This window comes from Aegilops tauschii, chromosome 1, assembly GCF_002575655.3.
Source record: "Aegilops tauschii subsp. strangulata cultivar AL8/78 chromosome 1, Aet v6.0, whole genome shotgun sequence".
NCBI classification, from domain to species: domain Eukaryota; kingdom Viridiplantae; phylum Streptophyta; class Magnoliopsida; order Poales; family Poaceae; genus Aegilops; species Aegilops tauschii.
The window spans coordinates 327,483,709-327,555,028 of record NC_053035.3 but is presented as its reverse complement, the minus strand read 5'-3'; the positions used below and the strand labels follow the sequence as shown (position 1 = coordinate 327,555,028).

The 71,320-nt window shown below is 42.8% G+C and overlaps 5 protein-coding genes, 2 long non-coding RNA genes and 3 other non-coding genes across 11 annotated transcripts; 1 reads left to right on the top strand and 9 right to left on the bottom strand.

Moving 5' to 3' along the window:
• Positions 1-6,817: 6,817 nt before the first annotated feature.
• LOC109758768 (uncharacterized) lies at positions 6,818-8,299 on the bottom strand. Its single transcript, XM_073496896.1, has 3 exons — positions 8,176-8,299; positions 7,911-8,054; positions 6,818-7,498 (listed from the first exon to the last, which is right to left on the bottom strand). Exons 1-3 carry the CDS (start codon positions 8,242-8,244, stop codon positions 7,127-7,129), a joined length of 585 nt encoding a protein of 194 aa, XP_073352997.1. The 5' UTR covers positions 8,245-8,299; the 3' UTR covers positions 6,818-7,126.
• Positions 8,300-10,878: 2,579 nt separating this feature from the next.
• LOC109758799 (large ribosomal subunit protein eL29z) lies at positions 10,879-12,250 on the top strand. Of its 2 annotated transcripts, none has more exons than XM_020317668.3 (3): positions 10,879-11,016; positions 11,122-11,253; positions 11,977-12,250. In XM_020317668.3, exons 2-3 carry the CDS (start codon positions 11,152-11,154, stop codon positions 12,055-12,057), a joined length of 183 nt encoding a protein of 60 aa, XP_020173257.1. In that variant the 5' UTR covers positions 10,879-11,016; positions 11,122-11,151; the 3' UTR covers positions 12,058-12,250. The 2 variants fall into 2 exon arrangements, with proteins under 2 accessions (XP_020173257.1, XP_020173256.1); XM_020317667.4 differs by having other exon boundaries at positions 10,884-11,016; positions 11,125-11,253.
• Positions 12,251-14,624: 2,374 nt separating this feature from the next.
• Positions 14,625-15,256, bottom strand: LOC109758796 (metallothionein-like protein 1). The gene is made up of 2 exons (XM_020317664.3): positions 15,121-15,256; positions 14,625-15,029 (listed from the first exon to the last, which is right to left on the bottom strand). The coding sequence occupies exons 1-2, from the start codon at positions 15,171-15,173 to the stop codon at positions 14,858-14,860; spliced, it is 225 nt and encodes a 74-aa protein (XP_020173253.1). The 5' UTR covers positions 15,174-15,256; the 3' UTR covers positions 14,625-14,857.
• Positions 15,257-17,680: 2,424 nt separating this feature from the next.
• Positions 17,681-18,349, bottom strand: LOC109758795 (metallothionein-like protein 1). Its single transcript, XM_020317662.4, has 2 exons — positions 18,211-18,349; positions 17,681-18,121 (listed from the first exon to the last, which is right to left on the bottom strand). Exons 1-2 carry the CDS (start codon positions 18,261-18,263, stop codon positions 17,950-17,952), a joined length of 225 nt encoding a protein of 74 aa, XP_020173251.1. The 5' UTR covers positions 18,264-18,349; the 3' UTR covers positions 17,681-17,949.
• Positions 18,350-32,118: 13,769 nt separating this feature from the next.
• LOC141021207 (uncharacterized) lies at positions 32,119-32,914 on the bottom strand. Its single transcript, XR_012181483.1, has 2 exons — positions 32,615-32,914; positions 32,119-32,502 (listed from the first exon to the last, which is right to left on the bottom strand). It is a non-coding gene; the product is annotated as an uncharacterized lncRNA (long non-coding RNA).
• A 3,003-nt stretch (positions 32,915-35,917) lies between these two features.
• Positions 35,918-36,532, bottom strand: LOC120961944 (metallothionein-like protein 1). The gene is made up of 2 exons (XM_040385787.3): positions 36,390-36,532; positions 35,918-36,304 (listed from the first exon to the last, which is right to left on the bottom strand). The coding sequence occupies exons 1-2, from the start codon at positions 36,440-36,442 to the stop codon at positions 36,136-36,138; spliced, it is 222 nt and encodes a 73-aa protein (XP_040241721.1). The 5' UTR covers positions 36,443-36,532; the 3' UTR covers positions 35,918-36,135.
• Positions 36,533-43,378: 6,846 nt separating this feature from the next.
• Positions 43,379-43,451, bottom strand: TRNAK-CUU (transfer RNA lysine (anticodon CUU)). The gene has a single exon. It is a non-coding gene; the product is annotated as a tRNA-Lys (tRNA).
• Positions 43,452-43,619: 168 nt separating this feature from the next.
• Positions 43,620-43,692, bottom strand: TRNAK-CUU (transfer RNA lysine (anticodon CUU)). The gene has a single exon. It is a non-coding gene; the product is annotated as a tRNA-Lys (tRNA).
• A 571-nt stretch (positions 43,693-44,263) lies between these two features.
• On the bottom strand, positions 44,264-46,030 carry LOC109758760 (uncharacterized). Its single transcript, XR_002231880.4, has 3 exons — positions 45,719-46,030; positions 45,474-45,628; positions 44,264-44,673 (listed from the first exon to the last, which is right to left on the bottom strand). It is a non-coding gene; the product is annotated as an uncharacterized lncRNA (long non-coding RNA).
• Positions 45,316-45,388, bottom strand: TRNAK-CUU (transfer RNA lysine (anticodon CUU)). Its single transcript has one exon. It is a non-coding gene; the product is annotated as a tRNA-Lys (tRNA).
• Positions 46,031-71,320: the final 25,290 nt, after the last annotated feature.

Sequence of the window (71,320 nt, the reverse complement as noted above, 5' to 3'; positions counted from 1 at the left end):
CCGTTCACGGCCACCCCGTCGATCTGCCTATAAATAGAGGCCCCGAGCTTCAACTCGAGCACCCACCAGCCCTGCACTCCCCCTAGAGCAAGCCTAGCCACTGGTAGAGCCCCGAGGAGGTCTCCTTCCTCGACTCCGGCCGCCACGACCCGCCACGGGATCTAGCCCGATTCGCCCCCGTGTGTGCTCCTCCGCCTCCATTCTCTTGCCAGTAGCTTCACCTTGCATCACTCGTTCTGACCCGCGCCTAAATTCGTAGTTTGCAGCCCTCCACCGGAGTTCCCCATCCTCACCCGAGCCGCCGTCCGCCGGAGATAGTGTCGCCGTCGACGTGGTGCTCCCCGTTGGACGAGTCCACCACCCACCGACGCGGAAGAAGACGCTGAAGCTTTTGGTACCCTCCGTTTCTCCTAACTCGCCGTGGTTCGACGCCGGCGTCCACCGCAGTCTTCGGGCGCCGGCGAGCTTTTCAAACCTGACATGTGGACCCCGCGTGTCAGCCTCTGTTCTTTTATTCGCGAACCGTTTTCTGTTGGCGCCTTCGGGCAAAATACGTCTTCTCCTTTGCGCTTGCGCATTCCCAACCGAAGCGTTTTCTGTTTTCTCAGTTAAAACCCTGGAACTTTTCTGTTTCATTACAGATAAGTCCCTAGACAGAAACCTTTATAACTTTTTAATAAAAAGGAATTTTTGAGTGATTCTTTTTCTGACAATCTTCAAATTTTGTCTAGTTTTTTATGGGATTTATTTGAAAAATATTTGGAAAAGTTTCTGTGTATGTGTTGGTTTTCACGTTAGTACCCGTTTCGTGATTGCCGTAGGTTCCGGAAGAGGTGACGGAGCCGCGAACTTCGCCGAGCTAGACTCCGACTTCTCCGAACCAGGCAAGCATGTTTTGAACATTTGATATGACAGATGTTTTACATGTTCACGTGAGAGTTTGTGCATGGCATATGAGTGTCGGTAAATACCCCGTTGCTTGTAAGGCAACGACCCGGTTGCTCCAAAGTCGCGATGATCTCTGATGAGAGATGGCCTAATCATGTGGTGACATGAAGGGCAGCAAGGTGGTACTGTTGTAGCATACCAGCCTTGCGGCATCCGACTTTCCCCGACGTTAACATGGTTGGAGCCACGTTATCGTTCTTTTCCCGCACGTTCCAAAGTTGCGATGATCTCTGATGAGAGATGGCCTAATCATGTGGTGACATGAAGGGCAGCAAGGTGGTACTGTTGTAGCATGCCAGCCTTGCGTCATCCGACTTTCTCCGATGTTAACGTGGTTGGAGCCACGTTACCGTTCTTTCCCCTTTCCGTGCTGCCACATGTCTCATTGCCAGGATGCGGTTTAGTAAGTTGGTAACCTCTTTCCGTGTACACACCAAGCAGAGAGGCCGGCATGATGGTACCTTGGCCCAGGATTAAAGCCAGTCATCCGGTCAGGGGGCATGGGTGTTTCCGGTTGGGACCGAGAGAGGGGGCACCCCCTTAGAGCGCGCGTATAGAAATTTGATCCCATGCTACGCGAGGTTGTAGCCTCCCCGTCTCAAGGTTTTTCTTGAACGTCGCCGAGGGTGATCCCTGGCTTCGGATGGTTGAATTGGGTGTGTACTGGTTAGACGTGTTTCTTCCAAAACACCGTAGACGGAACTAGTCCCCGTGACTACTGAAATCCGTTGGTTGTGGTTAAGTACAAACTCTGCAGAGTCAATTCTTTCCAAATCATCGTATCCATGATCAAGTAGTGTAAACATTATATCCATATCTATCCGTGTGAAAAACTTGTCCCCGGTGGACAAGCTCAAGTGGTAAATTCAGATTTATTATTATTCCTGTGGATGGACTAACTTTATATTTGTCTCATGCTTGTGATAATTTATGTTCCCGAACTATTGTATTATTGAGTTGTGATATAAGCCCTTTATGTGACGTCGCGCAGACGTCCGACTGTGGCGTGTACTCGTTTCTCACTTTAAATATAAGCCCTTTATGTGACGTCGCGCAGACGTCCGACTGTGGCATGCACTGTCTTTATTTTCTGTTATAAGCCCTTTATGTGGTGTCGCCCCGACGCCCGACTGTGGCATTATCATTCCGCATTTTCCGCTCGAGGAGTCTTTCAGACACTCGTTTGGCACCAGTATTATCATTCCGCATTTTCCGCTCGAGGAGTCTTTCAGACACTCGTTTGGCACCAGTATTATCATTCCGCATTTTCCGCTCGAGGAGTCTTTCAGACACTCGTTTGGCACCAGTATTACTATTCTGCAGTTTCCGCTCGAGGCGTCATTCAGACCCTCGCTTGGCACCCAGTATTTATTATCTCTATGTCTGATCGCACTGGTTAACTTGTTCATACACTTCATGTTTACATTTGTTATACCTTATGTCCGAACTGTCTTGCGAGTACTTTCATAGTACTCACCTGGCTTGTTGATTTGGCCAGATGTTGACGAAGGCGATCTCTTGGATGAAGAGTTTGATAGCGCGTCCGATGCCTAGAGGAGTCCCAGTCAGTCCTGCGCGATCCCGGATATTGGTCACTTGTATTGTGTTCGCTTCCGCCACCCGCAATAAGTCTCCTCGAGCCTCACTCCGACGCTCGAAGAGCTGTAGTCTTCTGGAATCATATCACTCGCTTCGCGGTGATATCTCCACCACCGTTATTATCGTGAGTTAGTAGTTGCCACCCTATCCGCCGTTTTGTTTTAGCGGCGTGCATGTAATAAATTGTTGGGCAGTCTCTGCTCAACCTTGTATTATATTTAGTACTCCTGGTATCTTTTTTCTGTGACCAAGATATTGTCTACCAGTGAGAAGGAATTCTTCCTCGCTGGTCCGTAAAAGGGATTGGTCTCTCAATAATTATTTTATTGAAAACCGGTCGTGACAGGCGCCCCCTCTTTCCTCCCTCTCTTCCTCTCCTTCCTTCCCCCTTCCTCCTTCCTAGTTGGACTAGGAAAGGGGAGTCCTACTCCCACTAGGAGGAGGACTCCCCCCTCTCCTTGGCGCGCCCCAAGGCCAGGCCGGCCTCCCCCTTGCTCCTTTATGTACGGGGGCAGGGGGCACCCTAGAACACACAAGTTGATCATTGATCTTTTAGCCGTGTGCGGTGCCCCCCTCCAGCATAATCCACCTTGGTCATATCATAGCAGTGCTTAGGCGAAGCCCTGCGTTGGTAGCATCATCATCACCGTCATCACGCCGTCGTGCTGACGGAACTCTCCCTCGAAGCTCTGCTGGATCATGAGTTCGTGGGACGTCACCGAGCTGAACGTGTGCTGAACTCGGAGGTGCCATGCGTTCGGTACTTGGATCGGTCGGATCGTGAAGACGTATGACTAGATCAACCGCGTTGTCATAACGCTTCCGCTTACGGTCTATGAGGGTACGTGGACGACACTCTCCCCTCTCGTTGCTATGCATCACCATGATTTTGGTGTGCGTAGGAATTTTTTTTGAAATTACTACGTTACCCTACGAGGTCATCCACTTAAGGGAAATTTGCTACTGTCCTACAAACCTCTGCACTTGGAGGCCCAACAACGTCTACAAGAAGAAGGTTGTGTAGTAGACATCATACATCAAGCGCATTGTCAAACACTTCTGCTTTCGGTCTACGAGGGTACGTGGACACACTCCCCCCGGTTGCTATGCATCTCCTAGATAGATCTTGCGTGGGCGTAGGAATTTTTTTGAAATTGCATGCTATGTTTCCCAACAACAGGATTATAGTAGTCTGCACATTTGAGGATTGTCCATTTTTCATTGCAGCTTCTTAGATAGCAAATGAGAGGACATTATGTATAAAGAAACTAAACTTGCACCACAGCTACCTAGTAGTAGGAGAGAGCACAAAAGTGACTGCTAAGTGGTTGGCACATGAATGTGAGCAACAGTTGAGGACAGACCCCAACACACCTGTCCAGACTATAATTTCAAACTTGAAGCAAAAGCATGGAATAGAGGTATCTATACATATGGCCTATAGGGCAAGAAAGCTAGCTAAAAATGAAGTCCTAGGAGATCAGAAGGCACAATATCACAGGATAAGGGATTACCTAGAAGTTGTGCTAGAAACCAATCCAGGAAGTAGATGCATTGTCACAACAAAGCATCTGAAACTACATCCCAGCAAGAACCCAAGATTCCCCGGCCTGTTCATGTGCCTCAATGCTTGCAAAGAGGGTTTCCTGAATGGTTGCAGACCATTCATAGGTATTACCCACTAAATTGTTTCTAATTAACTAGTGACTCTACATTTGTATGTGCACACCCACTAATTTGTTTTTAATTAACTTGTGATCTGGTGTGATAGGTGTTGATGGTTGCTTTATAAAGTTGACAACAGCGCAGCAAATCTTGGCTGCCACTGGAAGAGATGGAAATAATAACATATTTCCCATTGCTTTTGCAATAGTGGACAAGGCAAACACAGCAAGCTGGTCTTGGTTTCTTACTCAATTAAAATATGCCATTGGTTGTGAGTTTGGCAAGTTTGGCTACTACACAATTATATCTGACATGCAAAAGGTACTCTCTACTCCAATCATGTACTGCATAGTTTGCAATTGCTTATTAATTTCATACATGGCATTGTTGTAGTATTCTCAAACTGTAGTTCATTCAAACAAGGCCTTCTTACAGTCATAAATAATGTATTCCCCAATTGCCCACAAAGATTCTGCCTTAGACATATTTATCAGAACTTTCAAACAACTGGTTTAAGAGGGGAAGAGTTGAAGAAATACATGTATCAGGCAAGTTATTCCTATATTGAGCATGGTTATGTAACACCAAGGGAAGGCATGGAAAAGGAGTGTGAGCCAACTTGGAAATGACTTTCTAGGATACCAAAACATACATGGGCTAGGCATGCCATGGACAACAACTGCAAAACTGACTTGATAGTTAACAATATAAGTGAAGTTTTTAACAAGATGATACTTGATGTCAGAGCCAAATCCATTAGAACTATGGTAGATGGGATCAGAACAAAGCTGTTAGTAAAATTCAATGCAAATAGGACAAAGACTGAGACTGCTAAGTGGCAGATATGCCTAACATATGCCGATAAGTTAGAGGAATCAAAACATCATTCTAGGTTTTGTCGGTCTATCAAAGCTGGACCTGATCTCTTCCAGGTGACAAGTGGAGAAAGCACATATGCAGTTAACTTGTTGTTGCATACATGTGGCTATAGGAAGTGGGACATATGTGGAGTTCCTTGCAATCATGCTGCTTCTACAATCAACAAGGCAAAACTACACCCAGAAGATTTTGTTCATGATTTCTTCAAGAACTTACAGTCCAATAGTTTTCCCTATGCATGGGCCTGATTTGTGGCCAAAGACTAGAACCCTTGACATTGAACCACCAGTTTTCAAAGAGAAGCCAGGAAACAAAGAGACAAAAAGGAGAAAGAGCAAGTTTGAAAAGCCAGCTCCAAAGGATACATCTATGATGGGCACTATCACTTGTATCAATTGGAACATGACTGGGCATACATACACTAGTTGCATGCAAGCTCTTAAACCAGCACTAACAATGAGAATGAACCAGCACCAGGTAATTGTTCTTCCAGCTTTTTCTATATTAATCTCAGATAGCAGTTTCTAACATTTGTATGTTGTAATTGCAGGAAAACTAAACTGTTTCTGCTCCTGCTGCTCCCATGACATCAAGGATAAAAGCTCCTTCTTCTTCTGCTGCTCCTGGTGCTTCTCCAACTACAGCTCCAGCTCCTCCTGATCCAAGGGCAGTCCCAGGGCAGCGGGAAGAGCTTCTTCCGCTCTTGCTGCTGCTCCTAGGGCAGCAAGAAGAGCTCCTTTTGCTCCTGTTACTGCTCCCAGGGTAACAAAGAAAGCCAAAACAACACTGGCATCAACAAAGGACTGCTACTTCTACTGCTGGTGTTGGTCCAAGTTCCTCTACTACTGCTGGGCCAAGGGGAAGCAACAAGTTCACCCCCCAAGAGCTGCAGGTAGTGGAAGAGTGAGGAAGCCATCCTATAAGACGTCTGAGTGGTTCAACTGTTCTAAGGGGAGCAAGTGAAGTTGTGTTAATTTGTGTTGGGCTGTGATCAAAACCGTATGTTGCTTGTGGTTAGCTCTTGATGTTGAAAACTGCTTGATTTTGGTTGTGATGAGACCTTTGATGTAAGGTACCTAGTGGACTTGATGGTAACTTTGATGCTTCTGGCTTGCTAATAAGCGTGGCTCCTAATTTCTTATGTCTCCTACTAATTTCCTGTTATGCTCCATAATTGTTTTATGATTGATGAATCAAAATGATGAATGATGCTACTAACATCCTTTTATGCTCCATATTGGGTCATCTAGGGTGCCTCGATGTCGACGATATCCAAGATAACCTAATTTGACCATCTCAGGTGCCTCGACATCGACGGTATCTAAGATAACCTAATTTGGTCATCTAGGGTGCCTTGACGTCGACGGTATCCAAGATAACCTAATTTGATCATCTAGGGTGCCTTGACGTCGACGGTATCCAAGATAACCTAATTTGATCATCTAGGGTGCCTCGACGTCGATGATATCCAAGATAACCTAATTTGATCATCTAGGGTGCCTCGACGTGAATGGTATCCAAGATAACCTAATTTGATCACCTAGGGTGCCTCGACGTCGACGGTATCCAAGATAACCTAATTTGATCATCTAGGGTGCCTCGATGTCGACGGTATCCAAGATAACCTAATTTGATCATCTAGGGTGCCAAATGTGATACCAAATGTGATAACATACCAAATAAGTGAGATAGTTAACATCATAGATCACACCATAGTTCAAAGCTTACAAGCCATAGTTCTAGGCTACACCATACTTCAAATACTACAAATTGCCACTGGTTCGCACATTACAAGCCATAGCTCAAAGCTTGAAACTTAAGATAATGACCCACATGGTCAGATTACAAATCACTCTTCATCACAGATATCCTTGATGTCCTTCAGCTTTCCCTTGTTCTTCTCACTAGCTTTGACAAGATCAACAATGTGAAACTCCAAATTCCTCCTCTCAGTGTTCAGCTTTTCCTTCTCCTTCAAATGAGCAAACTTCAAATTCCTAATCACATTACCTTGGGCAACATGAATGCTCATCAACTAGTCAACCTTTTTCTTCAGTTCTTTGTTCTCAGCTTCCATTGCACCTAGCTGTTTTTTCAAAGCTGACATGTTGTTGTCCAAAGGAGGAGTGATCTCCTCATGTTCACCTTGTTGGACTTCATTTTCCTTGGGAATATTGTCCTGGGTATCAAGTAGGTTGTTCACATCCTCAACAAGCTTCTCATAAGTCTCATGTAGCTTGTTCTTCCGTGATGTGAGATTGTGGACAAGTGATGAATGCTCCAGACATGCCATCCTATTAGCACACTGTCTATCCTCATACATAAGCCATAGTTTGTGAAGAGCATTCTGCAACTGCTCTGGCCACTCCTCATCTACCCACTGAACAACACCACAATTGCTTGCTGTCTGCAAAACAAGAAGTACATATTCATTTACTTCCTTTTTCACTTCACTTCAATTCAGTTCAATTCAGAACAACTAGAGTATAAACCAATTTTCTATCTGAATTTTTAACACCAGAGTACACTGAACAACAGAGTACACTTAATCTTATTACTAAAATTTAAACAAAACATCAGAGTAAACTAAACAATAAACATGGTCATCTTAGCAAAAACCAAAACTACAAACATGCGCATCACAGTACATAGTACACTGAACATGCACATCACACTATACTATACTATACTATGGTACATGATAGTATATTTAACTGAACTACTACATGAACAATGAACATGAATAATGAACAGTACATATGAACAATTTACATATTCTTCGCAAAAAAAGCTAACTACACATATTTGCTACCACTTACATCAAGTCCACAAGCAATGAACCTCCTCCCAGTGCTAATCCCTTCGAATGCAACAAACCTCTTCGCCGGCTGGCCATGCTCACACATCACCATCACATCATCGTCAACACCACAGTAGTTCGGGTCCTCAATTATAGCTGGGATCTGGATCAACAAAAAAATGAACAAAATTCATCCCACGAGTTCAAATCGAGCAGGAAATAAAAAATCCCCAAATTGAAACCCTAGCTCAAAGAACTAAATCGAAACACTAGACATCACTGACCTTGATAGGGGGGCCGCCTGAAGAGTACTCGTAGCCCGATTCCTTGTTGGTGTCGCTCCACGAAACCATGGCGGACGACGGCGAGCAGGGCCAGAGAGAGAGGAGGGGGAGACAGAGGAGAGGGGCGAGAGAGAGAGAGAGAGGCGCGGGAGATCTGTCTGGCGAGCACTAACACTCCGACAGGCGTGGCGTCTTGACCGTTTTGGTACTAACGGTGTCGTCTGCCTGGCCGTCATGCCACGTACACGTTTTCGGGGCCTACCTGTCGGAAAAGAGTTCAAACGCGGCTAAAAGCCTGATCATTGCTTTTTGCAACGACTTAAGCGACTTTCCAGTGTTTTTTGCAACAGATTAACGAGTTGGTGGTTTTCTGCAAAACATGCTACAAATGTGGTAGTTTCTTGCAATTGATTCTTTAACATCTTACAACAACCAACCTCGGTGACTAGGAACATGCGCACGCCCCCAAGTGGACCAAGGAGAAGGACTCGACCTAGGGCGCCACCGACAGGATATGCTAAGATCCACATAGATGCCGGAGTCTCAAATTCGAGAGGAACTGTTACTGCTGTATGTCATGACCGTCACGGAAATTACTTGGGAAACTCTTCTCTCATTATTTTTGGATTACATGAAGCCGCTATACTTGAAGCAACTGCATGCCGTGAAGCATTGTCTTTGGCGGAAGACATGGGTCTCCAAAGTTTCATAATCGCTTCATAAGCTAAACAGGTGGTGAGTGATCTGCCAGTGATCTGGCAATGGCATGTGGCAGTTAAGGTCGGCACGACATGATATCAACGGAATCAACTCCAGAGCAACAAGTTTTACCAGTAACTTTACTTTCGAAGGTCGTTTCGTTAATGATGAAGCTTATAGTTTAGTTAGATTTTCCCTTACATTATATCAAGGACACTATGTGTGGCTTATTCAACACCATGACCCAAATTGTATCCCACAAAATGTGGTCTTCCATGAATAAAGCGTTTCTTAAAAAAACATAGAAGGAGCTCCCGGGGATACGGGCATTCCGCGTCAGCACAGTTATTAATTAAAAACTCGTCACTATATTGTTGTGTGGTTACATGTGAACTCAGTGGACGTTTACATATGGTGCATTGGTCCATGTAAATCCTTTATGGATAAAAAGAAATCAATTGTATAAAAAAACTAAAACTAAAGGATTCAAAGAAGGAAAAGGGATTAGTTTTCATATAGGCTGTATAGTTAGAATATACTATATCATGATAATCCAGTCGGATTGAAGAAAGAATTTCCAATAAGCAGTAGTTATTCGTGATGATTATTGAAGTTCATGAGCATTAAAATCTGTGAACATTTTAGAAATCCATGGACAATTTATAAATCATGGAAATTTTGAAAATTTTGTGAACACTTTAAAAAAATTCATAAATAGTTTTAAGAGTTTTATGAACTTTTCTTACATTTTATATAGTTTGAAGTCATAGTTAGATAGTCTGTTTTCCAGAACCAGGAGCAGTCTATATTTCTCCGGTTGGTTTCGTTCAGAGCGGATGTTAGTTTTTCTTTTTCTTTTTGAGGAATAGAGCGAATGTTAGTTTTTCCTGGAGCGGGACCGCACGCACGTGGTTGTTATGGGCCAGCCCAACGGAGCCTTATACTAAGCTCCCGGCCTATGCACACGCAAGTAAAGCATTCGTTAATCAAATCCAATGAACGCCTGCAAAAGGTTGCACCCAGGGGAGGCCCACACGCCAGTGACCGTGAATCTGCTGATAGCCTGAGCACTGGCCTAGATGACCACAGATAAACTAGGAGAGGATGCCGATGGATGTTCTTGCCTCCGTGGACAGCTTTTGGCAGTTGGCTACTACTGTGCACAACCATTATTGTGTGGTTGTGCTCGTGTCTGTGTCATGAGTGTGTGCACCGTCTCCGATGGGTCAACAAGCGGTGGATGCAACACGAGTGGATTTCGACTCTGTGTGCTTTGTCTAGCACTCGGTCTTGAGTTTCGAGGTGAGAACTGTAGGCCTGATTTGATTAGTCGTACTTTTGCCATGATGGTGTTTTTCACGCTAGTCCTTGTGAAATGCAATTCTTGGAGTTTTGCTTGGGCTTCATCTTCAGGGGTGAAAACCCATCATCTGTTTTATGCTAGCAAAGGGCTCGTGCGTTGCTACGTAACGATAAAATACGAGGATCATGTCACTGATTAAGAGCATCATTTTGAGTTGAAGTCACATTTTTGCAATTTGTTATTTGTGCATTCTACAAGTGTTGGTCTCACATGAAGTAGTGGTGTGCTTGTTTATTTGTTTTAGGTCCACATGTAAGTAAAATTGCAATTCTTTTATTTTTGTATCTTGGAAGGTTACTAGTCTCACATGTGGGTAAGGGTGTATTTTTTATTGGTGAAGATTGTTGGTTCAACATGTGAACTCACCATCAACTCCGGACGTGGTGATTTGGCTCTAGGGACCATGTACTCCCTGGTGAATAGTAAATTAAAAATAAATAAAAGATAAAATGGACAGATTGACTGGATAGCCCATGCAGTCTTCTCCGTCTGGAATGGACGGGGCAAATTGGCTCTAGGGACGTGATGATTTAGCAGTGGTTTGTTACGGCTGGATAGCCCATGCAAAGAAGTTGGGCCACATTGACTGGTAGCATGGGCCTATACTGGAATCTTCAATCCGTAAGCGGCCCGTGGGTCTGGAATGGACGGGGTTCCAGCCCATCCATAAGCGGGCTAGGGCAAACCAGCCGCTCGTCTATATAAAACCAGGCATCGAGGTCACGCCATCTTCCGAAACCCTAGCCCTTCTTCCGCCGCCGCCGAACCCCAGCGCACCGGTGAGAAACTCTCATCCCCTCGCTCCTTCTCCGTCTCGTTGCTTCAAATCTCATCCCGTCGACTCATCTGAATCGCTCGCCGTTTATCGTTTCTCTTGTGGTTAGCAGGAGGAGCCGCAGCAGAAGGGATCGGAGATGGCCAAGTCGAAGAACCACACGGCGCACAACCAGTCGTACAAGGCGCACAGGAACGGCATTAAGAAGCCCAAGCGCCAGCGCCAGGCCTCCACCAAGGGGGTACGTTCATCCTGCTACGCACGCAGTCCCCTAGATCCAGAACCAATCTCTGTTCTGTTGTTCCTTTACTTTCTGGTTCAGATTTGCTGTTTTTTTTTCCATGGATAACTGTTTGCAGTGCAGACTTCAATCTGGTTTAGTTAGTTTCCTTCCGGCAAATATCTGTAATTATGCTAGAAATGTGAATCTGTTATTGACAAATTGGAGTACGAACCTGAAATCTGAGGTAGCATTGTTCGATTCTAGTGCATGTGATCGATAGGTTGTTCAAATCTGTTGTTACCTTGGATAATTGTTGTGGTCAGTAGTTAGCTATGTCAAATGGGGCATTTATTACTGGATGATATGTATTATGTGTAAGAATCGAGGCCCTGTTCTAGTTTTCGTCACTATAGTTATTATTCCGTAGATTTGATGATTGATGTGAACTAGCACAGTGCCCCATCACGCTGGCATTGAGGTTGGACTCAGGCTTTGGTCTTTGAATTGGTATGTTACAAGTGAGGTCATTGGTGAAAAAAAATACTTGGCTTGTGCTAGAGCAAATCTTGACTTCTTGTGTATGTCTGTTGCCCAAGTTTTGTTTCTGTTGGCCCTTCTATCCCTAATCCTGTGGTAGGAATCTAAATCTAATGCTGTATTGGGAGTTTAGCCTTGTAAAATGTTTGTGATTTCTGTTTGTCTACGCCTACTGATCTGTGCCTCTTTATTGTTTCCTTGTAGATGGACCCGAAGTTCCTGAGGAACCTGAGGTACTCGAGGAAGCACAACGTCAAGGCTGGTGAGGGAGAGGTTGAGAAGTAAGATGGATGAGTGTCTGGTGGTCGATATGTCTCATGTATCGCTAGGATCTACTGTTTTGAACTTAATCCAGTGTTCTGTATGACCAAAGAATATCTATGTCGTTACCTAAGTTTTGTCATGCTGCTGGATTGGAAATGATATTTGCAGCTTTATGAGAACCTTCTTTATCTATAAAATGTGTCTTCGAATGCAATGTTTGTGAATTGAGCATTCTATTTGGTGTTGTCTGTTCATCGGTGATCTTACTTGATTGGAATACGAATGATCGAGCATGTATTGGTGGTACAATAGCTGTTACTTTGAGCTCCTGTTATGCTGACCGATGAGGTTCAAAACATGATAACAACAGTGACCCAGATGATAAAATCCATGGCAAGCAATTGGTTGATTAACATTTGACTAGATAGTAGTAGATCACACCTTTATGACATGGCTCCTCGTCAAGTTTCCTGTTAGTGCTGATTTGCTCTTGCTGTTCGTACCAACCCTACTCTCTGTATTTTCACATAAGATGCACCATTACAAGAAACGCATACGCGTGCAAAAAGCAAACCAGACCACAATCATGCATGCTCGAGCACCGGTCGATCGTTTGCGCCGGTCTCAGTATTTACCACAAGCGCACCGATCGCTATCTTAGCAGTTGCAGGGGTTGCACTTGCAGCTGGCACCACAGCTGCAGCCATTTCGGGCCTCCCCGAACCACACCTTTTCAGGCCCGGCGACGGATGACGGTGGTGCCGCTCTTCTCCGCCAAGTCAGGGTATATCTTGCTGCAACAACAAAATATCAGCACGAGAAACTCTTCTCCACTATACTTAGGCCTGAAACAGCTACTAGTAATTTGCAAGACAGAACAGAGGTATCCACGCATATTTGCACGAGGAGCTCCAATGTAGATTTCGGACGATTAAATAAAGCTTTGCGATATCAAAATTTTATCCTTGCAAGTATTCTAGTTCCCAAATGAACTTCCATTTTCAAAGAACCAAATATGCTTAATAAATCGCCAATAATGGTTAGTGTTCTTGACGTGGGTCCTTGTGACTTCTGTATAAATTTCTGTACGTTTGAGGCTTTTACGACGTCATTGGTGCTTTCTTCTAAAGCAACGATACATGGTATGCATCATCTTAACGCTCCCCTTTATAAGAAATAATGATTAATTAGATGCGTGTTCAACTCACAAAAAAAAGGACACTTGTTGAAAGAAAACAACATTTAAATTTTATACCGGTTGACTTCAATAACAGCTAGCCTGCCGGCCAGAAATGTGCCTTCTTTGTTTTTTTACCCTTACCATCGCTTTCTTTCCCTTGAGGCCATTACCATCACTGCTTATTCTCAATGGAACTACCCGATCTTCCTAAATGTACAACGTTTTGGCAGTTCTTTCTCAATTTTGAAATTACATTTAGAAGCAAAGATAGTAGTTTTTAGAAAAGGAAGCATTTTATTGCGTACCCCTTTACACAAACCGGGGAATAATAACTTATTCGGTCTCAAAGTAGCTTTTCAGATGCAACGGCATTTTACACAGTATCCCGCCTTACTCTTGCTTCTTGTCATGTTTCAGTAACTCTCTCTCAGTTGAACAGACCGAACTTCAACCCGCAAAAATAAAAATAAAAAATAAAAAATAAAAAAATACAGACCGAACTGCATGTGTCTATCCTATCTACAATTCCTACCTCTCTACATGTTTCCTTCTTAACCAAGAATTGCTTTCCCATCTACTAGTGTTAAGAAATTGTATTGACCAGGATCATGCATTAGAGATACCTAGCTCCATGTTCAGCATCGTTTTCCAACAGAACCATCCATGAGAAATACACCGCTCCATGTTTAGAAATTGCATTGACCAGTACTTGTCTACCTGGTATCTGATTATGTCCTTTTGGATCGTTGGTTTGTTAGGACTTGGACTATGTGCTGCGAGAGTCTTAATGATTCAAAGATTTTTTATGGAAACTTTTGAGGATTGGAATTCTTAGTAACATTTCCAAGTATGTTGTTTGGTTTGTAGAAATATGCTCCTTTGCACTGTATTTTTATAGAAATAAAGTTGTACCCCCTCCTCCACTCCCATGGTATGATATATCATATTTAGAAATAAAGTACGATAATAATTAGTTCAAATTGCGTGGTAATAACATAATCCTTAAGCCTACTTAATACACAACTTGTTGTATCTTTCTCTCTTCCATGATCAGAATTCTCACTACTTTCAAACCCTTCGTAGTAACTTATTTTTAAATAATTGACTTATTCATGGCACAATTACCATGAATCACATACTAGGTCATTTAAATACATATTGCGATACAAAAGGGTAGCACCAGATATTTGAAAATGGCATTAACCAGCAAGCATAGCATAAGCATTGCATTAACTGAAATAGTCACAAGCGCCATCAAAGTTCAAGTTTGAGCAAACATAAAATCATCACAAACATTTGACCGAGGGATGCTTTAAGCACCGTGCAGCCCTGGCCCGAGCGATGAATGCTATAGACAAATGGACTACGAGAGTTACTATAGTCTAGCTAACAATTCACACTTTGCTCGAACCTGTTTTGTATATTCACTTCAATTCAGATGGACCATTACAAAGACACACACATATAGGCTTGCGCGCACAAACACAAAGCAGTAGAAATAGTTTCACAAGTTACATGAGCACAGGGACACCAAGAGCAAACCACACCACAACATTAACCAGACGACCGGCGCCAGTTTCATTATTCACACACCCGATGACACACGACACGATCACCACATAAACATCGACCGCTTGCATCTTAGCAGTTGCAAGGGTTGCACTTGCAGCTGGCACCGCAGCTGCAGCCGTGGCCGGCCTCACCGGACTCGGCGGCCTCCTCGAACTGCACCTTCGTGGGCCCGACGTGGAGGACGACCACGGTGGCCTGCACGGTGGCGCTGCTCTTCCCCTCCAAGTCAGGGTACATCTTGCTGCAACATTCAAATCAAAATAATCAGCGCAAGAAATTACCGAGTTAGCAACCCATTCTAGTTTGCAAAAGAGAGAGAGAAGTATGCATACCCGCAGTTGCAGTTTGAGCCGCAGCCGCAGCTTGATCCACAGCTGCAAGACATCCTTAGTTTTGCTGTAAGTTTTGTTGAAGATGGAAGAAGAATAAGTGATTTGAGATGGTGAGCAATGAGCAATGCATAGGCTCTCCCTGTGCACCAGTATTTATAGGCCAACTAGTGTGATTGAAAGGACGTTTGTTGCGTGTCACGGTGCTTTACAAAGGCTTCCTAGAATGAGACTTTAGGAGCTTTGGTCCATCTAATATAAATTTCTAACGACTGAATAAAACTTTGCGATTTGATAATTTTATCCTTGCAAGTATTCAAGTTACCGAATGAACTTCTATTTTCAATGAACAAAGCATGCTGAATAAATCGCCAATAATTGTGAGTGTTCTTGACGTGAGTCCTGACGATTCCCGAATAATTTTCTGTGCGTTTGGCGCGTTTATGGTGTTATAGTTGCTTCTTCTAAAGCGACGATGTGTGGTATGCGTCATCCTAACGCTCTCCTTTATAAGAAATAACAAGTATTTAGATGCGTGTTCAAAGAAGCTATGTACGTTAGCTGCTAAATTAATGCAAGCAATACCTAATAAGAAAATACTAACATTTTAATTCATTTTATATTGATTGACTTCAACAACAGCTAGGCTGCCGGCCAGAAATGTGCCTTCTTTGCTTTCTACCCTTACCACCGCTTTTTCATAACCCTTACGGCCTTGTTACCATCACTGCTTATTCTCAGTGGAACTAGTTAGTAGATAAAGAAACATTTTTTGCGTATCACTTTGTGCAAACGGGAAATAGCAACTTATTTGTCTGAAAGTAGCTTTCAGATAAAGAAGCATTTTACTCGATATCCTGCCTTATTCTTTCTTCTCGTCATTCTTATCCTATTTACATTTCCTACCTCTCTACATGTTTCCCTCTTAACCAAGAAGTGTTTTTCCGGAAATTCAACTCGGTGCCCAGGCTCATCTGCTCCCGCTCAGAACAAATATCAAAATAAATACTAGAAAAATAAAAAAAAATCCAATTTTTTTGGGGTGGTAGATAATTTGATGCGTGAGGTCCGCTCTAAATTTCAACTCATTCGGACATCTGAGCAATTCTCGGCAAAAAAGACAAATCGGGCCAAAACCGTGCGTGAACAGTAAACATTTTTACAGGCCTCGATTTTGTCTTTTTTGCCGAGAGCTTCTCAGATGTTCAAATGCGTTGAAATTTGGAGCGGACCTCACGCATCAAATTATCTACCACCCAAATATTTTTTAGAATTTTTTGAATTTTTCTAGTATTTGTTTTGATTTTTTTCTGAAAGAGGGTGCAGATGAGCCCGGGAGCAGAAACTCCGCGTCCGTGTTTTTCCATCTATTGGTGTTTTTACAAAAAAAACATTAATAGATGGAAGAAGTGTTTTTTTACATCTATTAGTATTAAGAAATTGTATTGACCAGGAGCATGCATTGGAGATACCTAGCTCCATGTTTGGTCATATGTTCGTTTTCTCACAGAACCATCCATGAGAAATACATTGCACAACCATGTTTAGAAATTGTATTAGTGCCGACTTCAAAATAAAAAAAAATTGGCCAGTACTTGTCTACTTGGTATTTGATTTGGTTCGTTAGGACTTGACTGTGCTGCCACGAGGGTCTTAATGATGCAAATAATTTTCGCAGAAATTTTAGAGGATTGGGATTCTTAGTACATGATTCCTATCTCTACCAGTTGGGATAGTCATCAACATTCCATTTACTGAATAATGAACTAAATGCTCAAGATTCATGGCTAAAGTTGAATCATAGTTAGCCAACATTCTCAAATCATACTCCAACGCGGCATAGCCTCCAAAGTGGACAAGCAGTTTTTCATCGTGACACTGCTAAATAAGCATGCTCGTCATGGAAGGAGGCCAAAACTGATCACAAGCATGCATATCAAACACTTCTAAGAAAACATATTGCCGCTAGTAATTTCATTAGTATTCATAATGTAAGAACCCATCCAGGCGAGACGTTCCTAGTGGGCTTGACTGAGGGAAGCTTTAAGCACTGTCCGAGGGATGATAGGCAACCAAACATCGGGAGTTTGCATCTAGTAGGGCTGGTTATGGTCGATCCATGCAACCAAATACGCTATAAGTAAATGAACTATGAGAGTTGCTTGTCTAGCTAATAAGCTACTCCCTCTTTATTTCAATCCCTCTGCAGATGGAAGTTTCCATTTTTTTAGTGTTTTCCTTTATGTTCATTGTAGAGAAATATAGTGACACCTGCATTAGGAAAGAATATGTTTATCTCTATCTTTACTATCTTACAAATAAGAGTCGGTATATGGTTTTAAATTTCAGTTTTAGAAAAATTTCAACACATACCAAAATTACTGAGTTTCAGTAATTTCAGTTTGCATTTCAGCCAAAGGACCGAAATGTTTACTTGAAATTCAAAAAATTATGTGAATAAATTCGAAAAAAATTGAATTCCTGTGTACAACTGAAATGTCTGAAATATTTTGATCGAAAGGTAAATATTTTGGTGTCAACGAAAATTATTGAAATTTAGTGGAATTGACCAAAATCTCAATGAAAGTGATAATCGTCGGTAAGACGTGGCTAATTCACACTTTGCGCGAACCTGTTTTGTACATTCACTCCAGTTCAGATGGACCATTACAAAGACACACGCACATAGGCTCGCGCACACAAACACAGAGCGGTAGCAATAGTTTCACAATTCACACCACAACACTAACGAGACGGCCGGCGCCAGTTTCATTATTCACACACCCGATGACACCCGGCACAATCACCACAGACACATCGACCGCTTGCATCTTAGCAGTTGCAAGGGTTGCACTTGCAGTTGGCTCCGCAGCTGCAGCCGTGGCCGGCCTCACCGGACTCGGCGGCCTCCTCGAACTGCACCTTCGCGGGCCCGACGCCGAGGACGACGGCGGTGGCCTGCACGGTGGCGCCGCTCTTCTCCTCCAAGTCAGGGTACATCTTGCTGCAGCAGGCGAATCAAAATAATCAGCTCAATAAATTATCAGTAGCAACTCACTCTAGTTTGCAAGAGAGAGAAGTATGCATGTATACCCGCAGTTGCAGTTTGAGCCGCACCCGCAGCTTGATCCACAGCTGCAAGACATCCTTAGTTTTGATGTAAGTTTTGTTGAAGATGGAAGAGGAATAAGTGATTTGAGATGGTGAGCAATGAGCAATGCATAGGCTCTCCCTGTGCACCAGTATTTATAGGCAAACTAGTGTGATTGAAAGGATGCTTGTTGCGTGTCACAGTTCTATACAAAGGCTTCCTAGAATGAGTCTTTAGGAGCTTTGGTCCATCTAATATAAATGTCTAATGATTGAATAAAACTTTGCGATTGCGATTTGATAATTTTATCCTTGCAAGTATTCAAGTTACCGAATGAACTTCTATTTTCAAAGAACAAAACATGCTAAATAAATCGCCAATAATTGTGAGTGTTCTTGACATATGTCCTGAGGATTCCCGAATAATTTTGGTACGTTTGGGCGCGTTTATGGAGTTATAATTGCTTTCTTCTAAAGCAACGATGCGTGGTATGCATCATCCTAATGCTCTCCTTCTTTATAAGAAATAACATGTATTTAGATGCGTGTTCAAAGAAGCTATGCACGTTAGCTGCTAAATTAATGCAAACAATACCTAATAAGAAAATACTAACATTTTATTTATATTCATTGACTTCAACAACAGCTAGGCTGCCAGCCAGAAATGTGCCTTCTTTGTTTTTTACCCTTACAATCACTTTTTTTATAACCCTTATGGCCTTATTACCATCACTACTTATTCTTAGTGGAACTAGTTTGTAGAAAAGGAAACATTTTATTGCGTATCCCTTTGAAAGTAGCTTTTAGATAAAGAAGCATTTTACTCGGTATCCTTTTTTTAGAAAAGGAGATTGACCTCCGGCCTCTGCATCAATCGATGCGTGCAACCATATTATTAAAAAAACGTAACAAGGTCTTAAGTTCCAAGGATGCTCATAAACTGAGCAAAATTTTAAAAAATAAAGTCTGTAAAGCGCCACATCCAGCGATAAACCGCCTCATCCGGCGATAAAGAACAAGTTACGATTGCCTACACACCTAGTCTATTAGTAGCTCGCCATCCAAATCGGCTGAAGATAGCCCGTGCTACCGTCTCCCAGCGGTTGCACCCAATAGCGAAGAGCTCCCTGAAGTCCGCATGAATGAGTAACGACCACATACGGATCCAAGCTGTAGCTCTGTTGATAACCTGCAAAAAGTTAGTGAATTTTGTCCCATTTTTAAATCATATCATTTCTAGTGTTCCATATAGCCAAGAATAATGCACATATCCCTATCTGAATATGCTTACCTATGTGTATCTCCACTCCATTAAGCCACGCCCCAAATAATGTGTTTATGCTCATTGGGGGATGAACGTTAAAAGCTATATGAATTGATCACCATAAAATTTTTGCAAGTGGACACTCGAGAAAGAGGTGTTTAATCGATTCATTTTGATCACAAAAACAACACCATATCCTGCCTTACTCTTGCTTCTTGTCCTTTTCAGTAACTCGCGGTTGAACAGACTGAACTCCACTGTCTATCCTATTTACATTTCCTACCTCTCTACATGTTTCCCTCTTAACTAAGAAGTGTTTTTCCTTCTATTAGTGTTCTCTTTAGAAAGAAAAAAACTAATGGATGGAAGAAGTGTTTTTTACATCTATGACCATGCATTAGAGATACCTAGCTCCATGTTTAGTCATATGATCGTTTTCTCGCAGATTCATCCATGAGAAATACATCGCACAACCATGTATAGAAATTGTATTGGTGCCCACTTCAAAATAAAAAATATATTGGCCGGTACTTTTCTACTTGGTATATGATGTTTCGTTAGGACTTGATTATGTGCTGCCAACTGGGTCTTAATGATGCAAATGATTTTCATAGAAATTTTAGAGGGTTGGGATTCTTGGTACATGATTCCTATCTCTACCACTTGGGATAGTCATCAACATTCTATATATTTACCGAATAATGAACTAAACGCTCAAGATTCATGGTTAAAGTTGAATCATAGTTAGCCAAAATTCTCAAATCATACTCCATCGCGGCATAACCTCCAAAGTGGACAAGATGTTTTTCATCGTGACACTGATAAATAAGCATGCTCGTCATGGAAGAAGGCCAAAACTGATCACAAGCATACATATCCAACAGTTCTAAGAAAACATATTGCCGCTAGTAATTTCATTAGCATAACAACTATAATGTAAGAACCCATCCAGGCGAGACGTTCTGTCGGGGGGATGATCCCCGGGTAGGCAACGGAACCCGGATCCCTTTTCAAAACATCGGGGCAAGCCAAACCCCTCAGTCCGGCTGGCCTGCCTGCCGGCTCCCCAGCGTGAGCCAGCTAGGCATGGCTACAGCCTGGCCGGCCAGCCCACGCTGGCAGACCGCAAGACGACGACCAGTCCTTCTGGACGTACAACAAGGATGGCCCTCCACGACGGGGCACACATGGCCACAGTGCTCCCCCTTTACGCCGGCCCGAGCGGGCGTGGCTACAGTGCGCCCTACACCCACGCCCGGGGCGGCCGGCGGCCGGCGGTGCAACCCTGTAGCTGAGCGGCGCCAGCCGCCTCATGACGCGAGACACGACATGCCACAGTGCCGTGCAGCCGGCCGGACCCGTGCCCGGCGGCCCCGTCACGGTCCGCGCCTGGCGAACCCGGCAAGACCCGCACCTAGCGGACCTGGCGACCCCCACCGCCGGCTCCCAGATGATGACACTAGGGCCCGCACCCACATAACAATACCGTTGTAACCAGGGGGGCAGCCTATAAGACTCCCCGGTGTCCCTCCATGCCGAGGGTCTTCGGTCGGTTGATTCCCCCAGCTCACACACCCACACACTCACTCAATGGAGATGCAAGATAGAGGCATGGCCCTTCTTCCTCCTCCACCCAAACAACTCCAGGAGCGACCTTGTAACCTAGTGCATATCATCCATTCGGCAGGACTAGGGGTGTTACCTCCCACGGAAGGCCCCGAACCTGGGTACGTCTCGTGTCACACACTTGCGCGCGCCAACCTCGCCTCCGGAACCCACCGACGTCCTCACGTAGTCCCTCACTTTTAGCCATCCCATGGCATCTACTGTGAGATCACCATGAAGCCGAGGGAAGCATTAAGCACCGTCAGGGGGATGATTAGGCAACCAAACATCGGGAGTTTGCATTTAGCAGCGCTGGTTATATGGTCGATCCATGCAACCAAATACGCTATAAGTAAATGAACTATGTTGCTTGTCTAGCTTATAAGCTACGAACCATCTTTATTCCAATCCCTCTGCAAATGGAAGTTTCCAGTTTTTTCCAGTGTTTTCCTTCAGGTTCATTGTAGAGAGATATAGTGACACCTGCATAGGAAAAAGTATGTTTATTCTTATCGTTACTATCTTACAAATAAGAGTCGGTATATGGTTTTAAATTTCAGTTTCAGAAATATTTCAGCACATACCAAAATTAATCAATTTCAGTAATTTCGTTTTGCATTTCAGCCAAAGAATGGAAATGTTTACTTGAGATACAAAAAACTATGTGAAAAAATTCGAAAATATTTGAACTCCTGTGTACAACTGAAATGTCCGAGATAGTTTGATCGAAAGGTAAATATTTCGGCGTGTACTAAAATTATTGAAATTCAGTGAAGATCATCGAAATAGAGCAAGACATCCTTGGTTTTGCTGTAAGCTCTGCTGCTGAAGATGGAAGGGGAAGAACTGATTTAAGATGGTGAGCAACGGGCAATGTATAGGCTCTCCTTATGCACCACTATTTATAGGCGAACTATAATGATTAAAAGGACGTCTGTTGGAGTGCGGCGTTTCTGCTCCCGGGCTCGGCTGCACCCACGCTGACGAAAAAAATCAAAACAAATACTAGAAAAATTTAAAAAATTCAATTTTTTTGGATGGTAGATAATTTGATGCGTGAGGTTCGCTGCAAATTTCAACTCATTTGGACATTTGGACAGCTCTCTACAACAAAGACAAAATCGGGGTCTGTAAAAAAGTTTACTGTTCACGCACTGTTTTGATCCGATTTGTCCTTTTTGCCGAGAGCTGTTCAGATATCCAAATGAGTTGAAATTTGGAGCGGACCTCAAGCATCAAATTATCTACCACACAATTTTTTTTGGATTTTTTTGAATTTTTCTAGTATTTGTTTTGAATTTTTTTCTAACCGGGAGCAAATAAGCGTGGGCACCGATTTGGATTTTTGCGTCTGTTGTGTGTACACAGGCTTCCTAGAATGAGTCTCTTTAGGAGCTTTCGTCCCTCTAATGGAAATTTCTAAAAATTAAATAAAGCTTTGTGGTTTGATAATTTTAGCCTTGCAAGTATTCAAGTTGCTGTTGGAATATTAGGCAAGTTCATGATTAATTCCAGTAAATAATTTATGACTAGAAGAGATACTAGCATGCAATAATCTAGCAAACTAGAAGAACAGCAAGACATGCATAACAGCAGCAAACACGTAACAATAGCTGTAGAAACAGACATGAACAGAGGATGTTGGACGTACTGATCGTTAGCTATTATGGGTGCGACAGTGTTGATGACGATGTTGGCGACGATCTGCTGCTGACGGCGATGAATACGACGATGAGTAGCACCGCGCGACTTGGACGGAAGACGACCCGTGATGACGAATTTGAGCAGTCGCGCACAGCGCTTCCCAAAAACCTAATTCGTCCTCTCCCGGTGCAGGATCGCAAAGACGAACGGTTCCGGAGACCTGCTCTCCCACGCGCCGATGCACGCCGGCGTTTGGGATGGAGTAGACTACGATGGCGGCGCAAGTTGTGAGATGAGGCAAAACCCTAGGTGTTTTTCGGTGTGTCTCTGGCCGCAGCCGGTAGCTGTATATATATTAGGACCAGAGGCGGTATTGTGTCGCGACCACAATCCCAAACCGACTCGGTTTCTAATTCGTATACTTACCGGACAAGAAATCAAAAACTTGTCTGCCAAGACATAAAAATAAAACGGCAAAAGGAAGCTGCGCTCCTGCAAGGAGACGGACCGGATTTCGGCGGACCATTCACGCGCATGTACGCCTCACCTCGCCTCGCCTCGCCTCGCCTCGCCTCGCCACGGCCCGGCCAGGCGAGGCGAGCGAGCGCGCGCGTGTGGTTTTCCCTTTCTCTTCTCACACACCACTTAGAGTGGTGGAGAGAACCCACTATATAAAGAGGTCCAACTCTTCTTCAACTTCCAAGGTGGGACTAAACTTAGCACCACCACTTGCCATTTTACACATGGGCTTTGAGATTTCAGAAATTGCTATGGGCCTAGCCCATTAATTCTAACAATCCCCCACCAGATCTCAAATACCCATTTAGAGATTTGCCTTCTCTCACCACTTGTTTAATATACCAGTGTTTCAGCAGAGACTGTTAAGTTGAACTTCTGCCTAGAACTTTAAGCTACATCCATTCACAACTTGACAATGGACTATGCCTTGAATTGCTAGTTTTGTGTGAACAGGTTTCACTCAAAGTCTTAACCAGTACCTGACCGCCAGTAGGCTACCCTGCGGTTTGGAGCTTATACGTCATACTCCCTGGTCTCTTCGTGAGCTTACTAGAGATCACCCAAATCTCATAGACTGCGACGTTTACAGTCAGAACTCATATAGGTGTGTTCTTTCAAGACTGCTCTGTACGACAGCATCTTTGCTAATTATAGCCAATAGAACCACATTAAGGCATGTTGCCAACCTGCCTTACAGATCTGAGCCTTACAGCTCTGAGAGTTTTGCATCTTCACTTGGAGACGATCATAAGTTATTACTCTCCTCAGTTAACCAATAGCTTGTTCTTCCCAGATCCTAATTCACGGGATCTCCGATCACAAAGGTTGGGTTACTACTATGGTGTAACATCTATAGGTCTCATACCCATCTCCCTCGATGCAATATCTATCACATTTCGTGATAGTCCCTTTGTAAAGGGATCTGCCAGGTTTTTGTCTGTTTGTATATACGTAACAGTTATTACTCCGGAGTTTCTCAACTTCCTGACACACTTCAAACGTCTTTTCACGTGTCTTGATGACTTTGCATTATCTTTAGAATTGTTCACTTTAGCGATAACCGTTTGGTTATCACAATTCATAAGAATAGCCGGTACAGGTTTTTCAACAACCGGCAAGTCCATCAAGAGCTCACGCAGCCATTCTGCCTCAACAGTAGCTGTGTCCAAAGCAGTTAATTCTGCTTCCATAGTTGACCTCGTCAATATGGTTTGCTTGCAAGACCTCCATGACACTGCGCCACCACCATGAGTAAATACATACCCACTTGTTGCGTAAAGTACATCAACATCGGAGATCCAATTTGAATCACTATATCCTTCTAGCACAGCAGGATGCCCTGAATAAGTAATTCCGTAACTCATAGTACCTCTCAGATAGCGCAAGACCCTTTCTAGTGCATGCCAATGATCATCACCCGGGTTGGACATGAACCTACTCAGTTTGCTCACAGCAAAAGAGATATCTGGTCTTGTAGCGCTAGCTAAGTACATGAGTGAACCGACAATTTGAGAGTATCTTAATTGATCTCTCGTTTCTTTCTTGTTCTTTCTGAGTGTCACGCTGGGATCATAAGGTGTTGGAGAAGGCTTGCTATCCATAAAACCGAATCGGTTCAAGACCTTCTCAACATAGTGAGATTGCGTTAATGTAATCCCACTCTCATCCTTAATAAGTTTGATGTTTAGAATTACATCGGCTTCTCCCAGATCTTTCATGTCAAAACTTTTTGATAGAAAAGACTTGACCTCATTAATTGCATTAATGTTTGTACCAAAGATCAATATGTCGTCTACATACAAACATAATATGACACTATTGCCCCCACCATGGCGATAGTAAACACACCTATCAGCCTCGTTAATGACAAATCCTGCAGAAGTCAGAGTTCTTTCAAACTTCTCATGCCATTGCTTAGGTGCCTGTTTCAGACCATACAAAGATTTTAACAACTTGCACACCTTTCTCTCTTCACCCTTTACCACAAACCCGTCAGGCTGATCCATATGGATCTCCTCTTCCAACTCTCCATTGAGAAAAGCTGTCTTTACATCCATTTGATGAATGATAAGACCATAAGAGGCAGCCAAGGAAAGTAACACTCGAATGGTGGTCATTCTAGCAACGGGTGAATAGGTGTCAAAGTAATCTTCGCCTTCTTTCTGAGTGTAACCCTTGGCCACTAGCCGCGCCTTGTACTTATCAATAGTACCATCAGGCTTTAGCTTCTTTTTGAACACCCACTTACAGCCCACAGGTTTACAACCATATGGTCTATCAGTTAGTTCCCAAGTTCCATTAGAAAGAATTGAGTCCATCTCATTATGAACAGCTTCTTTCCAATCATCTACATCCGGAGATGCATATGCTTCTGCAATTGTCTTGGGTGTGTCGTCCACAAGGTATACAATGAAATCATCACCAAAGGATTTTGCAATCCTTTGTCTCTTGTTCCTTCTAGGAACTTCATTGTTATCCTTCTCAAGGACTTCCTCATGTGATTGTTCGAAATATTCATCAGTTGTACTAGATTCAGGAATTATCTCAGAAGAAAATCTAGCAATGCTATGCATATCTTTCATAGGAAATATGTTCTCAAAAAATGTTGCATCACGAGATTCCATTATAGTATCAACATGCATATCAGGTACTTCAGATTTTACCACTAAAAACCTATAAGCAATGCTCCGTTGAGCATACCCTAGAAAGACACAATCCACTGTCTTTGGTCCAAGTTTGCGTTTCTTAGGAATAGGAATATTGACCTTTGCCAAACATCCCCAAGTGCGCAAATAAGAAAGTGATGGTTTTCTCCCAACCCACTCCTCATAAGGGGTTTTCTCTTTATTATTGTTGGGAACTCTATTCAGGACATGACATGAAGTCAATAGAGCCTCCCGCCACCATGCCTTAGATAAACCAGCAGTGTCTAACATGGCATTCACCAAGTCAGTCAATGTGCGGTTTTTCCTCTCGGCCACTCCATTTGATTGAGGTGAATAGGGAGGCGTCCTCTCATGAATAATACCATGTTCCTCACAAAATTCATCAAAAACTTTTGGAAAATACTCTCCACCACGATCGGACCTAAGACGCTTGATCTTTCTCTCTAGTTGATTTTCAACTTCAGCTTTATAGATTTTAAAGTAGTCTAATGCTTCATCTTTAGTTTGCAACAAATAAACATAGCAAAATCTAGTCGCATCATCAATCAAAGTCATGAAATATCTCTTTCCACCTTTTGTCAACACACCATTCATCTCACAAAGATCAGAATGTATGAGTTCTAGAGGTGCCAAGTTTATCTCCTCGACAGCCTTATGAGGCTTTCGAGGTTGCTTAGATTGCACACAACTATGGCACTTAGAACCTTTGGCAACTATGAAGTTCGGAATTAATTTCATGCTGGATAGCCGAGACATTAAACCAAAATTAATATGACATAAACGAGAGTGCCAAATACTTGCATCATCATTAACATTAGCACAAATTTGGTTTATTGACTTATTGCAAAAATCTGAAAGAGAAAAGCGGAACAATCCTCCGCACTCATAGCCTTTTCCTATAAATTGTCCAAATCTTGACACGATTACTTTATTGGACTCTAAAACTACCTTAAATCCATCTCGACATAGAAGGGAGCCGCTAACTAGATTCTTGTTCATAGTAGGGACATGCTGCACGTTCCTTAGTTGCACGATCTTTCCCGAAGTAAACTTTAGATCCACCGTGCCAATGCCACGAACAGAAGCATGTGACCCATTCCCCATTAGGACGGAAGAATCCCTTGCGACCTGATAAGAAGTAAACAGGGAGATGTCAGCACACACATGAACGTTAGCACCCGAATCAATCCACCACGAAGATGATTGAAATACTGAAAGCACAATAGGTAAATTACCATACCCATCAGTATTGCTAGCGGTCACCATGTTGACAGTCTTGGAGCTTGTTTTCCCTCTGCGGTCTGCACGTTCAGGGCATTCCTTGGAAAAGTGTCCAGGCTTCCCACAGGCGTAGCACTCTAGCTCAGCCTTGTTGAACTTCTTCTTCTTGAAGGTAGTAGTCTTGGTAGGCTTGTTGAAAACAGGTTTGTTCTTCCCTTTGTTCTTGTTCTGTGGGTACCTCTGCACCATGTTAGCAGTAGGCTGAACCTCACCTCCTTTTTCAGTGGTATCTTTAGCCCGAGCTTTTTCTTCAACATCAAGAGATGCGATCAGATTTTCAACTGATATCTCCTGTCTCTTATGCTTCAGAGTTGTGGCGAAATTCCTCCATGAAGGAGGCAACTTTGCAATCATGCACCCAGCCACGAATTTGTCGGGTAGAACACATTTAAGGAGTTCAAGTTCCTTCACAATGCACTGTATCTCATGAGCTTGTTCAACCACAGAACGGTTATTCACCATCTTGTAGTCATGAAACTCTCCATGATGTACAGTTCACTGCCTGCATCTGTTGCACCGAATTTTGCATTCAGTGCATCCCACAGAATTTTTCCGTCGTTTATGTGCATGTACACATCACACAGACGGTCAGCAAGAACACTCAGAATGCATCCCACAAACATAGTATTGGCTTCCTGGAATTTTCTCCGATCTTCGTCGGTCATTCCCTCTGGAGCACCAACACTAGCGTGGAAAACTTTCAGAGCAGTAAGCCAGAGCGTGGTCTTCACCTGCCACCTCTTAAAGTGCACACCGGTAAACTTATCCGGCCTCAGTGCATCAGCGAATCCAGCCATAGTTAACTCAGGAAATTGCCTATACTTAGGTTTTTGGATTGTTGGAATATTAGGCAAGTTCATGATTAATTCCAGTAAATAATTCATGACTAGAAGAGATACTAGCATGCAATAATCTAGCAAACTAGAAGAACAACAAGACATGCATAACAGCAGCAAACACGTAACAGTAGCTGTAGAAACAGACATGAACAGAGGATGTTGGACGTACTGATCGTTAGCTATTATGGGTGCGACAGTGTTGATGACGATGTTGGCGACGATCTGCTGCTGACGGCGATGAATACGACGATGAGTAGCACCGCCCGACTTGGACGGAAGACGACCCGTGATGACGAATTTGAGCAGTCGTGCACAGCGCTTCCCAAAAACCTAATTCGTCCTCTCCCGGTGCAGGATCGCAAAGACGAACGGTTCCGGAGACCTGCTCTCCCACGCGCCGATGCACGCCGGCGTTTGGGATGGAGTAGACTACGATGGCGGCGCAAGTTGTGAGATGAGGCAAAACCCTAGGTGTTTTTCGGTGTGTCTCTGGCCGCAGCCGGTAGCTGTATATATATTAGGACGAGAGGCGGTATTGTGTCGCGACCACAATCCCAAACCGACTCGGTTTCTAATTCGTATACTTACCGGACAAGAAATCAAAAACTTGTCTGCCAAGACATAAAAATAAAACGGCAAAAGGAAGCTCCGCTCCTGCAAGGAGACGGACCGGATTTCGGCGGACCATTCACGCGCATGTCGCATGTACGCGCCGCCTCGCCTCGCCACGGCCCGGCCAGGCCAGGCCAGGCGAGGCGAGGCAAGCGAGCGCGCGCGTGTGGTTTTCCCTTTCTCTTCTCACACACCACTTAGAGTGGTGGAGAGAACCCACTATATAAAGAGGTCCAACTCTTCTTCAACTTCCAAGGTGGGACTAAACTTAGCACCACCACTTGCCATTTTACACATGGGCTTTGAGATTTCAGAAATTGCTATGGGCCTAGCCCATTAATTCTAACAACCCCCCACCAGATCTCAAATACCCATTTAGAGATTTGCCTTCTCTCACCACTTGTTAAATATACCAGTGTTTCAGCAGAGACTGTTAAGTTGAACTTCTGCCTAGAACTTTAAGCTACATCCATTCACAACTTGACAATGGACTATGCCTTGAATTGCTAGTTTTGTGTGAACAGGTTTCACTCAAAGTCTTAACCAGTACCTGGCCGCCAGTAGGCTACCCCGCGGTTTGGAGCTTATACGTCATACTCCCTGGTCACTTCGTGAGCTTACTAGAGATCACCCAAATCTCATAGACTGCGACGTTTACAGTCAGAACTCATATAGGTGTGTTCTTTCAAGACTGCTCTGTAGGACAACATCTTTGCTAATTATAGCCAATAGAACCACATTAAGGCATGTTGCCAACCTGCCTTACAGATCTGAGCCTTACAGCTCTGAGAGTTTTGCATCTTCACTTGGAGACGATCATAAGTTATTACTCTCCTCAGTTAACCAATAGCTTGTTCTTCCCAGATCCTAATTCACGGGATCTCCGATCACAAAGGTTGGGTTACTACTATGGTGTAACATCTATGGGTCTCATACCCATCTCCCTCGATGCAATATCTATCACATTTCGTGATAGTCCCTTTGTAAAGGGATCTGCCAGGTTTTTGTCTGTTTGTATATACGTAACAGTTATTACTCCGGAGTTTCTCAACTTCCTGACACACTTCAAACGTCTTTTCACGTGTCTTGATGACTTTGCATTATCTTTAGAATTGTTCACTTTAGCGATAACCGTTTGGTTATCACAATTCATAAGAATAGCCGGTACAGGTTTTTCAACAACCGGCAAGTCCATCAAGAGCTCACGCAGCCATTCTGCCTCAACAGTAGCTGTGTCCAAAGCAGTTAATTCTGCTTCCATAGTTGACCTCGTCAATATGGTTTGCTTGCAAGACCTCCATGACACTGCGCCACCACCATGAGTAAATACATACCCACTTGTTGCGTAAAGTACATCAACATCGGAGATCCAATTTGAATCACTATATCCTTCTAGCACAGCAGGATGCCCTGAATAAGTAATTCCGTAACTCATAGTACCTCTCAGATAGCGCAAGACCCTTTCTAGTGCATGCCAATGATCATCACCCGGGTTGGACATGAACCTACTCAGTTTGCTCACAGCAAAAGAGATATCTGGTCTTGTAGCGCTAGCTAAGTACATGAGTGAACCGACAATTTGAGAGTATCTTAATTGATCTCTCGTTTCTTTCTTGTTCTTTCTGAGTGTCACGCTGGGATCATAAGGTGTTGGAGAAGGCTTGCTATCCATAAAACCGAATCGGTTCAAGACCTTCTCAACATAGTGAGATTGCGTTAATGTAATCCCACTCTCATCCTTAATAAGTTTGATGTTTAGAATTACATCGGCTTCTCCCAGATCTTTCATGTCAAAACTTTTTGATAGAAAAGACTTGACCTCATTAATTGCATTAATGTTTGTACCAAAGATCAATATGTCGTCTACATACAAACATAATATGACACTATTGCCCCCACCATGGCGATAGTAAACACACCTATCAGCCTCGTTAATGACAAATCCTGCAGAAGTCAGAGTTCTTTCAAACTTCTCATGCCATTGCTTAGGTGCCTGTTTCAGACCATACAAAGATTTTAACAACTTGCACACCTTTCTCTCTTCACCCTTTACCACAAACCCGTCAGGCTGATCCATATGGATCTCCTCTTCCAACTCTCCATTGAGAAAAGCTGTCTTTACATCCATTTGATGAATGATAAGACCATAAGAGGCAGCCAAGGAAAGTAACACTCGAATGGTGGTCATTCTAGCAACGGGTGAATAGGTGTCAAAGTAATCTTCGCCTTCTTTCTGAGTGTAACCCTTGGCCACTAGCCGCGCCTTGTACTTATCAATAGTACCATCAGGCTTTAGCTTCTTTTTGAACACCCACTTACAGCCCACAGGTTTACAACCATATGGTCTATCAGTTAGTTCCCAAGTTCCATTAGAAAGAATTGAGTCCATCTCATTATGAACAGCTTCTTTCCAATCATCTACATCCGGAGATGCATATGCTTCTGCAATTGTCTTGGGTGTGTCGTCCACAAGGTATACAATGAAATCATCACCAAAGGATTTTGCAATCCTTTGTCTCTTGTTCCTTCTAGGAACTTCATTGTTATCCTTCTCAAGGACTTCCTCATGTGATTGTTCGAAATATTCATCAGTTGTACTAGATTCAGGAATTATCTCAGAAGAAAATCTAGCAATGCTATGCATATCTTTCATAGGAAATATGTTCTCAAAAAATGTTGCATCACGAGATTCCATTATAGTATCAACATGCATATCAGGTACTTCAGATTTTACCACTAAAAACCTATAAGCAATGCTCCGTTGAGCATACCCTAGAAAGACACAATCCACTGTCTTTGGTCCAAGTTTGCGTTTCTTAGGAATAGGAATATTGACCTTTGCCAAACATCCCCAAGTGCGCAAATAAGAAAGTGATGGTTTTCTCCCAACCCACTCCTCATAAGGGGTTTTCTCTTTATTATTGTTGGGAACTCTATTCAGGACATGACATGAAGTCAATAGAGCCTCCCGCCACCATGCCTTAGATAAACCAGCAGTGTCTAACATGGCATTCACCAAGTCAGTCAATGTGCGGTTTTTCCTCTCGGCCACTCCATTTGATTGAGGTGAATAGGGAGGCGTCCTCTCATGAATAATACCATGTTCCTCACAAAATTCATCAAAAACTTTTGGAAAATACTCTCCACCACGATCGGACCTAAGACGCTTGATCTTTCTCTCTAGTTGATTTTCAACTTCAGCTTTATAGATTTTAAAGTAGTCTAATGCTTCATCTTTAGTTTGCAACAAATAAACATAGCAAAATCTAGTCGCATCATCAATCAAAGTCATGAAATATCTCTTTCCACCTTTTGTCAACACACCATTCATCTCACAAAGATCAGAATGTATGAGTTCTAGAGGTGCCAAGTTTCTCTCCTCGGCAGCCTTATGAGGCTTTCGAGGTTGCTTAGATTGCACACAACTATGGCACTTAGAACCTTTGGCAACTATGTAGTTCGGAATTAAACTCATGCTGGATAGCCGAGACATTAAACCAAAATTAATATGACATAAACGAGAGTGCCAAATACTTGCATCATCATTAACATTAGCACAAATTTGGTTTATTGACTTATTGCAAAAATCTGAAAGAGAAAAGCGGAACAAGCCTCCGCACTCATAGCCTTTTCCTATAAATTGTCCAAATCTTGACACGATTACTTTATTGGACTCTAAAACTACCTTAAATCCATCTCGACATAGAAGGGAGCCGCTAACTAGATTCTTGTTCATAGTAGGGACATGCTGCACGTTCCTTAGTTGCACGATCTTTCCCGAAGTAAACTTCAGATCCACCGTGCCAATGCCACGAACAGAAGCATGTGACCCATTCCCCATTAGGACGGAAGAATCCCTTGCGACCTGATAAGAAGTAAACAGGGAGATGTCAGCACACACATGAACGTTAGCACCCGAATCAATCCACCACGAAGATGATTGAAATACTGAAAGCACAATAGGTAAATTACCATACCCATCAGTATTGCTAGCGGTCACCATGTTGACAGTCTTGGAGCTTGTTTTCCCTCTGCGGTCTGCACGTTCAGGGCATTCCTTGGAAAAGTGTCCAGGCTTCCCACAGGCGTAGCACTCTAGCTCAGCCTTGTTGAACTTCTTCTTCTTGAAGGTAGTAGTCTTGGTAGGCTTGTTGAAAACATGTTTGTTCTTCCCTTTGTTCTTGTTCTGTGGGTACCTCTGCACCATGTTAGCAGTAGGCTGAACCTCACCTCCTTTTTCAGTGGTATCTTTAGCCCGAGCTTTTTCTTCAACATCAAGAGATGCAATCAGATTTTCAACTGATATCTCCTGTCTCTTATGCTTCAGAGTTGTGGCGAAATTCCTCCATGAAGGAGGCAACTTTGCAATCATGCATCCAGCCACGAATTTGTCGGGTAGAACACATTTAAGGAGTTCAAGTTCCTTCACAATGCACTGTATCTCATGAGCTTGTTCAACCATAGAACGGTTATTCACCATCTTGTAGTCATGAAAACTCTTCATGATGTACAGTTCACTGCCTGCATCTGTTGCACCGAATTTTGCATTCAGTGCATCCCACAGAATTTTTCCGTCGTTTATGTGCATGTACACATCATACAGACGGTCAGCAAGAACACTCAGAATGCATCCCACAAACATAGTATTGGCTTCCTGGAATTTTCTCCGATCTTCGTCGGTCATTCCCTCTGGAGCACCAACACTAGCGTGGAAAACTTTCAGAGCAGTAAGCCAGAGCGTGGTCTTCACCTGCCACCTCTTAAAGTGCACACCGGTAAACTTATTCGGCCTCAGTGCATCAGCGAATCCAGCCATAGTTAACTCAGGAAATTGCCTATACTTAGGTTTTTGGATTGTTGGAATATTAGGCAAGTTCATGATTAATTCCAGTAAATAATTCATGACTAGAAGAGATACTAGCATGCAATAATCTAGCAAACTAGAAGAATAGCAAGACATGCATAACAGCAGCAAACACGTAACAATAGCTGTAGAAACAGACATGAACAGAGGATGTTGGACGTACTGATCGTTAGCTATTATGGGTGCGACAGTGTTGATGACGATGTTGGCGACGATCTGCTGCTGACGGCGATGAATACGACGATGAGTAGCACCGCCCGACTTGGACGGAAGACGACCCGTGATGACGAATTTGAGCAGTCGCGCACAGCGCTTCCCAAAAACCTAATTCGTCCTCTCCCGGTGTAGGATCGCAAAGACGAACGGTTCCGGAGACCTGCTCTCCTACGCGCCGATGCACGCCGGCGTTTGGGATGGAGTAGACTACGATGGCGGCGCAAGTTGTGAGATGAGGCAAAACCCTAGGTGTTTTTCGGTGTGTCTCACGCGCATGTACGCCTCGCCACGGCCCAGCGAGGCGAGCGAGCGCGCGCGTGTGGTTTTCCCTTTCTCTTCTCACACACCACTTAGAGTGGTGGAGAGAACCCACTATATAAAGAGGTCCAACTCTTCTTCAACTTCCAAGGTGGGACTAAACTTAGCACCACCACTTGCCATTTTACACATGGGCTTTGAGATTTCAGAAATTGCTATGGGCCTAGCCCATTAATTCTAACAGTTGCTTTCTTCTAAAGAGTTATTGAAATATAATTTCTGTATATTTGTGGCGTATACTGTGTCATTGTTGCTTTCTTCTAAAGCAACGACGCGTGGTATGCGTCATCTTAAGTTCTTAACACTCTCCTTCTTTATAAGGAAAATGAGTGCTTAGATGCGTGTTCAAAGGAACTATGTATGTTAGCTGCTCAATTAATGCAAGACCGACCTAATAAGAAAACAACATTTTAATTCATTTTATATCAGTTGACTTCAACGATAGCTAGCTTGCCGGCCCGAAATGTGCCTTCTTTGTTTTTTTTACCCTTACCATCTCTTTATTTGTATAAACCTTACAGCCTTATTACCATCACTGTTTATTCTCAGTGGAACATGTTTTTAGAAAAGAAAGCATTTAGACGTCTTCATAGTCAACGGGAACGTCTTGTCCCACTCAATGCGCATCGTCAGAGGGCCTGAAATAAATCCAGAAAAATGCGAGCACTAGTGTCAAGTCTAGGACCTGAACTCTGGTGGGCTGGGTATAACACTGTCCTCCTAACCATCCAACCATAGGCTAGTTCACGTTTCAGTAACTCTTGGTTGAACAAACAGAACTACATGTGTCTATCTTATTTACAATTCCTACCCATCTACATGTTTCCTTCTTAAGAAGTGTTTTTCCATCTATTAGTGTTAGGAAATTGTATTGACCAGGACCATGCATTAGAGATACCTAGCTCTATGTTTAGTCATATGTTCATTTTCCCGGAGAACCATTCATGTATGAGAAATACATCATTGGATGTTTACAAATTGTATGACCAACACTTGTCTACTTGGTATCTGATTATGTCTTTGGATCGTTGGTTTGTTAGGACTTGACTATGCGCTTCGAGGGAGTCTTAATGACTTAAAAGGATTTATAGAAATTTCAGAGAGTAACATTTTCAAGTGCGTTGTTTGGTTTGTAGAACTATACTCCATGTTCCTTTGCACTGTATTTCAAAGCAAAATTCCATTTACTTAAACTATTGGAAATAGTGTTTTTTCCACGATGAAATTAGGCAAATCTTGGTGGGAATTCAATCTCGTGGGATTCAAGTGGACATGACAATGCATGCCTACATTTATCTTATTGATTTGTCTTATGGATCACGCGAATCAAATAAACCCTTATCTAATGTCTCCCAACCGCTGAATTCTGATGTAAGTATGTCAAACAATGATACAACCAACATACATGCTTAGGGGTACATTTGGTTGCATGGAGTTCCCACACAAACCACCGGGTACAAGCCCAAACGAGTCAAACCCTTGTTGTTTGGTTGCCTGCATAAGGCCCGGTGTGCTCACCTTGCAACACAAGTGGTGAAGTTACCCACTCGACAATCATTCAAAAATGGTACCCCCTCCTCTACTCTCATTGCATGTGATGAACCGATGATATATTATATTTAGAAACGAAGTACTATGATAATGATTTCAAATTGCATGGTAATAACACAATCCTTAAGCCTACTTAGTACATAACTTGTTTTATCTTTCTCTTCCCATGACCAGACTTCTTTCTACTTTCAAACCCTTTGTAGAGTAACTTAAATATGTTCATGTAGAGAAATATATTGGCACCCGTGTGCGAAAGAATTATGTTTATCTTTCATCTTTCTATGTTATGAAATAAGATAGAAATATGTAAGACGCGGCTAATAATTCACACTTTGCACGAACCTGTTTTGTATATTCACTTCAGTTCAGATGGACCATTTCAAAGACACACACATAAACTCCGCGCACACAAACACAAAATTTCACAAGTCACAAAGACACCAATAGCAAACCACACCACAACACCAACCAGACGGCCGGCGCCGATTTCATTATTCGCACTCGATCACACACGGAACAATCACCACAAGCGCATCAACCGCTTGCACCTTAGCAGTTGCAAGGGTCGCACTTGCAGCTGGCGCCGCAGCTGCAGCTGTGGGCGGCCTCACCGGACTCGGCGGCCTCCTCGAACTGCACCTTCGCGGGCCTGACGCCGAGGACGACGGCGGTGGCCTGCATGGTGGCGCCGCTCTTCTCCGAGTTAGGGTACATCTTGCTGCATCAGGCGAATCAAAATAATCAGCTCAACTACTCAGTGGCAACTCACCCTAGTTTACAAGAGAGAGAGAAAGCATGCATACCCGCAGTTGCAGTTTGAGCCGCAGCCGCAGCTTGATCCACAGCTGCAAGACATCCTTGGTAATGCTGTAAGCTCGGCTGCCGAAGATGAAAGATTTGATTGGGATGGTGAGCAGTGGGCGATGCATATGCTCGGCTTGTGCACCGCTATTTATAGGCGTGCTTGTGTGTTGGAAAGGGCGTTGTTGCGTGTATGTACAAGATGCATATGCCTAGAATAGGTCGTCGTAAGTTATTTTTCATCCAATGGCGCTTTCTAAATTCAGTGTATTAATTTCAAACTATATTGTGCTGGGATATGGTTGCTTTCTTTTTTTACAAGAGAAATTTTCAATTTATTCATCAATTATGGCAGTACAGAAAACACTAGAGGTAATAAAAATTACAACTAAGTCCATGGACCACCTAGTGACGACTACAAACATCGGAGCCAGCCGAAAGCGCGCCGCCGTCGTCGCCCCTCCCCAGTGGCGGAGCCAGGAATATAGTATGAGGAGGGCCAAGTGTAGTAAATCCCTGCTAGGGAGGGCCAGCTCATAAGAATACATCATTTTTGCAACCATTGTACATCTATTAGCATGCATACTAGGCTTAATACAACAATCTTAGGGGGGGGGGGGGGGGGGGGGCGGAGCCGGACAAACCTTGTTGTAGACTTGTAGTAGACAACCGAGCAGTCATCATGCTAAGGACCCAAAGGACCAACACAACAGAGCAGCAACCATCCCCGATGAAGAGATTTGTAGATCAGAAAGATCAAACCTGTAACCACACGAACGAAGACGAACAAAAACTGGATCCAAATAGATCCATCAAAGACCAGCATCGACTGAATCCCGTGAGATCCGACGGAGACACACTCCACACATCCTTCGACTGACGCTATTCGCACCATCAGGGTAGAGATAGGACGTGAGAGACATTATTTCTATTGAGCAACATCACCACCGCCACACAGCCTCAATTAAGACATTGAACTTAACAAAAACAAAAACGGGGTCTTGCTTTCTGCTAAAGCAACAATGCGTAGTTGACTTTCCTTCCCTTTTGAATATATAGCACCAACACTAACGTTAGTTGATTAATTAGTGAACGTAAGATATCAAGACCTAATTTTAAGTCATTTTATAATTACTAACATCGGTCGTTGTACGCCTGCAAGAAATGAGCCTTCTTTGTGTTGTGGTCTCTTATGCTTACCATCATTTATTTTGATTATTTTTTGCCTCAAAAGGAACCATTTTTTTCTTCAAAAAGAGGGAATATCTCTCGGCCTGTGCATCGAGTCATGCACACAACCTTTTTCAAAAGGAACGAATAACTTTCAGATGAAGAAATATTTGTATGGACTCATCATTCTTTTTTTGTGAAAAGTCCTTCCGTCTACTAATAATATATAACAATTGTAGAAAGATTTTTAAGAGTAACTAAAATTATAACCAGGTCCACGGACCACCTCGCGAAGACTACAAATACTGGAACAAGCCGAAGGTATGCCGCCATCATCGCCCCTACCTCATCAGAGACGGTAAAATCTTGTTGTAATTGACAACTGGGAGTCATCGTGCTAAGGCCCAACGTGCGAATACATTAGTGCAGCAACTGTCGGCGACGAAAAAAGCGCATAACGGAAGGACTATACCTACAAATACACCAACGACCACGAGTGCCAGCCGAATCCAAACGGACCTGCCAGAGACAAAGCTCACCAGATCCAAGCGGATCCGCTGGAGGCCAACGCTGACTAGACCCAATCATATCAGCCGGAAACACACATCCACGCGTCCCTCGCCAGTGCTAGGCACATGAGGACTAATGATTTCAATGAGTTTATTTTAAGACCTTAGACCAATTTTCATATTCTCTATGGCTAATGAGAAATGATTCGTGACCCCACAAACAACTTTTCTAGTTGGTGTCCTCATCAAGCTCATAGTTTTTACTTTCATAGGTATTTTGGTGAATCCAAGAATCACATTTAGTACAAGACAATCATACTATGAATAGGGGTGCAAGAAAATACTTTGGTTTGAATTCCAATAATAGATCCTAATACAAAGTTATCCAAAATCCACTTCCAAGCCATGTACGGATTTCTCTAATTAAGCCTCCGTACCTCCAAAGATTTTCTTCCGGTACTACCGAGCCACTTAGGTTTATTCATGCTAAGAGATAACCCAGACTCAACTGTTCAGAACCATCGTTATTTTTGTTTCAGAGCTGTCGATCCCTATATTCCACTTTGACAAAACGTCTTGTTTTGTTCGACATTCCAAGCATCACATTTAATCGACACTTCTGAATCATCCCAGTTTGCTTTTCTCTGATCATAGTATAAATTTGATAAATACGCTTATTCGTCTTGAGCTTTCGAGTGGCCACATAGCTCTTCTATGCAAATTTCTTAAGTCTTGCGATGATCTTTTTGTAGGCCACTGCTTCTCTCTGCTGATATCCTTACTCTTAGCGACGTAGATGGTTTGGCCATGAAGGGTTTGTAGTAAGTGGCAAATTTTCCCTTAGTTGAAAACCAGGGTATCAATTCGTGGAGTCTTGGTTTGTAGCCAATGATCAGTACCTACACACTAAGACATTTCACTTGGTCCCCAACACTCCTATTAAGGGTGTCAACCTTACTAGTCTTGTTAGTTACAAATATTAATGTATTTTGTGGTTGGAAGTGATGATTACAAGTAAGTAATAAAATGGTTTAGATTGTAAACAATAAGAAAATAGTTGATCAAGGTTGAATTTATGAGGAATAATGGACCGAGTTTGATAATTTCACTAGTGACATCTCTTATAAAACATAACATAGGTGTGGTGAATAATTACTGTTGCATATCGATTAAATTGAAGTTTTTATGATTGATCATATCAGTCATGATTTCACATAGACACTGCGAATTTATATCCACATACCGTTATCCATATGCATCTATGGCTAATACTCCACTAGAAACCACTATCCAACATGCATATCAAAGTATTAAATAAAAATAGAGCATTGCATTAAGCAAGGTGGCATAATGTTGATAGTATATTATATTTACCTCCAGATCATCACTGAGACAACTATCGGACTGTCTTTTTATCCATAGTGGCGATAACACAATACAAGGCTTTTTTTTTCTCTTTTTGTCACGAAGAGAATATTTGTCTATAAATCACTATCCAACATGCATATCTAACTTGCAAGGTTAAACTGAACTAACATACACAACTCCCTCTCATAGATCATTCATCTAAACATGGCCGGTGCAAAGACTAATAGATTGGGAAGCATATTTGTCTATAAATCATGCAATAAAGAACTCACATTAGTCCAAAATAAATCATATATAAACCTGATAATAAGATGGCAATTCATCACACCGCAAAAAATACACCATTAATCACATCAGATGATCACAATCATGTTAGGAAGCTCATGTGATCATTGTATTGATAACAAGGGATAGAGGACGCCATCTAGCTAATATTATGGACCCATAGTCCATGGAAGACTACTCACACATGAACATGGTGGAAACAAGGGCGATGAAGATGATTCCAACGATGAATTCCTCCTCCGGGAGACTACGAAAAAGGCCTCCAGATTGGATCAATGCGGAATAGGAGGTGGCGGCGGCGTAAAACAATCCTTGATAACTACTCCCTCCGTCACGAAATGCTTGTCATCAAAATGGATAAAAGGAGATATATCTAGACGTATTTTAGTTTTAGATACATCCTTTTTATCCATTTTAATGACAAGTATTTTTGAACGGAGGGAGTATTTTTAGGGTTTCGGGAGAATATAAAGGCAGGGGGACCGAGAGGCGGCATGGGAGGTGCCCTAGGGGCCTCACGTGGCTCCACCTTGTGTCCCAAAAGAAGGTCACGTGGGGGGAGACCTTGTCGCCTCCCTGGCCCCCTCTAGTGCCCCTGGCTTCGTCTTGGTGTAAAACCTCCAAAAAATAATTTTTCTATTCCTAAAGCGGTGTTTTTAAAAAAGTCTAAAAAACATGAAAAAACAGCAATGTGCACTGGGCACTCAATTAATAGGTTCGACCAATAAGATGATATAGAATAGTGCTAAAACTATGCCAACATGATATAAGAGTAGTATGAACATATCAAAAAATTATAGATGCGTTTGAGACATATCATGCTCTACCGAGCTATATGTCTCATCGATAATTCCAGCCATTATGTCTTAGTAGAAAAGGTGCCACCTTTTTGTGTTTGGAACCACCGCGAATTCTCCATTGTCACTTTCGAGCAATGTATTTCTTCATGTTTGTGAACAATGCTCCGTCTGCTCAAATATATTAGACCCAGTTCCATAGTTCCGCTAGAGTCCTACTGGTGCTTCCAAGCCTATGTTACATTTGAGTAATGATCAGGTTTTGGATCTCCTCTATATATTCGGTACCATACCCATTCGAGTTGGAAACCATCCACATCCATCATTCCACTCCTTGCCAACCACTCTAAGCCACTGATACGTCTCCGTCGTATCTACTTTTCCTAATGCTTTTGCTCTTGTTTTGGACTCTAATTTGCATGATTTGAATGAAACAAATCCGGACTGACGCTATTTTCAGTAGAACTACCATGGTGTTGTTTTTGTGTAGAAATTAAAGTTCTTGGAATGGAACGAAACTTTTTGGAGAATTTTTATATAATAAAAGAAAAATACTGGAGCCAAGAATCACTGGAGGGGCCCCCTGGGTGAGCACAACCCACAAGGGCGCGCCTAGGTGGGTTGTGCCCACCTGGTGGCCCCGCAGACCCTATCTCCGACGCTATAAAATCCTATTTTTGGAGAGAAAAATCGGGGAGAAAGAATTATCGCGTTTCACGAGACGGAGCCGCCCCTGCCTCCTGTTCTTCATCGGGAGACCAGATCTGGAGCCCGTTTGGGGCTCCGGAGAGGGGAATCTTCGATCTTCATCATCACCAACCCTTCTTCATCGCCAATTCCATGATGCTCCCCATTGGGAGTGAGTAATTCCTTCGTAGGCTCGCTGGTCGGTGAGGAGTTGGATGAGATTCATCATGTAATCGAGTTAGTTTTGTTAGGGCTTGATCCCTAGTATCCACTATGTTCTGAGATTGATATTGTTATGACTTTGCCATGCTTAATGCTTATCACTTTGGGCCCGGGTGCCATGATTTTAGATCTGAACCGTTTATGTTTTCACCATTATATCTATGTTCTAGATCCGATCTTGCAAGTCATATTCACCTATTACGTGTTATGATCCGTAAACTCCGGTGTGACAGTAATCGGGATACTTTCCGATGATGACCGTAGTTTAAGGAGTTCATGCATTCACTATGTGTTAATGCTTTGTTCCAGTTCTCTATTAAAAAAAGGCCTTAATATCCCTTAGTTTTCTTATGGACCCCGCTGCCACGGGAGGGTAGGACAAAAGATGTCATGCAAGTTCTTTCCATAAGCACGTATTACTATTTACGGAAGTATTATTTGGTCGGCTTAGCATTCTCGAAAATTTCAATGGTTGCTTGGATGTCATCATAGAGGAAACATGTAGGTATTTGTCACGATGTGTTGTGCTCAACACATGTGGTTGAGCCTATTAGTTCTTTCATTTCTATTTGTGTATTAATTGTAACGTACACGTATTTAGCTAGTAACAATAAAATGTCACCTACAGTACAATATTGAACACCCAAAATGGCATCAGAATGAAGTAGTAATATTATGTAAATTAAATCCTTCAAACTTACTTGTCGTACGCATGGAGAGCTAATGAGAATTGAGAAGTAGATAAACTCCACAACAGATAAGGTTCCAAGTAAGTTCTAGATTTTCACATGGCAAGCGCTGCCTGCTATCCTTGTTGGTAGGGATATACTTATTGATTGTCACACTAAGGTCTCTCCTGAATATCCAGTCTATTGACGGGTGCTGAAGATGTGTGCCATATGTTGTTCGCTTGCAGTCGTACATAGGAGATTTGGAGTGCTCTTGGTTTCAGGAGGTTATTGCTGGGTTCAAGATATGGGCAGATCAGGCCACTGATAGGGCAGCTTGGACTACGAGAATCACTCCATATGTTATTCTAGCAGAATTGCTAACACAATCAACAAAGCAGTCGCCAGTGATAGGGGCAGCTGTGACTAAGAGAATCTGTTGTAGTGGCTGTTTGGTATATTTGGCGGCAGAGAAGAGAAACTGTCCAGAATCCCAGAAGTATAAACACAATCACATCAAATTTTGCAAAGTGTACTGTCCACTCCAGAGTAATGAGGTGGTTGTTAAATGGGAGAAACCTCCAGCAAGGTTTATATATTAAATTTGGATGCTACATTTTTGTAAAATGACTCTGGAGCGGCTGCTACCGTCCTTGGGAACAGTCGTGGTTAGGCTCTTGCAAGAGCATCTTGGTTTTAAACAATCTTTTGGACGCGACAACAACGGAGACCACAACGATTCAGAAAGGTTTAGATCTTGTGGAAAGCCTTGGATCCTCACCAATTATTATTGGATCTGGTTCTTTAGAAGTAATTCAAGCTTGCAATGGAGTGATGGAGACCTGGAGCCCATACACTGCTATCTTAGCAAATTGTTTCCGGAAGGCCTCCAGGATTGGTGCAATCACCTTGTTCACTGTCCAAGGGAAGTACCATCTTTTCCTTGCGGCGCCGTATCGTGCCATTTACATCCCTACTCAACTTGTACTGGACATGAACTGAACCAAACCATGGTACAAGCTTGGATTCTTCGAAAGGAAGCGAGGTCAAGGTAAAACCTTGGGCAAGCCTTAGCAGATACTCCCTCCGTTCCTAAATATAAGTGAAATGATTGTAGTTATCCAAAGAAGGGAAACTAAATAACTCAACTATTCCTTGGGCAAGCCTTAGCAGATACTCTCTCCGTTCCTAAATATAAGTGAAATTATTGTAGTTATCCAAAGAAGGGAAACTAAATAACTCAACTATTCCTGAAATTCAAAAGATGGTACAAAAAATGGTGTATCGCCCATCGTGGGGCTCGAACCCACGACCACAAGGTTAAGAGCCTTGCGCTCTACCAACTGAGCTAGACGGGCTTTGCATGTCATTTCCACGTTTACAGTATAGACCTAAGTAACTAAAGCAAAATGGAACAGCCACCACTAACAAAAATATAAGTGAAATTATTGTAGTTATCCAAAGAAGGGAAACTAAATAACTCAACTATTCCTGAAATTCAAAAGATGGTACAAAAAATGGTGTATCGCCCACCGTGGGGCTCGAACCCACGACCACAAGGTTAAGAGCCTTGCGCTCTACCAACTGAGCTAGACGGGCTTTGCATGTCATTTCCACGTTTACAGTATAGACCTAAGTAACTAAAGCAAAATGGAACAGCCACCACTAACAAAAATACTACCTCCGTCCGGATTTAGTAGGCCCTCTCTCATTTTGGGCTAAAATTTGACCAACAAATTTAACTAATAAAATGTAAACTATATATCATTTTTTATTGAATGGTCACAGGGGGGAGAGGATCCCTATCTGAATATATTGCTCAAAAAGCGGCCAAAGCCAAGAGTCACCCCTTAAGCTTTGGCTGATCCAGTTTATAAGGGAAACCGGATCAAAAAGCTAAACAAGTTGACCCCGTTTACGAGGGAAACTGGGCCGAAAACCATACAGGTAACAAGGTTACATAAGATGAGAAAAAAGTGCCACCCAGGAGAGGGCATGACCTAGCTAGCAGGCAGAAAGATCAACACCACGAGAGACACAAGTATATATCATAAAAATTATACCTTCAAAAAGCTCTTTCAAATACAAATCCAATCCAATAGTGTACTTTTTGTAGCATAGAATCTATATTTTGTTAGTCATATGAATGATGAAAGTTTGGCTCAAAATATTTATTTTTCTCGAATATGCACGAATGTGCACATTATATATTAAAGAAGAAAGGCAAGGAATGCCTCCACCATAAGTTTACATATACCTCGTTACAACACTACTTCTCACTACTCGGACCTAATAAACCCGGACGGAGGTAGTACTCCCAAGGCATGGTAATGGTGCATGCAACAGAACCTACATGAATCGTAGTCACTAAAATGTAAAGTCGTTACATGAACATCGGCAAGCATGAAGAGATTTTAATTGAAACATGAGCTGAACTAAAGGATGGCACGGGAATATCATACAAAATCTCTCCATCTCCAGTCAGGTAGCTCCTGAGAACGTTGACCATAGCTGCACATAGTGTGACCAATAGGGAGGTTTGCTCTGGAAAGGAGCTTCGTTTCTGTGAGAGACTTCATGCTGAAATGATAGTAGTTTTTTTTTTCAGAGAAGGGAAAGAAAATAAGTAACTCAAACCCGAAGATGGAAAAACAATGAAAATCGCCCACCGTGGGGCTCGAACCTACGACGCCACAAGGGCCTTGCGCTCTACCAACTGAGCTAGACGGGCCTGACATGATGATACTACGTTCGAAGTTTATACAGAGAGTAACCACAGCAGAACGGAGCAGTTAAATCTTAGAAATGCAGTACTAACAAAAAAGAAACTTTCCAGGCATGGCAATGGTTCATGCAACGGAAATTATATGAAGGGCAGTCATAAAATGTAAAGTCGGTTCTGCATCCTTCCAGGCTTCCAGCAACTTGCAGAGCGCCAAAGTTACACGACCTCACATCTTTCGAACCTTAGTTCGAACACAAACATCAGCAACTAAACGATGGTACGGACAGTGAGCTCACATGGCTCGAACCTGCTTTGACCACGGGCATCGGTAGCCCGTAGCACACAAGATCTCTCGATCTCGGGTCAGGTAGCTCCTGACCTCGTTCACCATGGTTGACATGGCGGGATGAGCAGTGATGTTTGCTCTGTAAAGGAGCTTCGTTTCTGTCAGAAACTTCAGGCTGAATGATGGTAGTTTTCCCAAAAAGAAAAGGAATCGCCCACCGTGGGGCTCGAACCCACGACCACAAGGTTAAGAGCCTTGCGCTCTACCAACTGAGCTAGACGGGCTTGATGCAGAGACATTTCAGTTCATCCACTTACTCAGATGCGGCAATCCCTGCCTTGCTCGAATCGCCATCCATGAAAATCATACCTCGGATTCACGAGATCTCTGCGGGGATGCGGACTTTCTGCTGCGGATCCATCGGGCATGGTGGTTGGATGGTTCCTCCATGTCTGGCACTGGCAGTTGCCGCCCAGATCGGGTTGGATGGATCCTCCATGACGATGCCAAGCAAGCTCCGATTCCTGTCCAGAAAAGAGTAGATCAGGGCCGGAAAGCTGCAGCACAGACTCAGATTTGACTTGATTCGATGTCGCAGCTAACAAATCGCTTACTTCGTACTCCCCACGCCAAGATTTTGCCTGTCCGCGGCCGCACGGCTCCAAGTCTTGCCAATGGGGTGCCGCGGAAGCGAGAGGATTCTTTGCCAATTGCCGGAGAGACTGGGAGGGACAGAGCACGAGGCTCGAGCCCACGCTTGCACTACTGGACAAGCCCTAGGGGAGTAGCACCCGCGCTGCCGGCGGGTCTATTTCGATCGTGGAGGGGAGGCACACGACGGTGCTACACGTGGAACAGGAGGAACGCCCAAAGCCAAAGGAGTGCGATGCGAACCATGCTTATCCTATCCTAGCTTGACACGGCACGTCGTGCCGTCGTGATGTTCTTTTTTTTTTTCTTTTTTTTCGCAAAGGTTGAGGATTGGTTACTTCTGCGTGCTCGTGCGGGACTCTCTCTGAAGCAGGCGAGCTGCTCCGCGAGGAACTGGGCCAGAGGCAGGGGCAGCCCATGTCCGCCTATGATGTGGACGTGAAACCACTCTGGGTCTTGATTAATCTTATATATATTTTGACTCCTCAACAAAAGAAAAGATTAATCTCATTTTGACATGTTTGGGTGTAAATTATATATGGAAAACGCCATCCTTCGGTCGGCTAATGCACGCACAACGTCCGCCGCCTGCATAGCCGTCAGATTGAACTTGATTGAGCGCTCGTGCCGGCCACAAGACACGTGCAACCACTTTTTTTTCCAACAAGTGTATTGTTTCAGAAGGTTTTTGCAACAGGGGACTTGTCTCGAAAGGTTTATGCAGCCGAGCTCTTGTTTTAGAAAGAAGAAAAAATGATTGGACGATGAATATTTTTTCTTATGCAACGTGTGTCTTATTTCAGAAACATAGCCTTGGTTGCAGAAAGCGCCGGAGGAGCGCCCGGCATTAGATCGTACGAGACCAAGCATTGCAACACGATGCGTGTTTCAGAAACATAGTTTCAGTTGCAGAAATCGCCAGAGGAGTGCTCGGCATGAGAGCTCGTCGTCATCGTGTTGGAGTAGAGGCAGTTGCTCTGGTTGTTGGGTGGGAGGAGGCGCGACAACTCCGGCTGCCGGCGACGCTCCATGGCTGAGGCGCTCAGGCCATGGCGGGGCAGCGGTGCTGCCTCGGTGGACCTTTGCAACATGGCCCTTGTTGCACAACCCTTTGAGCGCAACAAGCTAGCCATTGCAAAGGTCCTCAGTTGGCCGGGGCGATAGATCAGACAGTTGTTTCGGGCAGAGGTCGATCTAATCGGTTTATCACCCGGCGGACACGTAGCACTGCCCTAAATTATATGGCTTTGGAGGTATGACGACATCTAATCTAAATGGATTTGGGGTGGAAACTATAATTTCATGAAAGAAAAGTATTAAAAAGAGGGAAGATGTGGGTTGGCCCATTCCGGGCCGAGAGTGAGAGGGGAGAGGAGATGGGCGGTGCTATTGGTACATAAAGGTCTTACGTACTTTTTACGCACAAGACTCATGAACGGGCGGTCAACAAAGATTATGTTGGTTGTTGCAAATCTAAAAATTAACTAGTACGTAGAGTTTTAGTAGGAATTTTACATAGAAGTAAACATGCCCGTGCGTTGCAATGGAAGAGTAAATATTTTTTATCCGAGCCACTGTTTTCATTTTGACTCAGTTTTGGTTCGGACTCATAATATTGATGGAGTGCACATATGGCCAGACTCATATAGTAACCGGTCGGCGCCGTTTGACACTTAAGGGGGTCGCATCAATAAATTAAATCTTTTTTGGGGAGGAATATAAATTAAATCTATTTAAGAAAGTCTATATGTGTCACCATCACATGCAACGGATAAAACACAAATTAAGATCGTATGTATCGGTTCCAATATTGACGTTCATGAATATCACAAAAATTGTTTGCATATTTATAAAATATCTTCATGTACTTTTGATGTTCATGAATTTAATAAGTGCATGTATATGCTATAAAAATTATTTATGTATTCACTATAAAAAAGAATAGTGTAGTAAGTACGCGTGTGGATTTAAAAAAATGTTTGTAGGGTCTTTGATCATGATACATGTACAAAGAGAGAAGCTGGTGGAAGTACAACATGCCTACAGATTGTAATTTATTCATTGTAATCATTTCCCTCACTCGCTCCTTGCCAAGTAGTATAGAGCAATGCGTGCGGCATGTTTATTTGCAATATGAATCGACGTCGGTATGAAGGAATGACGGATCATGCACCATTGATTTTGGTTGCACCCTAAATAGCATTTTTAATACTTAATGGATAAAAATAACATCAGATTCAGATTCTACACATTTTTTTAATCAAATTTCATATATAACATGTTAAAAATGGAGTTAGGGTTTAAAAGATATGATTATTTTTAAAAAAATATTTATTCTAGATGGACTGCGGGTTGACTGGCGCAAATATTAGGGGCTTTTATGTAAAATTTCAGAAAATGGTTTGTTGTGACATAAGTTGGACTATGGGTTGATTGGTATAAACATCATGGGGTTTTATGTAAAACGGAAAAAATGATTTGTCCTGGCTTAGAGATGGACTGCTGGTAGATTTCAACAAACTTCAGGACCGTTTTGGAAAAGGAACGACGAACAAAAGCGATGCGTGCTTTATTATTATTAGATAGAGACTAGCATTTTCGGCCCGAGGAGGCCCAATCCAAAATTCCCGATTGCTATTTGATTTTTCTATTTTGCAAGAAATTAAGTATGGTTTTAATAAGTAGTATTATTAAATTACTACCGAAAAGTGAGCATGTGCTGGTAAGAGTGCATGTTTGAGTCAGTTTCAGTACGACATGTTAAGTCCACCAAAATTTAACAACCGACCCGATAGCTCTCGTGTAAACTCTTTTTAGGGTTTCCCTGCCTCTCGCCGACGCTGCCGTCGATCTACCTCGTCTCCTCTAGTCCTTGGTCCATGGAGGTGCGGTGCATCCCGGCACCAGCGTGAGGGCTTTGATTTTAGATGCTTTTTTGAGTTTTGTTAGGGTCTGTATCATGCTCAAGAAGAAGATGCAGCGACGACTTCTTGAAGATGGAATAAGGTTCTCCACGCCTAGCCCCTGTCCTGGTAATGCATCAAGCATTGTCGGAGGGCGCGTGGACGTGTGTCTTCGACTGATCTCGTGGGATCTGGTCAGCATTTGTCATCGATGGATCCGCCTGGATCCGATCTTTGTTCGTCTACGTCTGTGTTTCTGTAGGTTGCATCCTTCCGATCTATGCTTCTCTTCATCGACAATGGTTGTTGTTCTATTGTGCTGGTCCTATGGGGTCTTAGCACGACGAATTCCCAACTGCCTACTACAATAATGTTTGCCCGGCTCCGAAGAGGGAGGAGCGATGATGACAGTGCCCCAATGTGTGTAGTCGTCGCTAGGTGGTCTACGGACCTGGATGCAAATTTTACTTCTAGTGTTCTTTGTACTACCTTGACAATGATGAATAGATCAGAAGTTTTCTCGCAAAAAAAGTCCACCAAAAATTCATGTATGTGTCTGTATACTAGTTTGAATTACATCAAGCTTAGCAGGTCCCCAAAAACTTAATCCCTTAAAAATATTCGTTTGTCAGTTCATCCAACCGTTTCCAAACTCATCACAACATCTTAGTGCAATACTTAAAAATTCAAGTACACAATTCAAATACATATCATATTTAATATTCTCAAACATAACCATGCAAATTAAAACACAATAGATGGTCCAAATGAACTAAGAATCCAAATAAACATGATAGAAAGGTACAAGAATTGTTGGAGAACGTTGCATGGGAAACAAAAATTTTCCTACGCTCACCAAGATCCAATCTAGGAGATGACCATCTACGAGAGGAGAGATTGGATCTACATACGCTTGTAGATCGCTAAGCGGAAGCTTTAAGAAACACGGTTGATGTAGTCGAACGTCTTTGTGATCCAATCACGATCTGTCCCATGAACTCCGATCTAGTGCCGAACGGACGACACCTCCGCGTTCAACACACGTACGGCTTGATGACGCTTTCACCTCCTCGAGCCAGCGAGCGATGGTGAAGTAGTAGCTTGAGTGCTCCGGCAGCACGACGGCGTGGTGGCGGTGGTGGCGGAGAAATCTCAACAGAGCTTTGCTAAGCACTACGGAGTAGAAGATGACTATGAGGAAAAGGAGGAGCAGTGCCGTGGCACGTATAGATGCATATAGGTGCGGCTTCCCTCTCTCCCCTCCTCTATATATAGGGGGAAGGGTGGAGGAAGGGGCACCCCTATATCCAATCTAGGGGGTGGCGGCCAAGGCAGATGGGGGCGCCCCCCTAGGGAAACCCTAGGGTGGCTTCCCCCCAAGCCAGGTGGCGGGAACCCTAGATGGGACGCCCCACCTCTCCTGGTTACGTGAGATGGGGTGAGAGGGGCGCTCAGCCCCTTAGTGGGCTGGTTTGCCCCCTCCCCATGGCCCATGAGGCCCCCAACACTTCCCGGGACCCCCCGAAACTCCTTTCGGTCATGCTGGTCATCACCCAGTACACCCAGAACACTTCCGGACTCCAATACCCTTCGTCCAATATATCAATCTTCATCTCCGGACCATTCCGGAGTTCCTCGTCATGTCCGGGATCTCATCCAGGACTCCGAACAACCTTCAGTAACCACCATAATGACTCAACTATACTTATATCGTCACCAAATGTTAAGTGTGTAGACCCTGCGGGTTCGAGAACTATGCAGACATGATCGAGACACCTCTACGGTCAATAACCAATAGCGGGACCTGGATGCCCATAATGGTTCCTACATATTCTACGAAGATCTTATCGGTCGAACCTCGATGTCAAGGATTCAGCTAATCCCGTATGTAGTTCCGTTTGTCTATCGGTATGTTACTTGCCCATGATTCGATCGTCGGTATCTCCATACCTAGTTCAATCTCGTTACCGGCAAGTCTCTTTACTCGTTTTGTAATACAAGATCCCATGACTAACTCATTGGTCACATTGCTTGCAAAGCTTATTGTGATGTTGTATTACCAAGTGGGCCCTGAGATACCTCTCCGTCATACGGAGTGACAAATCCCAGTCTTGATCCATGCCAACTCAACAGACACCCTCAGAGATACCTGTAGATCACCTTGATAGTCACCCAGTTACGTTGCCACGTTTGGTAGACACAAGGTACTCCTCCGGTGTTAGTGAGTTGCATGATCTCATGGTCATATGAACATATACATGACATGCAGAAAACAATAGCAATAAATTTGACACGATCATATGCTACGTTCATAGTTTGGGTCTTGTCCATCACATCATTCTCCTAATGATGTGATCCCGTTGTCAAATGACAACTCATGTCTATGACTAGGAAACCATAGCCATCTGTGATCAACGAGCTAGTCCGGTAGAGGCTCACTAGGGACATGTTGTTGTCTATGTACCCACACATGTATTTGAGTTTCCAATCAATACAGTTCTAGCCTGGATAATAAACGGTTATCATGAATAGGGAAATATGATAATAACCAATTTATTAGTGCCTCTAGGGCATATTTCCAACAGTCTCCCACTTGCACTAGAGTCAATAATCTAGTTCACATCGCCATGTCATTAACACTCATAGTTCACATCGCGATGTGACTAACACCCAAAGAGTTTACTAGAGTCAATATCTAGTTCACATCACCATGTGATTAACACTCAATGAGTTTGGGGTTTGATCATGTTATGCTTGTGAGAGAGGTTTTAGTCAACGGGTCTGGAACATTCAGATACGCATGTACTTCCCAGATCTCTATGTCATATTGTAGATGCTTCTACCACGCTCCATTTGGAGCTATTCCAAATGGTTGCTCCACTATCCGTATCCGGATTGCTACTCAGAGTCATCCGGATAGGTGTTAAAGCTTGCATCGACATAACCCTTTATGTCGAACTCTTTATCACCTCCATAACCGAGAAACATTTCCTTATTCCTCCAAGGATAATTTTGACCGCTATCCAGTGATCCACTCCTGGATCACTCTTGTACCCCCCTGCCAGACACATGGTAAGGCACACATCAGGTGCGGTACACTGCATGGCATACCGTATAGAGACTATGGCTAAGGCATAGGGGACGACCTTCGTCCTTTCTCTTTCTTCTGCCGTGGTCGAGCTTTGAGTCTTACTCAACTTCACACCTTACAACTCAGGCAAGAACTCCTTCTTTCACTGATCCATTTTGAACTCCTTCAAAATAATGTCAAGGTATGTGCTCTATGAAAGTCTTATCAGGCGTCTTAATCTATCTCTATAGATCTTATTGCCCGATATGGAAGTAGCTTTACCCAGGTCTTCCTTTGAAAAACTCCTTTTAAACAACCCTTTATGCTTTCCAGAAATTCTACATCATTTCCGATCAACAATATTTCATCCACATATACTTATCAAAAATGTTGTAATGCTCTCACTCACTTTCTTGTAACAAGTTTCTTGCAAACCTTGTATAAACCCAAAATCTTTGATCACCTCATCAAAGCATATGTTCCAACTCTGAGATGCTTACTCCAGTCCATAGAAGGATCGCTGGAGCTTTCATACCTTTTAGCATCCTTAGGATCTACAAAACCTTCCGGTTGTATCACATACAACCTTTCCTCATGGAAATCGTTAAGGAAACTCTGTTTTGACATCCATCTGCCAGATTTCGTAAATGAAAATGCAGCAACTGCTAACATAATTCCAACAGACTTTAGCATCGCTATGAGTGAGAAAGTCTCATCATAGTCAACTCCTTGAACTTGTCGGAAACTTCTTTGCGACAAGTCAAGCTTCATAAATGGTGACATTACCATCAACGTCTGTCTTCTTCTTAAAGATCCATTTATTCTCAATGGCTTGCCGATCATCGGGCAAGTCCACCAAAGTCCATACTTTGTTGTCATACATGGATCCTATCTCGGATTTCATGTCTCCTAGCCATTTGTTGGAATCCGGGCCCACCATCGCTTCTCCATAGCTCGTAGGTTCACCATTGTCCAACAACATGACCTCTAAGACAGGGTTACCGTACCACTCAGAAGCTATACGTACCCTTGTCGACCTACGAGGTTCGACAGTAACTTGATCTGAAGCTTCATGATCATCATCATTAGCTTCCTCTTCAACTGATGTAGGTGCCACAGAAACATATTTCTGTGTTGCGCTACTCTCTGGTTGAAGTAAAGGTTCAACAGCCTCATCAAGTTCTGTCTTCCTCCCACTCAATTCTTTTGAGAGAAACTCTTTCTCGAGAAAGGACCCGTTCTTAGCGACAAACACTTTGCCCTTGGATCTGAGATAGAAGGTATACCCAACCATCTCTTTTGGGTACCCTATGAATACATACTTGTCTGCTTTGGGTTCGAGCTTATCAGGATGAAGCCTTTTCACATAAGTGTCGCAGCCCCAAACCTTAAGAAACGACAACTTAGGTTTCTTGCCAAACCAAAGTTCATACGATGTCGTATCTACGGACTTAGATGGTGCCCTATTTAAAGTGAATGTAGTTGTCTCTAATGCATAACCCCAAAACGATATTGGCAGATCGGCAAGAGACATCATAGAACGCACCATATCCAATAAGGTACGATTATGACGTTCGGACACACCATTGCGCTGTGGTGTTCCAGGTGGCGTCAAGTGTGAAACAATTCCACATTGTCTTAAGTGATTGCCAAACTCATAACTCAAATATTCTCCCCCTCGATCGGATCATAGGAATTTAATCTTCTTGTTACGATGATTATCAACTTCACTCTGAAATTGCTTGAACTTTTCAAACGTTTCAGACTTATGCTTTATTAAGTAGACATACCCATATCTACTAAAATCATCGGTGAAGGTGAGAAAGTAACGATATCCACCGCGCGCGTCAACGCTCATCGGACCACACACATCAGTATGTATGATTTCCAACAAGTCATTTGTCCGTTCCATTGTACCAGAAAACGGGGTTTTAGTCATCTTGCCCATAAGGCATGGTTCACATGTGTCAAGTGATTCAAAATCAAGCGACTCCAAAAGTCCATTAGCATGGACTTTCTTCATGTGTTTTACACCAATATGACCTAAGCGGCAGTGCCACAAGAAAGTGGTATTATCATTATCAACTCTACATCTTTTGGCATCAATGTTATGAACATGTGTATCACTACAATCGAGATTCAATAAACCATTAATATTGGGTGCATGACCATAGAAGGTATTATTCATGTAAACAGAATAACCATTATTCTTCGACTTAAATGAACAACCGTATTGCAATAAACACGATCTAATCATGTTCATGCTCAACGCAGACACCAAATAACATTTATCTAGATTCAACACTAATCTCAAAGGTAGGGCGAGCGTGCGATGGTGATCACATCAAACCTTGGAAACACTTCCAACACACATCGTCACCTCGCCCTTAGCTAGTCTCTGTTTATTCCGCAGCTTTTGTTTCGAGTTACCAATATTAGCAACTAAACCGGTATCTAATACCCAGGTGTTACTAGGAGTACTAGTAAGGTACACATCAATAACACGTATATCTTGCCAGCCTTCTTATCTACCAAGCATTTGGGGCAGTTCCGCTACCAGTGGCCGTTCCCCTTATAATAGAAGCACTTAGTCTCGGGTTTGGGTTCAACCTTGGGTTTCTTCACGGGAGCGGCAACTGGCTTGCCAGTCATGAAGTTTTCCTTCTTGCCCTTGCCCTTCTTGAAACCAGTGGTCTTATTAACCATCAACACTTGATGCTCCTTGATTTCTACGTAGATGTTATATGCACGAGTAGAACACAAAGAGTTGTGGGCGATAATAGTCATACTGCTTACCAGCATGTCATACTTTGATTCGGCGGTATAGTTGGATGAAGCAGCCCAGACCGACATTACATGACTGCGTTCATGAGACTGGTTCTACCGCCGTGCTTCGCACACAGGTGGCTAGTGGGTGTCTGTTTCTCCAACTTTAGTTGAATCGAGTGTGACTACGCCCGGTCCTTGTTGAAGGTTAAAGCAACAAACTTGATGAAAAATCGTTGTGGTTTTGATGCGTAGGTAAGAACAGTTCTTGCTAAGCCCGTAGTAGCCACGTAAAACTTGCAACAACAAAGTAGAGGACGTCTAAATTGTTTTTGCAGGGCATGTTGTGATGTGATATGGTCAAGACATGATTATATAAATTGTTGTATGAGATAATCATGTTTTGTAACAGTTATCGGCAACTGGCAGGAGCCATATGGTTGTCGCTTTATTGTATGAAATGCATTCGCCATGTAATTGCTTTACTTTATCACTAAGCGGTAGCGATAGTCGTAGAAGCAATAGTTGGCAAGACGACAACGATGCTTCGATGGAGATCAAGGTGTCAAGCCGGTGACGATGGTGATCATGACGGTGCTTTGGAGATGGAGATCAAAGGCACAAGATAATGATGGCCATATCATATCACTTATATTGGTTTCATGTGATGTTTATCCTTTATGCATCTTATTTTGCTTAGTACGGCGGTAGCATTATAAGATGATCTCTCACTAAATTTCAAGGTACAACTGTTCTCCCTGAGTATGCACCATTGCGACAGTTCGTCGTGTCGAGACACCACGTGATGATCGGGTGTGATAAGCTCTATGTTCACATACAACGGGTGCAGGCCAGTTTTGCACACGCGGAATACTCGGGTTAAACTTGCCAAGCCTAGCATATGCAGATATGGCCTCAGAACACTGGGGCCGAAAGGTCGAGCGTGAATCATATAGTAGATATGATCAACATAGTGATGTTCACCATTGAAAACTACTCCATCTCACGTGATGATCGGACATGGTTCAGTTGATATGGATCACGTGATCATTTAGATGACTAGAGGGATGTCTATCTAAGTGGGAGTTCTTAAGTAATATGATTAATTGAACTTAAATTTATCATGAACTTAGTCCTGATAGTATTTGCATATCTATGTTGTAGATCAATTGGTCGCGTATAGCTTCCCCGTTTTATTTATGATATGTTCCTAGAGAAAACTAAGTTGAAAGATGTTATTAGCAATGATGCGGACTAGCTCCGTGATCTGAGGATTATCCTCATTGCTGCACAGAAGTATTATGTCCTTGGTGCACCGCTAGGTGACAGACCTATTGCAGGAGCAGATGCAGACGTTATGAACGTTTGACAAGCTCAGTATGATGACTACTTGATAGTTTAGTGCACCATGCTTTACGGCTTAGAACCTGGACTTCAAAACCGTTTTGAACACCACGGAGCTGTTGGGGAACGTAGTAATTTCAAAAAAATTCCTACGCACACGCAAGATCATGGTGATGCATAGCAACGAGAGGGGAGAGTGTTGTCCACGTACCCTCGTAGACCGAAAGTGGAAGCGTTATCACAACGCGGTTGATGTAGTCGTACGTCTTCACGATCCGACCGATCAAGTACCGAACGCACGGCACCTCCGAGTTCAGCACACGTTCAGCTCGATGACATCCCTCGAACACCGATCCAGCCGAGTGTTGAGGGAGAGTTTCGTCCGCACGACGGCGTGGTGACGATGATGATGTTCTACCGACGCAGGGCTTCGCCTAAGCTCCGCAACGATATTATCGAGGTGTAATATGGTGGAGGGGGGCACCGCACACGGCTAAAATATCGTATATCAATTGTGTGTCCATGGGGTACCCCCTGCCCCCGTATATAAAGGAGCAAGGGGGAGAGGGCCGGCCAAGGGGAGGTGGCGCGCCCAAGGGGGGAGTCCTACTCCCACCGGGAGTAGGACTCCTCCTTTCCTTGTGGGAGTAGGAGAAGGGAAGGGGGAAGGAGAAAGAAGGAAGGGGGCGCCCCCCCTCCCTAGTCCAATTCGGACTAGTCCATGGGGAGGGGTGCGGCCACCCTTTGGGGTCTTTCTCTCCTTTCCCGTATGGCCCATTAAGGCCCAATACGAATTCCCGTAACTCTCCGGTACTCCGAAAAATACCCGAATCACTCGGAACCTTTCCGAAGTCCGAATATAGTCGTCCAATATATCGATCTTTACGTCTCGGCCATTTCGAGACTCCTCGTCATGTCCCCGATCTCATCCGGAACTCCGAACTCCTTCGGTACATCAACATACATAAACTCATAATAAAACTGTCATCGTAACGTTAAGCGTGCGGACCCTACGGGTTCGAGAACTATGTAGACATGACCGAGACACCTCTCCGGTCAATAACCAATAGCGGAACCTGGATGCTCATATTGGTTCCCACATATTCTACGAAGATCTTTATCGGTCAGACCGCATAACAACATACGTTGTTCCCTTTGTCATCGGTATGTTACTTGCCCGAGATTCGATCGTCGGTATCTCGATACCTAGTTCAATCTCGTTACCGGCAAGTCTCTTTACTCATTCCATAATACATCATCCCGCAACTAACTCATTAGTCACAATGCTTGCAAGGCTTATAGTGATGTGCATTACCGAGTGGGCCCAGAGATACCTCTCCGACAATCGGAGTGACAAATCCTAATCTCGAAATACGCAAACCCAACAAGTACCTTTGGAGACACCTGTAGAGCACCTTTATAATCACCCATTTACGTTGTGACGTTTGGTAGCACACAAAGTGTTCCTCCGGTAAACGGGAGTTGCATAATCTCATAGTCATAGGAACATGTATAAGTCATGAAGAAAGCAATAGCAACATACTAAACGATCGAGTGCTAAGCTAACGGAATGGGTCAAGTCAATCACGTCATTCTCCTAATGAGGTGATCCCGTTAATCAAATGACAACTCATGTCTATGGCTAGGAAACATAACCATCTTTGATTAACGAGCTAGTCAAGTAGAGGCATACTAGTGACACTCTGTTTGTCTATGTATTCACACATGTATTATGTTTCCGGTTAATACAATTCTAGCATGAATAATAAACATTTATCATGATATAAGGAAATATATAATACTTTATTATTGCCTCTAGGGCATATTTCCTTCAGTCTCCCACTTGCACTAGAGTCAATAATCTAGTTCACATCGCCATGTGATTTAACATCAATAATTCACATCACCATGTGATTAACACCCATAGTTCACATCTCTATGTGACCAACACTCAAAGGGTTTACTAGAGTCAATAATCTAGTTCACATCGCTATGTGATTAACACCCAAAGAGTACTAAGGTGTGATCATGTTTTGATTGTGAGATAATTTTAGTCAACGGGTCTGTCACATTCAGATCCGTAAGTATATTTGCAAATTTCTATGTCTACAATGCTCTGCACGGAGCTACTTTAGCTAATTGCTCCCACTTTCAATATGTATCTAGACCGAGACTTAGAGTCATCTAGATTTAGTGTCAAAACTTGCATCGACGTAACCCTTTACGATGAACCTTTTGTCACTTCCATAATCGAGAAACATATCCTTATTCCACTAAGGATAATTTTGACCGCTGTCCAGTGATCTACTCCTAGATCACTATTGTACTCCCTTGCCAAAATCAGTGTAGGGTATACAATAGATCTGGTACACAGCATGGCATACTTTATAGAACCTATGGCCAAGGCATAGGGAATGACTTTCATTCTCTTTCTATCTTCTGCCGTGGTCGGGCTTTGAGTCTTACTCAATTTCACACCTTGTAACACAGGCAAGAACTCTTTCTTTGACTGTTCCATTTTGAACCACTTCAAAATCTTGTTAAGGTATGAACTCATTGAAAAAACTTATCAAGCGTCTTAATCTATCTCTATAGATCTTGATGCTCAATATGTAAGCAGCTTCACCGAGGTCTTTCTTTGAAAAACTCCTTTCAAACACTCCTTTATGATTTGCAGAATAATTCTACATTATTTCCGATCAACAATATGTCATTCACATATACTTATCAGAAATGTTGTAGTGCTCCCACTCACTTTCTTGTAAATACAGGCTTCACCGCAAGTCTGTATAAAACTATATCCTTTGATCAACTTATCAAAGTGTATATTCCAACTCCGAGATGCTTGCACCAGTCCTTTGATGGATCGCTGGAGCTTGCATATTTTGTTAGCACCTTTAGGATTGACAAAACCTTCTGGTTGCATCATATACAACTCTTCTTTAATGAATCCATTAAGGAATGCAGTTTTGTTTATCCATTTGCCAGATTTCATAAAATGCGGCAATTGCTAACATGATTCGGACAGACTTAAGCATCGCTGCGAGTGAGAAAATCTCATCGTGTTCAACACTTGGAACTTTGTCAAAAACCTTTTTCCGACAAGTCTAGCTTTGTAGATAGTAACACTACTATCAGCGTCTGTCTTCCTCTTGAAGATCCATTTTAATCTTAATGGCTCACCAATCATTGGGCAAGTCAATCAAAGTCCATACTTTGTTCTCATACATGGATCTCATCTCAGATTTCATGGCCTCAAGCCATTTTGTGGAATCTGGGCTCACCATCGCTTCTTCATAGTTCGTAGGTTCGTCATGGTCAAGTAACATGACCTCCAGAATAGGATTACCGTACCACTCTGGTGTGGATCTCACTCTGGTTTACCTACGAGGTTTGGTAGTAACTTGATCTGAAGTTACATGATCATCATCATTAACTTCCTCACTAATTGGTGTAGGAGTCACAAGAACAGATTTCTGTGATGAACTACTTTCCAATAAGGGAGCATGTACAGTTACCTCATCAAGTTCTATTTTCCTCCTACTCACTTCTTTCGAGAGAAAACTCCTTCTCTAGAAAGGATCCATTCTTAAGCAACGAATGTCTTGCCTTCGGATCTGTGATAGAAGGTGTACCCAACTGTCTCCTTTGGGTATCTTATGACGACACATTTCTCTGATTTAGGTTTGAGCTCATCAGGATGAAACCTTTTCACATAAGCATCGCAACCCCAAACTTTAAGAAACGACACTTTGGTTTCTTGCCAAACCATAGTTCATAAGGCGTCGTCTCAACGGATTTCGATGGTGCCCTTTTTACTTGAATGCAGCTGTCTCTAATGCATAATCCCAAAACGATAGTGGTAGATCGGTAAGAGACATCATATTTCGCACCATATCTAATAAAGTACGATTACGATGTTCGGACACACCATTACACCGTGGTGTTCCAGGTGGCGTGAGTAGTGAAACTATTTCACATTGTTTTAACTGAAGGCAAAACTCGTAACTCAAATACTCTTCTCCACGATCAGATCGTAGAAACTTTATTTTCTTGTTACGATGATTTTCCGCTTCACTCTGAAATTATATGAACTTTTCAAATGTTTCAGACTCTTGTTTCATTAAGTAGATATACCCATATCTGCTCAAATCATCTGTGAAGGTCAGAAAATAATGATACCTGCTACGAGCCTCAATATTCATCGGACCACATACATCTGTATGTATGATTTCCAACAAATCTGTTGCTCTCTCCATAGTTCCGGAGAATGGCCTTTTAGTCATCTTGCCCATGAGGCATGGTTCGCAAGCATCAAGTGATTCATAATCAAGTGATTCCAAAATCCCATCAGTATGGAGTTTCTTCATGCGCTTTACACCAATATGACCAAAACGGCAGTGCCACATATAAGTTGCACTATCATTATTAACTTTGCATCTTTTGGCTTCAATATTATGAATATGTGTATCACTACGATCGAGATCCAACAAACCATTTTCGTTGGTGTGTATGACCATAGAAGGTTTTATTCATGTAAACAGAACAACAATTGTTCTCTAACTTAAATGAATAACCGTATTGCAATAAACATGATCAAATCATATTCATGCTCAATGCAAACACCAAATAACACTTTATTTAGTTTCAACACTAATCCCGAAAGTATAGGGAGTGTGCGATGATGATCATATCAATCTTGGAACTACTTCCAACACACATCGTCACCTCGCCTTTTACTAGTCTCTGTTTATTCTGCAACTCCCCTTTCGAGTTACTACTCTTAGCAACTGAACCAGTATCAATTACCGAGGGGTTGCTATAAACACTAGTAAAGTACACATCAATAATCTGTATATCAAATATACCTTTGTTCACTTTTACTAGTCTCTGTTTATTCTGCAACTCCCGTTTCGAGTTACTACTCTTAGCAACTGAACCAGTATCAATTACCGAGGGGTTGCTATAAACACTAGTAAAGTGCACATCAATAATCTGTATATCAAATATACCTTTGTTCACTTTGCCATCCTTCTTATCCACCAAATAGTTGGGGTAGTTCCGCTTCCAGTGACCAGTCCCTTTGCAGTAGAAGCACTTAGTCTCAGGCTTAGGACCAGACTTAGGCTTCTTCACTTGAGCAGCAACTTGCTTGCCATTCTTTTTGAAGTTCCCCTTCTTCCCTTTGCCCTTTTCTTGAAACTAGTGGTCTCGTCAACCATCAACACTTGATGTTTTTCTTGATTTCTACCTTCGTCGATTTCAGCATCACGAAGAGCTCGGGAATTACTTTCGTCATCCCTTGCATACTATAGTTCATCACGAAGTTCTACTAACTTGGTGATGGTGACTAGAGAATTCTGTCAATCACTATTTTATCTGGAAGATTAACTCCCACTTGATTCAAGCGATTGTAGTACCCAGACAATCTGAGCACATGCTCACTAGTTGAGCGATTCTCCTCCATCTTTTAGCTAAAGAACTTGTTGGAGATTTCATATCTCTCAACTCGGGTATTTGCTTGAAATATTAACTTCAACTCCTGGAACATCTCATATGGTCCTTGACGTTCAAAACGTCTTTGAAGTCCCGATTCTAAGCCGTTAAGCATGGAGCACTAAACTATCAAGTAGTCATCATATTGAGCTAGCCAAACGTTCATAACGTCTGTATCTGCTCCTGCAATAGGTCTGTCACTCAGCGGTGCATCAAGGACATAATTTTTCTGTGCAGCAATGAGGATAATCCTCAGATCACGGATCCAATCCGCATCTTTGCTACTAACATCTTTCAACATAATTTTTTTTCTCTAGGAAAAAATAAACACAGGGAAGCAACAACGCGAGCTATTGATCTATAACATAATTTGCAAAATACTATCAGGACTAAGTTCATGATAAATTTAAGTTCAATTAATCATATTACTTAAGAACTCCCACTTAGATAGACATCCCTCTAATCCTCTAAGTGATCACGTGATCCATATCAACTAAACCATGTCCGATCATCACGTGAGATGGAGTAGTTTCAATGGTGAACATCACCATGTTGATCATATCTACTATATGATTCACGCTCGACCTTTCGGTCTCCGTGTTCCGAGGCCATATCTACATATGCTAGGCTCGTCAAGTTTAACCTGAGTATTCCGCGTGTGCAGCTGTTTTGCACCCGTTGTATTTGAACGTAGAACCTATCACACCCGATCATCACGTGGTGTCTCAGCACGAAGAACTTTCGCAACGGTGCATACTCAGGGAGAACACTTTTATCTTGAAATTTTAGTGAGAGATCATCTTATAATGCTACCGTCAATCAAAGCAAGATAAGATGCATAAAGGATTAACATCACATGCAATCAATATAAGTGATATGATATGGCCATCATCATCTTGTGCTTGTGATCTCCATCTCCGAAGCACCGTCATGATCACCATCGTCACCGGCTCGACACCTTGATCTCCATCGCATCATCGTTGTCGTCTCGCCAACTATTGCTTCTACGACTATCGCTACCGCTTAGTGATAAAGTAAAACAATTACATGGCGATTGCATTTCATACAATAAAGCGACAACCATATGGCTCCTGCCAGTTGCCGATAACTCGGTTACAAAACATGATCATCTCATACAACAAATTATATCACATCATGTCTTGACCATATCACATCACAACATGCCCTGCAAAAACAAGTTAGACGTCCTCTACTTTGTTGTTGCAAGTTTTACGTGGCTGCTACGGGCTTAGCAAGAACCGTTCTTACCTACGCATCAAAACCACAACGATAGTTTGTCAAGTTGGTGCTGTTTTAACCTTCGCAAGGACCGGGCGTAGCCACACTCGGTTCAACTAAAGTGAGAGAGACAGACAAACGCCAGTCACCTTTAAGAAACGAGTGCTCGCAACGGTGAAACAAGTCTCGCGTAAGCGTACGCGTAATGTCGGTCCGGGCCGCTTCATCTCACAATACCGCTGAACCAAAGTATGACATGCTGGTAAGCAGTATGACTTATATCGCCCACAACTCACTTGTGTTCTACTCGTGCATAGCATCAACGCATAAAACCAGGCTCGGATGCCACTGTTGGGGAACGTAGTAATTTCAAAAAATTTCCTACGCACACGCAAGATCATGGTGATGCATAGCAACGAGAGGGGAGAGTGTTGTCCACGTACCCTCGTAGACCGAAAGCGGAAGCGTTATCACAACGCGGTTGATGTAGTCGTACGTCTTCACGATCCGACCGATCAAGTACCGAACGCACGACACCTCCGAGTTCAGCACACGTTCAGCTCGATGACGTCCCTCGAACTCCGATCCAGCCGAGTGTTGAGGGAGAGTTTCGTCAGCACGACGGCGTGGTGACGATGATGATGTTCTACCGACGCAGGGCTTCGCCTAAGCTCCGCAAAGATATTATCGAGGTGTAATATGGTGGAGGGGGGCACCGCACACGGCTAAAATATCGTATATCAATTGTGTGTCCATGGGGTGCCCCCCTGCCCCCGTATATAAAGGAGCAAGGGGGAGAGGGCCGGCCAAGGGGAGGTGGCGCGCCCAAGGGGGAGTCCTACTCCCACCGGGAGTAGGACTCCTCCTTTCCTTGTGGGAGTAGGAGAAGGGAAGGGGGAAGGAGAAAGAAGGAAGGGGGCGCCTCCCCTCCCTAGTCCAATTCGGACTAGCCCATGGGGAGGGGTGCGGCCACCCTTTGGGGTCTTTCTCTCCTTTCCCGTATGGCCCATTAAGGCCCAATACGAATTCCCGTAACTCTCCGGTACTCGAAAAAATACCCGAATCACTCGGAACCTTTCCGAAGTCCGAATATAGTCGTCCAATATATCGATCTTTACATCTCGGCCATTTCGGGACTCCTCGTCATGTCCCCGATCTCATCCGGGACTCCGAACTCCTTCGGTACATCAACATACATAAACTCATAATAAAACTGTCATCGTAATGTTAAGCGTGCGGACCCTACAGGTTCGCGAACTATGTAGACATGACCGAGACACCTCTCCGGTCAATAACCAATAGAGGAACCTAGATGCTCATATTGGTTCCCACATATTCTACGAAGATCTTTATCGGTCAGACCGCATAACAACATACGTTGTTCCCTTTGTCATCGGTATGTTACTTGCCCGAGATTCGATCGTCGGTATCTCGATACCTAGTTCAATCTCGTTGCCGGCAAGTCTCTTTACTCGTTCCATAATACATCATCCCGCAACTAACTCATTAGTCACAATGCTTGCAAGGCTTATAGTGATGTGCATTACCGAGTGGGCCCAGAGATACCTCTCCGACAATCGGAGTGACAAATCCTAATCTCGAAATACGCCAACCCAACAAGTACCTTTGGAGACACCTGTAGAGCACCTTTATAATCATCCATTTACGTTGTGACGTTTGGTAGCACACAAAGTGTTCCTCCGGTAAACGGGAGTTGCATAATCTCATAGTCATAGGAACATGTATAAGTCATGAAGAAAGCAATAGCAACATACTAAACGATCGAGTGCTAAGCTAACGGAATGGGTCAAGTCAATCACGTCATTCTCCTAATGAGGTGATCCCGTTAATCAAATGACAACTCATGTCTATGGCTAGGAAACATAACCATCTTTGATTAACGAGCTAGTCAAGTAGAGGCATACTAGTGACACTCTGTTTGTCTATGTATTCACACATGTATTATGTTTCCGGTTAATACAATTCTAGCATGAATAATAAACATTTATCATGATATAAGGAAATATATAATACTTTATTATTGCCTCTAGGGCATATTTCCTTTAGGAGCATATGAGATGTTCCAAGAGATGAAATTGATGTTTCAGTCATGCCCATGTCGATAGGTATGAGACCTCTGACAAGTACTTTGCCTACAAGATGGAGGAGAATAGCTCAACGAGTGAGCATGTGCTCAGAATGTCTGAGTACTACAATCACTTGAATCAAGTGGGAGTTAATCTTCCCGATAAGATAGTGATTGACAGAGTTCTCTAGTCACTATCACCAAGTTACTAGAACTTCGTGATGAACTATAATATGCAAAGGATAACGGAAACGATTCCCAAGCTCTTCGTGATGCTGAAATCAGCGAAGGTAGAAATAAAGAAAAAGCATCAAGTGTTGATGGTTAACAAGACCACTAGTTTCAAGATAAAGGGCAAGGGAAAGAAAGGGAAACTTTAAAAGGAATGACAAGAAAGTTTCCACTCCCATGAAGAAGCCCAAAGCTAGACCCAAGCCTGAAACTGAGTGCTTCTACTACAAAGGAAATGGTCACTGGAAGTGGAACTGCCCTAGATACTTGGCGGATAAGAAGGATGTCAAAGTGAACAAAGGTATATTGGATATACATGTTATTGATGTGTACTTTGCTAGTGTTTGATGACCCACAAGTATAGGGGATCTATCTAGTCCTTTCAATAAGTAAGAGTGTCGAACCCAACGAGGAGCAGAAGGAATGACAAGTAGTTTTCAGTAAGGTATTCTCTGCAAGCACTGAAATTATCGGTAACAGATAGTTTTGTGATAAGGTAATTTGTAACGGGTAACAAGTAACAAAAGTAAACAAGGTGCAGCAAAGTGGCCCAATCCTTTTTGTAGCAAAGTACAAGCCTGGACAAACTCTTATATAAAGAAAAACGCTCCCGAGGACACAAGGGAATTATCGTCAAGCTAGTTTTCATCATGCTCATATGATTCGCGTTCGTTACTTTGATAATTTGATATGTGGGTGGACCGGTGCTTGGATACTGCCCTTCCTTGGACAAGCATCCCACTTATGATTAACCCCTCTTGCAAGCATCCGCAACTACAAAAGAAGTATTAAGGTAAACCTAACCATAGCATGAAACATGTGGATCCAAATCAGCCCCTTACGAAGCAACGCATGAACTAGGGTTTAAGCTTCTGTCACTCTAGCAACCCATCATCTACTTATTACTTCCCAATGCCTTCGCCTAGGCCCAAACAATGGTGAAGTGTCATGTAGTCGACGTTCACCACTAGAGGAAAGACAACATACATCTCATCAAAATATCGAACGAAAACCAAATTCACATGACTACTTATAGCAAGACTTCTCCCATGTCCTCAGGAACAAACGTAACTACTCACAAATCATATTCATGTTCATAATCAGAGGGGTATTAATATGCATAAAGGATCTGAACATATGATCTTCCCCTAAGTAAACCAACTATCATCAACTACAAGGAGTAATCAACACTACTAGCAACCCACAGGTACCAATCTGAGGTTTTGAGACAAAGATTGGACACAAGAGATGAACTAGGGTTTGAGATGAGATGGTGCTGGTGAAGATGTTGATGGAGATTGACCCCCTCCGATTGAGAGGATCGATGGTGATGATTTCCCCCTCCCGGAGGGATGTTTCCTGGCAGAACAGCTCCGCCGGAGCCCTAGATTGGTTTCACTAGGTTCCGCCTCGAGACGGCGGCGCCTCGTCCCAAAAGCTTCCTTCTGATTTTTTTCCAGGGCAAAAGACTTCATATAGCAAAAGATGGGCACCGGAGGCCTGCCAGGGGGCCCACGAGGCAGGGGGCGCGCCCAGGGGGGTAGGGCGCGCCCCCACCCTCGTGGACAGGGTGTGGCCCCCCTCTGGTGCTTTCTTCGCCCAATATTTTTAATATATTCCAAAACAGACTTCCGTGGAGTTTCAGGACTTTTGAATTGTGCAGAATAGGTCTCTAATATTTGCTCCTTTTCCAGCCCAGAATTCCAGCTGTCGGCATTCTCCCTCTTCATGTAAACCTTGTCAAATAAGAGAGAATAGGCATAAGTATTGTGACATAATGTGTAATAACAGACCATAATGCAATAAATATCGATATAAAAGCATGATGCAAAATGGACGTATCAACTCCCCCAAGCTTAGACCTCGCTTGTCCTCAAGCGGAAGCCGATAATGAAAAATATGTCCACATGTTTAGAGATAGAGGTGTCGATAAAATAAAATACGGACATGAGAGCATCATGATCATTCTTATAGCAGCAACATATATATATATTGTCATATGATTTCTTATGCTAAAGTAACAATCTATTCACAACGTCAAGTATGAATCAGAAACTTCATTGAAAACTAACAAACTATGATCTCGGTCATTGAAGCAATTGCAATTTATCATAACATCGGAAAGGGTCAATATAAGAGCTTTTCAGCAAGTCCACATACTCAACTATCATTTAGTCTTTCACAATTGCTAACACTCATGCAATACTTATGGGTATGGAGTTTTAATCGGACACAGAGAAAGATAGGGGCATATAGTGTTGCCTCCCAACCTTTTACCTCAAGGGTAATGTCAACAATAATGGTTCATGATAACTTACATCCAATTGGATATATATATCAGGATCTTTCCAAACACAATGTGCTTGCCAAAGGATAAAGTGTAAAAAGGAAAGGTGAAGATCACCATGACTCTTGTATAGACATGAGACAAAAATAAAAGACAGGCCTTTCACAGAGGGAAGCAGAGGTTGTCATGTGCTTATATGGTTGGATGCACAAAATCTTAATGCAAAAGAACGTCACTTTATATTGCCACTTGTGATAGGGACCTTTATTATGCAGTCCGTCACTTTTATTGCTTCCATATCACAAGATCGTATAAAGCTTATTTTCTCCACACTAATGGATCATACATATTTAGAGAGCAATTTTTATTGCATGCAACAATGACAACTTACTTGAAGGATCTTACTCAATCCATAGGTAGGTATGGTGGACACTCATGGCAAAACTGGGTTTAAGGATATTCAGAAGCACAAGTAGTATCTCTACTTTGTGCAGAGAATTTGGCTAGCATGAGGGGGAAGGGCAAGCTCAACATGTTGGATGATCCATGACAATATACTTTCTTTCGGATATAAGAAAACATAACCCATTACGTTGTCTTCCTTGTCCAACATCAACTTTTTAGCATGTCATATTTTAATGAGTGCTCACAATCATAAAAGATGTCCAAGATAGTATATTTATATGTGAAAACCTCTCTTTCTTTATTACTTCCTACTAATTGCAACGATGACCAAAACTATGTTTGTCAACTCTCAACAACTTTTATTCATCATACTCTTTATATGTGAAGTCATTACTCTCCATAAGATCAATATGATCTCTTTAATTCTTTTATTCTTTATTTTATTCCCTCAAGATCATAGAAAGATAACCAAGCCCTCGACTCAAAACTAATCTTTATTACATATAGCTCACGGACTCGATTACATAGCAGGATCAAAAAGCATAACTCAAACTAGATCATACTAAAACTTTATTCTACTAGATCAAGATATTACCAAAAGGATCGAACTAAGAAAAAGGTAAAGATAGGAGTGTGATGGTGATACGATACCGGGGCACATCCCCCAAGCTTGGCAGTTGCCAAGGGGAGTGCCCATACCCATGTATTTATGTCTCTTTCTTCGGAGGTGGTGATGTGATATTCTTGGCGATGATGCCCCTCAGGATACATTTCTCTTCCTCGAGCTTATTGACTTGGTGCTTGAGGTCCATTATTTCCTTACGGAGTTTGCCCGTGACGGCTAAAGCTCCTTTCACCCATGGATGTTGCATAGCTGCGGGAGAACAAGTAACACTCATTTCATATTTTCATAAGAAAGAAATCTAACATTGGAAGGGATAACCGAGTTTGGAATAGTTGAGCTCTGTAGTTCCCCCATTGTGAATCCGGCTCGGAAACGAGAAGTAACTTCTTGATCATCTTCCATGGCATCTATCCTTTTCAAGTCGGCCTCCACCTCTTCCTCCGAAGATGGCCCAAAGTGGTCAGCATCACTATTTGCCCTGGTCCCGGTGTCGGATGAGACACCCGACTCTCCCCGACTGACTCTTGAGAAGACATCTTGCTCTAATCTGCGGTAGAAACAACTCAAAACGAAAAACAGAGGATATCTGCATGGTACGGTGGTCAAAATCTTTGGGAGATTATATAATGAATTTTTACCGACCAAAAGAAGTATCGTGCAAGAAAACGGAGTCCGGAGGGCACACGAGGTGCCCACGAGGCAGGGGGGCGCCTAGGGGGGTAGGGCGCGCCCTCCACCCTCGTGGATGCCTCGTGTCCCTTTCGGACTAGTTCTTATTTCCCTATTTTCTTAAATATTCCAAAACAGAGAAAATTTGCTATTAGAACTGTTTTGGAGTCAGTTTACTTACCGTACCACATACCTATTCCTTTTCGAAGTCTGAAACGTTCCGGAAAGTGTCCCTTATGTATTCCTCCGGGGTTACGGTTTCAATAACATTAGTTTCAACATGTATTGGGTTACCTGAGATATAATGTTTGATTCTTTGACCGTTCACCACCTTCGGATTTGTGCCTTCGAAGTTGTTGATTTTTATGGCACCGGAATGATAGACCTCCTCGATAACGTAAGGACCTTCCCATTTAGAGAGGAGTTTCCCTGCAAAAAATCTTAAACGAGAGCTGTATAGCAAAACATAATCACCTACATTAAACTCACGCTTTTGTATCCTTTTGTCATGCCATCTTTTAACTTTTTCTTTAAACAGTTTGGCATTCTCATAGGCCTGGGTTCTCCATTCATCAAGTGAGCTAATGTCAAATAGTCTCTTCTCACCGGCAAGTTTGAAATCATAATTGAGCTCTTTAATGGCCCAATATGCCTTATGTTCTAGTTCGAGAGGTAAATGACATGCTTTTCCATAAACCATTTTATACGGAGACATACCCATAGGATTTTTATATGCAGTTCTATAGGCCCATAATGCATCATCAAGTTTCTTGGACCAATTCTTTCTAGATCTATTAACAGTCTTTTGCAAAATTAATTTAATCTCCCTATTACTCAATTCTACTTGACCACTAGATTGTGGGTGGTATGGAGATGCGATTCTATGATTAACATCATACTTAGCAAGCATTTTACGAAAAGCATCATGAATAAAATGTGAACCACCATCAGTCATTAAATATCTAGGGACTCCAAGCCTCGGAAAAATAACTTCTTTAAGCATCTTAATAGAGGTGTTATGATCAGCACTACTAGTTGGAATAGCTTCTACCCACTTAGTAACGTAATCAACAGCAACTAAAATATGTGTATACCCGTTAGAGGAAGGAAAAGGTCCCGTATAAGCAAAGCCCAAACATAAAATGGTTCAATAACAAGTGAATAGTTCATAGGCATTTCTTGACGTCTACTAATATTACCAATTATTTGACATTCATCACAAGACAAGACAAACTTACGGGCGTCCTTGAAAAGGGTAGGCCAATAAAAACCGGATTGCAATACCTTATGTGCAGTTCTATCTCCAGCGTGGTGTCCTCCATAAGCCTCGGAGTGACACTTGCGTAGGATCTGTTCCTGTTCATGCTCAGGTAGACAACATCTAATAACACCATCTACTCCTTCTTTATAAAGGTGTGGGTCATCCCAGAAGTAATGCTTAAATCATAGAAAAAACTTTTTCTTTTGCTGGTATGTGAAACTAGGTGGTATAAATTTAGCAACAATGTAATTAGCATAATCAACATACCATGGAGCAGTACAAGAAGCATCTATGACAGCTAATTGTTCATCAGGAAAGCTATCATCAATAGGTAGTGGGTCATCAAGAACATTCTCTAACCTAGATAAGTTGTCTGCAATGGGGTTCTCACCTCCCTTTCTATCTATAATATGCAAATCAAATTCTTGTAGTAGGAGAACCCATCTAATAAGTCTAGGTTTAGCATCTTTCTTTTCCATAAGATATTTAATAGCAGCATGATCAGTGTGAACAGTTACTTTAGAATCAACAATATAAGGTCTGAACTTATCACAAGCAAATACAATTGCTAAAAATTCTTTTTCAGTAGTAGCATAATTTCTCTGGGCACTGTCTAGAGTTTTACTAGCATATTGGATAACATTTAATTTCTTATCAACTCTTTGTCCTAGAACAACACCTATAGCATAATCACTAGCATCACACATAATTTCAAACGGAAATTTCAATCAGGTGGTTGAACAATAGGTGCAGAAATCAAGGCTTTCTTAAGTATTTCAAATGCTTCTACACAACCATCATCAAAGACAAAAGGAACATCTTTTTGTAAGAGATTAGTCAGAGGCCTAGAAAATTTTGAGAAGTCTTTAACGAACCTCCTATAAAAACCAGCATGACCAAGGAAACTTCTTATACCTTTAATGTCCTTAGGACACGACATCTTTTCAATAACATCAACTTTAGCTTTATCAACTTCAATACCTCTTTCAGAAATTTTATGCCCCAAGACAATACCTTCATTAACCATAAAGTGGCACTTCTCCCAATTCAAGACAAGATTAGTTTCTTCACATCTCTGCAAAACTCGATCAAGGTTGCTTAAGCAATCATCAAAAGAAGTTCCATACACGGAGAAATCATCCATGAAAACCTCAACAATCTTTTCACAGAAGTTAGAGAATAT

Excerpts from the sequence above, each read along its gene's own strand:
- LOC109758796 (XM_020317664.3), bottom strand. The coding sequence starts at position 15,173 with ATGTCTTGCAGCTGTGGATCAAGCTGCGGCTGCGGCTCAAACTGCAAC. Across the intron at positions 15,030-15,120 it reads GGCTCAAACTGCAACTGCGG|CAAGATGTACCCTGACTTGG; the intron begins GTATGCATACTT and ends TGAATGTTGCAG.
- LOC109758799 (XM_020317668.3), top strand. The coding sequence starts at position 11,152 with ATGGCCAAGTCGAAGAACCACACGGCGCACAACCAGTCGTACAAGGCG. Across the intron at positions 11,254-11,976 it reads GCCAGGCCTCCACCAAGGGG|ATGGACCCGAAGTTCCTGAG; the intron begins GTACGTTCATCC and ends GTTTCCTTGTAG.
- LOC120961944 (XM_040385787.3), bottom strand. The coding sequence starts at position 36,442 with ATGTCTTGCAGCTGTGGATCAAGCTGCGGCTGCGGCTCAAACTGCAAC. Across the intron at positions 36,305-36,389 it reads GGCTCAAACTGCAACTGCGG|CAAGATGTACCCTAACTCGG; the intron begins GTATGCATGCTT and ends CGCCTGATGCAG.
- LOC109758768 (XM_073496896.1), bottom strand. The coding sequence starts at position 8,244 with ATGGTTTCGTGGAGCGACACCAACAAGGAATCGGGCTACGAGTACTCT. Across the intron at positions 8,055-8,175 it reads CAGGCGGCCCCCCTATCAAG|ATCCCAGCTATAATTGAGGA; the intron begins GTCAGTGATGTC and ends TTGTTGATCCAG. Across the intron at positions 7,499-7,910 it reads TCATTGCTTGTGGACTTGAT|ACAGCAAGCAATTGTGGTGT; the intron begins GTAAGTGGTAGC and ends CTTGTTTTGCAG.
- LOC109758795 (XM_020317662.4), bottom strand. The coding sequence starts at position 18,263 with ATGTCTTGCAGCTGTGGATCAAGCTGCGGGTGCGGCTCAAACTGCAAC. Across the intron at positions 18,122-18,210 it reads GGCTCAAACTGCAACTGCGG|CAAGATGTACCCTGACTTGG; the intron begins GTATACATGCAT and ends CGCCTGCTGCAG.